Source organism: Macadamia integrifolia, chromosome 9 (genome assembly GCF_013358625.1).
Source record: "Macadamia integrifolia cultivar HAES 741 chromosome 9, SCU_Mint_v3, whole genome shotgun sequence".
NCBI classification, from domain to species: domain Eukaryota; kingdom Viridiplantae; phylum Streptophyta; class Magnoliopsida; order Proteales; family Proteaceae; genus Macadamia; species Macadamia integrifolia.
Window position 1 is genome coordinate 30,797,221 of NC_056565.1, and position 71,372 is coordinate 30,868,592.

General features: G+C 37.4%; 4 protein-coding genes, 1 long non-coding RNA gene and 2 other non-coding genes across 9 annotated transcripts; 6 read left to right on the forward strand and 1 right to left on the reverse strand.

Annotated features, from left to right (window-relative positions):
* The first annotated feature begins 3,593 nt into the window (after positions 1-3,593).
* On the forward strand, positions 3,594-3,699 carry LOC122090293. The gene has a single exon (XR_006143532.1). It is a non-coding gene; the product is annotated as a small nucleolar RNA R71 (small nucleolar RNA).
* A 3,423-nt stretch (positions 3,700-7,122) lies between these two features.
* LOC122088131 (protein LUTEIN DEFICIENT 5, chloroplastic) lies at positions 7,123-15,485 on the forward strand. The gene is made up of 16 exons (XM_042657291.1): positions 7,123-7,562; positions 7,656-7,821; positions 8,031-8,247; positions 8,380-8,451; positions 8,551-8,661; positions 8,875-9,066; positions 9,298-9,459; positions 10,455-10,550; positions 10,657-10,758; positions 11,718-11,750; positions 11,924-12,004; positions 12,143-12,225; positions 12,979-13,110; positions 14,086-14,146; positions 14,730-14,795; positions 14,929-15,485. The coding sequence occupies exons 1-16, from the start codon at positions 7,433-7,435 to the stop codon at positions 15,112-15,114; spliced, it is 1,890 nt and encodes a 629-aa protein (XP_042513225.1). The 5' UTR covers positions 7,123-7,432; the 3' UTR covers positions 15,115-15,485.
* A 9,211-nt stretch (positions 15,486-24,696) lies between these two features.
* On the reverse strand, positions 24,697-28,787 carry LOC122089443 (alcohol dehydrogenase 1-like). Of its 2 annotated transcripts, none has more exons than XM_042659189.1 (10): positions 28,657-28,787; positions 28,049-28,185; positions 27,684-27,730; positions 26,147-26,472; positions 25,977-26,059; positions 25,792-25,867; positions 25,598-25,659; positions 25,377-25,472; positions 25,124-25,285; positions 24,697-25,032 (listed from the first exon to the last, which is right to left on the reverse strand). In XM_042659189.1, exons 2-10 carry the CDS (start codon positions 28,115-28,117, stop codon positions 24,916-24,918), a joined length of 1,038 nt encoding a protein of 345 aa, XP_042515123.1. In that variant the 5' UTR covers positions 28,118-28,185; positions 28,657-28,787; the 3' UTR covers positions 24,697-24,915. The 2 variants fall into 2 exon arrangements, with proteins under 2 accessions (XP_042515123.1, XP_042515122.1); XM_042659188.1 differs by lacking the exon at positions 28,657-28,787 and adding an exon at positions 28,289-28,612.
* Positions 27,227-29,877, forward strand: LOC122089444. Its single transcript, XR_006143323.1, has 2 exons — positions 27,227-27,364; positions 29,557-29,877. It is a non-coding gene; the product is annotated as an uncharacterized LOC122089444 (long non-coding RNA).
* An 8,501-nt stretch (positions 29,878-38,378) lies between these two features.
* On the forward strand, positions 38,379-38,485 carry LOC122090270. Its single transcript, XR_006143509.1, has one exon. It is a non-coding gene; the product is annotated as a small nucleolar RNA R71 (small nucleolar RNA).
* Positions 38,486-42,444: 3,959 nt separating this feature from the next.
* On the forward strand, positions 42,445-53,804 carry LOC122088375 (ER membrane protein complex subunit 4-like). Of its 2 annotated transcripts, XR_006143056.1 has the most exons (7): positions 42,445-42,639; positions 42,806-42,862; positions 46,377-46,530; positions 51,527-51,624; positions 51,747-51,812; positions 53,242-53,430; positions 53,518-53,804. XR_006143056.1 is itself a non-coding variant. In XM_042657630.1 (6 exons), the coding sequence occupies exons 1-6, from the start codon at positions 42,517-42,519 to the stop codon at positions 53,278-53,280; spliced, it is 537 nt and encodes a 178-aa protein (XP_042513564.1). In that variant the 5' UTR covers positions 42,445-42,516; the 3' UTR covers positions 53,281-53,804. The 2 variants fall into 2 exon arrangements, 1 of the variants encoding a protein (XP_042513564.1); XM_042657630.1 differs by having other exon boundaries at positions 53,242-53,804.
* An 11,583-nt stretch (positions 53,805-65,387) lies between these two features.
* Positions 65,388-67,940, forward strand: LOC122088067 (putative kinase-like protein TMKL1). The gene is made up of 2 exons (XM_042657204.1): positions 65,388-66,842; positions 67,147-67,940. The coding sequence occupies exons 1-2, from the start codon at positions 65,492-65,494 to the stop codon at positions 67,785-67,787; spliced, it is 1,992 nt and encodes a 663-aa protein (XP_042513138.1). The 5' UTR covers positions 65,388-65,491; the 3' UTR covers positions 67,788-67,940.
* The last annotated feature ends 3,432 nt before the right edge of the window (positions 67,941-71,372 follow it).

Here is a 71,372-nt window from a genome sequence, read left to right on the forward strand (position 1 = left end):
CAGCAAACCATGGTTCACTGGATATTGCAAATAATTGTTCATCTGGAAAGTTCTCGTTGACTAGAGAATCTACAGTTAAGGAATTGGGAAGCCGGGATAAATAGTCTGCAACTAGGTTTTCAACTTATTTCTTATCCTAATTTCTAAATTAAACTCTTGTAAAAGTAAAACCCACCTAATGAGACGGGCTTTGGCATCCTTTTTTTGAACTAGGTATCTAAGAGCAGAATGATCAGTATACACCACCACATGTGAACCAACTAAGTAAGACCAAAACTTTACTAATGCAAACACAACAACTAAAAATTCTTTTTCAGTGGTTGTATAATTAAGTTGTGCGTCATTTAAGGTCCTACTAGCATAGTAAATGACAGTGGGTAACTTATTAATCCTTTGACCCAAAATCGCTCCTATGGCACAATCCGAAACATCACACATCAGTTCAAAAGGTTCAATCCAAATAGGTGATTGAACAATGGGTGCATGGGTCAACTCCTTCTTAAGTTGTTTGAAGGATTCTAGGCACTCTTTAAAAAAATCAAAAGTTTGATCTTTGGTAAGTAATGCAGTGAGAGGTTAGGCTAACTGACTAAAGTTCTTAATAAACCTTCTGTAGAAGCCCGTATGCCCTAGAAAAGATTGGACGTCCTTAACAGATTGAGGAGGTGGTAAATTATCAATTAAATCTACTTTGGCTCTATCTACCTTAATTCCCTCATTAGATATTACATGGCTTAAAATAATACCAGATTTAACTATAAAATGACATTTCTTCCAATTCAAAACAAAATTTTTAGATATGCACATTTTTAAAACTAGGAAAAGATGATGAAGACATTCATAATAAGAATTTCCATGAATTGAAAAGTCATCCATAAATACTTATAAGAATTTTTCAACCAAGTCAGAAAAGATGCTCAGTATGCATCGTTGGAACGTAGCAGGGACATTACAAATCCTAAAAGGCATACACCTGTAAGCAAATGTTATGTAAAAGTGGTCTTATGTTGGTCCTCTAAAGCAATTGGGATCTGGTTATAGCCGGAATATCCATTAAGAAAATAATAGTATTCATGTCCAGCTAACCTCTCTAACATCTGGTCAATGAATGGCAATGAGAAATGGTCCTTCCAGGTTGCCACATTAAGTTTCTTGTAGTCTATGCACACTCTCCACCCTGATTGGATATGGGTTGAAATTAGTTTATTATTGGCGTTGGGAACTACAGTCACCCCAGACTTCTTAGGCACTATGTGAACTGGGCTTACCCATTGGCTGTCAGAAATAGGATAAATTATTCCATGATCCAAGTAATTTAGGATCTCTTTCTTAATGACTTCCATCATCACTAGGTTAGCTCTTCTTTGGGGTTTTGTGGATGATTTGGAATCCTCCATAAGATGTATATGATGTTGCACAATAGAAGGGCTTATACCCTTGATATAAGCCATGGTTTATAGGGCTTCCTTATTATCTTTTAACACTTTAAGTAACTCCTCTTCCTGGCTAGAAGTCAAATTTGAAGAAATTATTATAGAAAGAGTCTGGTCAGGCCCTAGGAAAACATACCTCAAATTAAATAGCAACTCCTTAAGATCTAGCTTAGTGGGCTCAATTATGGAAGATTTGGGAATAGAATTGGAAAAGGGGTCCTAAGGGCTCCACAGGTATGTGAAGACTCAAGACTTCAAAAAATAAGTTTTCTCTATCGTCATCCAACTTATCCATACACTCTTATAATCTTAAATCAAAATCAATATCAAAGTTTGTAATTAAATAATCAGAAAAATCTAAAAAATCCTTAAGCATATTGATCTTTTCTTCCATATATGGTTGGTTGCCTATCCTAAACATGTTAAACTCAACAGTTTGGTTGCTAAAAGATAACTTTAGGAAACCATTCCGGTAGTTGATTAATGCATTACTGGTAGCTAAGAATGGTCTTCTTAGAATTATTGGAATCCCATCCTTGGTTGAGAAGGGCTTGGTATCTAATACAATGAAATCAAAAGGGAAAATAAATTCCCCCACCTTTAGTAAGACATCCTCAACCATCCCTTTAGGAATCTTAATAGACCTATTTGCCAACTGAAGAGTAGTTCCAATGGCTTTTAATTCTCCCAATCCTAGTTGCTTGTACACACGGTAGGTAAGAGATTCACACTTGCGCCAATGTCAAGTAAGGCATGCTCAATGTAGGTGTTGCCTATGACACAAGATATGGTGGGCTTCCTGGATCCTTATACTTGACTACTATAGGCTGAGTAATTATGGAACTAATATTTTTTTGGGCACACTAGTAATATGTTTGTGAGTACATAAATCTTTCAGTACCTTTGCATTGGCGGAGATCTGGGATATGGCATCCAAAAGAAGGATGTTCACTTCTACCTTCTTAAAGACTTCTAAAATTTTATTCATGGAAGTAATCTTCTTTTTGTTTACCAAGCGATTAGGAAATGAGACAGGAGGAACATAAGGATTGTTAGGGATTTGCCATTTTTCAGAAGAAACATTCTTTGTTTCCTCAACCACATCATCTTTAATTTTAAAAGAATCTTTAGGTTCATCAGACAAACCTAAAACAAGAGACACACTTGTGTTCTCAACTGAAGGAGAGTTAATAGGAGTAATAGATGGGAAAGATTTAGCAACACTCTGTTGGTACTCTCTACTACTCCTAAGGGCATAAACAACATTACATTGGTTTGAGGGCCCTTGTTGGATCTGACCTTGTACTATATTCAGTGGTGCATTAGTTGGTGCTTGTGAACTAACAGACTGATGATGCCTAGGGTTAGGCTCTGGTTGACTGGGTAAAGTTCATTTTTCCCTCTCACTCATAATTGAGATAACTTGGGTGAGTTTTCTCATAAAAATTTGATGGCTTGTCATGAGGAGGACCATATTTTTTTTCTAAGTCACTTATTCTACTTGCCTCTCCAGTGTTGGTAAACACAAGGAGTTACTGATAAGATAATAGGAGAGGGGGCCTAGGAAAACTAGCCTGAGGTCCTACATTTGACCCAAGAAAAGTATTTCAAGAAAAATATTATTGTGCAAAGGGAGGCCTTTGAGGTCTAGGTTGATCTTGATTATGAAAATTGGAAGGCCCTGCTTGGTTGCCCTGATTCCAAGAGAAATTTGGGTGATTTTTCTATCCTGGATTGTAGGTGTTACTATATGGATTATTCTGGTATAAGAGATTAACACTATCATTAGAAGTGTCCCCAGAGATATTGGGGCATTCTTTTATGACATGTCTAAGGGATTGGCACCAAGCACAAATCTTAACCAAATTGACTGATGATGGCTCTCTAGGAACAATAACCTCAATCATCTTGATTAGGCTATCCAAATGGGCTTCCTTGGCTACTATCCCATCCACAAAATATCATTTTCCTTCTATGGCTCTTTCACTCTCTTTGGTTGATTCTCACTTACAGGTTTTGTCAGCTAAGTCAAGTAAGAATTCTCATGTCTTTCCTTCATCTGTAAATGATGTGAATCCCTTAAGGCACATATACTCTATCATTTGTTTAGTTGGGTAATCAATACCCTCATAAATTATTTGACTTAAATGCCATAAGTCTAGGCCATGGTGAGGGCATTCTTGGAGTAGATCCTTGAATCTCTACATAAGTTTGGAAATGACTCACTAGGCTTTAGCCGAAACTGAAGGATATCACTTCTAAGCTTATTGGTCTTGTGAGTTGGGAAAAAACTTCTTAAGAAAGACAACTGTGAACTGTTCCCATGAGATTATGAAATTTGTGGGTAACCCATACAACTACTTTAATGCAAAAGTGATAAACGTAAGCTTAACAGTATCATCTGAAAACTATTGGATCTTAATTAGAACACATACATCTTCAAATTCTCTTAGAAATAGGTATGCATCCTCAGAGGTCAACCCATGGAAGTGGGGCAACATAATGATGTATTGAGATTTGAGTTCAAAATTATTGGCCTGGGCTTGTGGTAGAACTATGCAGGAAGGTTAGGCTGTTCTAGCAGGGTAGAACCTATATTTCAGAGATTTAGGTGAAGGGTTTTGATGTTGGTCTCCCATATTGAAAGGTTTTAAAGAGAACAAACGTATATAATCACTACTTATTGGATCTCTTCTTTCTAACCGATTCTTAGTATTACGTACCCACCTAACACTCATACAATAAAAAACTACCCACAACTAGAGTAAGACAAGCACAAAAGAATGGACAACAAAACTTTTTTTTATGGTTTTTTTTTTTCGCTTTTTGGGAGCTTACCGGCAGGGATCTAGGGTTGCTTAGGTTAATTCCTGAGGTACTGCTACAGGGCAAAACCTGTGTTTATCATACTGTGAGGCATGACGACCTCCACCGATACAACTATTATTACAAGTTGTTCTTCTTAGGAATTCAATAAAAGAAAAGAAAAAACAAAACAAAGTAAACAAAGCCCTCCGATTTACTAAAAGAAAGCGAAAAATAACATGGAACTGTCTCCCCGGCAACGACGCCAAAAACTTGTTAGGATTTAAAATGTAACCGTAAGCATACGGATCAGTGTAGCTATGGGTCGAACACAGGGAGAGTAACCACTTTATTTTATTTTTTGTTATTTTACTAATGCAAAAGTGAACCGATTAATGGTTGTGATCTAATTCTAATTATTGTCCTAAAAATATATATCTAAAATAACGTTCTAACCATTCGTCATCTAAGAATTTAAAGACACAAGCCACACAATTAAAATAAAATAAATAAATAACTAAAAATAAATAACCTACGCAATTAAAAAAATAATAAAGGAAAAAATACTGAAATAAAAATAAAGTAAAAGAAAGGGGATAAAGCTAAAGAGAGACTCACAAGTAAGTTTCTCTACTTAGCCCGAGGGATGCATCATAATATGAGCTTCCCTACTTGACCAGAGAGTCGTTCTTACAAGGATTACTCTACTTGCCTTTAGGGAAAGGGAAACAATTAAAATAAGAAAAATAAAATGATGGTTCTATGGCTAGGAGGGGCAAAGCCAACACATACACTAGCCATGAACCTTGGGGGAAAGGGATAGTAATAATGTAACGACTGAAATTAAAATGCTAAATTAAGAAAGAAAGGGTAGTCAGAAGAGGGAATGAGAGGGGGGAGAGAAGACTACTGAAGGAGCCTACTTACTTGAACTTCAACCCCTAAACCAAAAACTTGATCGATTTAAGATACTACTAGTACTAAAAATCATATTTGAAATAAATCAAATCTGAAATTTCTAGTACTAGAGAAAACAAATCTGAAAAAAAAAATTTAACTTGAAAGACATGCTTCACAACTTATTCTTGTCACCTAGAATTAAGCCTAGAACTAGAACTTGAAAATTACAACTTCAATTGTTTAAACAATAAAAATAAAAGACTGAATCAAAAACAAAAGTGATTACATTAATTGAATAAAAAGAACTTACCAAAGTGTTTAAAGCATAAACCTAGAACTAGAGTCAGAGAAAGAGATAGAGCAACAAAAAAAAACCCTAGAAGAAGAATGAAGTGCCTCCTCCCCTTGTGTTAATTCTATTATATAGAGAATGGGGGAGGGAAGCTAATGGTTTTAGCTTCTAAAGAAAAGATTTTTTTTATCTTGTTGATGACGTGGAGGAGGGAGAAGAGAGAACACGTGTGGAGAGAGATCTCTCACGATTTTTCTTGCATTTTTTTCCCTATTTTTTTCTATTTTTCTCCTTTTTTTCTTTTTTTTTTCTCATTTTTCTATTTTTCTCTCTCTTCTTGCGTAAGAAACCCCCTTTGGCCGATTTTTCTTGCTTGGATTTAGACAATATTCTATTTAATGGAAAATTTCATCCATGCCCTTGTCTTTTCTTTTTTTTTTTCTTCTTTCTTATATGAGTAGGAGAGAGAAAATTTTCTTAAAAAAAACCTCAACAAAATGGAGGCTAAGAGGTTTGAACTTGAGACCTCCTAATAAGCAAGGGATTTTTCACACCACAACTCACCAACTACGCTAGGTAGTTGTTGTTACCAAAAATGAATCTTCAATCACTTAAGGATGTGGTCCATCGATCCTTGTTGGCATTTGAAATATTTCTTATACCATTGGGACAACTGCAGATGGGAAAGTTTTGCATCTTGGTTCAGTTTTGATCCATTATTATTTTTCTAGTCCGAAAAGAATAATCATTTGTACGGTTGACCAAACAAATGTGTACTTACAATTGAACACGTCCATCTTACTTAGAATTTTGTCTTCTTCACAACCATGAAAAGAAATAGGACCTCTTTATATGTAAAATTGGAGATATAGCGCTCGATAGTTCTTTAGGCCTTGAAATTATAAAACCTGCAAAAATAGAGTAAAACCCAAGGTAGTTCCATTCTTAATATGTAAAATGCATATTTTACTACACTAGATTTCACACATAAATGTGCTCATCAATCACTATTGCATGTTATTTTCATACCACACTTTCATACTGTTCAGCCCAAGTTGGTGATGTTATGAGAACTTTGACGTGTTTGGTCTCATATCGCTTTAGATGTGATTATCAATACGGTTGGATGTTTGTAATTCTCATTCAGACTAAGACATTTGGTTTAAGGTGCACTCTATTCGACACTGTTTTGTTTGTGGTCACATTCAGTTTATCTAAACCGGAGAGTCGTTTTAAATAAATTTTAAAGTCTAAAACTTGTGATATATGCTGCCCAAGTGGGAGATTGTAAGATTTCCAATTAGGTGGGCTAGTATAGTCAAATATTTGTTTCCAAAACCTGTTTAGTGGTGTTGACTACAAATGGAGTAAATAGAAAGAATCCAATATTATTTTTAAGTGATCTCTATGGAGATATTGGATTCTATTAGCAAACCTTAATGGTATGAAATATTTATTACTATGTGTGGGCCTAAGGTATTGTTTCCTTAATAGGGAGGAAACCCTAATTTTATTACAGGGTTGGTCCCTACCCTCACCCCTATATATAATTATCACTGACCTATTAAGTGAGGCAAATGATCTAAAGTAAAAAGGAAAGAGGGTAAACTAGACCAACATTGATCGTGTTATATAAGAAGCATACATAAAGACATTGAGGAGTTATTATCATGCTCATCGATCTCCATGAATCATTTCTGCATCTATTTTTTATCAAGCTTCCCACTCATGTGATGTGGTGACTCCTCCACCGCACCAACACACCCAGCCCAATATGTCTATCTGAAGCCAGTCCTTCGTTCGTTGAACAGAGATTGAATATTCCGCAAAAGGATGAGCTTCGATTCAGTTGGCCAATGCCCATAGATATTTCTCCCCCATTATCCTCTCTCTCTCTCTTTCTCTCCACTGCCTACAGTTTCAGCTCTATTCATGTCTGCAACACAAGCAGATCAGTATACCTGACGACGAGTTTAATCCATCTTCCCTCTGACGGCCTGTCATGGCTTTCAACCTTTCCTTACTGCAACTCCCTACCATCCCCTCCCACTCACTTCGGACAAAACCTCACTCAGATGGAATCAAACCCATCACACTCACCTCAGTCTATGCCGCAAAACTCAGCAGTTCTGGTAATTTTTCCTTTTTATTCTACTACATTCATTCCTACTTGTGATTACTAATTTTTTTCAGTTTCATGTATCAATCTGGGGTTTACTTTGCAGGTTTTTCGCGGTATTCGGCCATTACTTGTTCCTCTTCAAATGGGCGAGGACCTGATTCCGTGGACGATAGCATTAAGGACGTTGAACGCCTCCTTGAAGAGAAAAAGGGCGCCGAATTGTCTGCAAGAATAGCTTCTGGAGAATTCACCGTTCAGAAATCATCTGGGTATGTTTACTCGAACACCAAAACGCCTTTCGTGATATACCCATTTGTTTCTTTCTTATTATTCTTCTTCAAACACATACCTTTTACGGGACCTGAACACAATTAGAGGTTACCCGTCTGTGTTCCTTGCGTCACTTTCCTCTTTGGAGTTGGCTCTGTTCTTTGTTTATCCCCTTTGATTGTATTGTTTGATTTTGGTGCTGCGATAGTCTTACGTCTCTATTGAGAAATGGACTGTCAAAATTGGGTGTTCCCCGGGAGTTTCTGGATTTCCTATCCCAATTGGGTGATACTGGCCGAGAGCATCCAAAGATTCCACAATCCAGAGGAGATATCAAGGCCGCGCGGGATCAGGCCTTCTTCCTTCCTTTGTATGAGCTTTACCTCACATATGGTGGAATATTCAGGTTGATGTTTGGTCCAAAGGTTTGCTTCTTCCTTTTCATACTGGATTCTTATTTGTTTCAGTGATTAAGTGAATAAATAAATGCATTTCAAATATGCTAAGCTTGTTTTTACGGGTCTTTTTGATCAATCATTTATTCATTGTTTTTACAGTCCATTTTGATAGTTTCTGATCCTTCTATCGCTAAGCATATATTGAAGGACAACTCAAAGGCTTATTCGAAGGTTTATTAACTAATACATCAATCTATTGTTTCTTTCTTTCGATGAGATCGGGGCTTGCTGTACGTGCTGATTTAATTTCACTAAATTCCTGACATACAGGGTATTTTGGCAGAAATTTTAGATTTTGTCATGGGGAAGGGACTGATCCCTGCTGATGGGGAAGTTTGGCGTGTCAGACGACGGGCTATAGTCCCTGCATTTCATCAGAAGGTAATTCAATGGATTTTTGGGTTCTGTTATCCTGTTGCTTGCTTCTCATCCCCCTCACCACCTCTGCAGTTCTCGTTTTTTCAGTGTTTCCCCCTTTTACTGGCTTGTAGCATCTGAATATTACTTGCTTTTCTTACTGCCTTCTGTAAAAAACTTTTATTTTCTTTTTGAAACTTTCTGATGTTACTTTTTCTTTTAATTTTCTACTTTTAGTATGTAACAGCTACGATTAGCCTCTTTGGTCAAGCTACAGAGAGGCTTTGCAACAAGCTAGATGTTGCTGCATCTGATGGCGAGGATGTAGAAATGGAGTCCCTCTTTTCACGATTAACCTTGGATATCATTGGCAAAGCTGTCTTTAATTATGATTTTGATTCTTTATCAAATGATACTGGAATAGTTGAGGTAAATGCTCCGGATTCCTTTCTTCTTTTTCTCTCTTCAACTTTGTTTCAGTTTTGACTTTCTACTTATCTTCATTTGTGTTTCAATTGAGTTCATTTTCGAAACCTTTAGTTCCCATCTTTTTATGTCTACTTTTGGTTGACTTTCTATTTATCTTCATTTATGTTTCAATTGAATTCACTTTTGAAACCTTTAGTTCACATCTTTGTACATCTACTTTGGCATGTCCAGGCTGTTTATACAGTTCTCCGAGAAGCAGAAGATCGAAGTGTTTCACCTATTCCATTCTGGGAGATTCCCATTTGGAAAGACATCTCACCACGTCAGAAAAAAGTCAGAGCAGCTCTCAAGTTGGTTAATGATACACTGGATGATCTGATTGCAATGTGCAAGGTACTAGTGGAAACACTGAATGATTAAGAAGACTACAATTTTCTCTTACCAAATCTCTCTAAAACTCTCTAATCCCAAACAGGGATTCCCCTACCTGCTCTGCCGACCAGAATTTGTATACCCTTTGTATCGGACATGGACATTTATGTTTTCTATGTAATCCTGCATCAGGTTCCATGTCAAACACCCATACCAAAGATGGATATTTATAATACAAGTTCAATACAAGAGCAGGCCAATAATAATTAGCATTCCGAGATGGGAATTACTTGGGGTTGTAAAGCATGGAGAAGAAAACGTAGGGCTCTTTAACGTTGTAGTATCCTTGATATGATGGATAATAGTTGAGAGTAGACACTTGCAAAATATAGATTCATGGTTATATGTAAAAATCAAGGTGTCAGGGGGGGGGGGGGATGAAACTCAGGAGTATGAACTGGTTGACCATTCAATTTAAGAACTTAATAGGAGGATATGAACACCGTTTATGTTTTTTTCTCGAATGCATCTCTTTAGAATTTACCTCTCAGTACTGATGTTGAATGTCATCAACACTGGCGTTTTATCCCAACTATTTGGCGTTGGATACATGGACCCTTAACTATTCCATTTTTTAAATATCTTCAACAAATTTGTGTATATACTGATCTTATCTCACTAGCTCAACCGCTGTACATTTCAGCACTGCCTCATGTGCCATACTAATGTTGAATACGCAAGATAAACTTTTGACCTTGAGCAAATGCATAGAAGGATTGTAGTTTGACCTTATAACTGCTGTCTTGTACTCTTAAATATTTAGGTAAATTACATTCGCATGCGTGTGTTTAGTCATATACTCAAGGTGATCCGGTGCTAATTTTGTTGTGCTATACAGCTACCTATAGTTTCATGAATGCGGCATAGATTTGTCTGCTTGCAATTCCTAGAGTCAGTTCAGTTTACTGTTAAGAAGATCCTCAAATGGATTTTGCATCTGTTTTATGCATCTGCAGAGGATGGTGGATCAAGAAGAACTGCAGTTTCATGAAGAATACATGAATGAGCAAGATCCTAGTATTCTTCACTTTCTTGTAGCATCAGGAGACGATGTATGGTATTATTTTTATGTTTGCAATGTGTGCCTATAGTTGCTTCCAAGTTCCAACTGATTGAAAATTTATCTTTGCATAATTGAGGATGCTACTTTTCTTGTAGGTTACTGGCAAGCAACTCCGTGATGATCTGATGACAATGCTAATAGCTGGGCATGAAACATCTGCTGCAGTTTTAACATGGACATTCTATCTACTTTCTAAGGTATTTAGCTTGTGCAGAAGGATTTAAGGCTTCAGTATCCATGACCTGGTATTCATCTTAATGCTTCTGTTGTTAACTGGCTCATTTTCTAAGATCTAGTTATTGACTGAAGTTCAAGCTTTGGATCATCTTGATACAATAATATTTCTCACGACATAGCTGGCTTGGGGACAATTTAAAATTTAGATTGAATATGCCATTGTACATAATCATATTTCCAATATCCAGTGTTTGGGCCAAGTTTTCCTTCATACGTGGTGAACCAAGAATCTCCTCACCTACCACCTTTATGGTGGTTGGATGGGACTCAGGGCAGTGTAAGGGCATTTCGGAGTTCGTAATACACTAATACATTGGATGGGTGAGTAATTATGACCATCGATTCTGAGGAAATCTCTTGACGGTGAAGAAATACTTTCTCCTCAGTGTTTTCATTGAAGGGGGTTTTTTTTTTCTCTCTTTTTTTTTAAAATAATTTCTGCTGTTTTTTAAGAAAGACATTGTTATGTTTGTAATAAAAGACCTACATAATCTTGTCCTCCTAATTTAAATCATGGGAGTAAGGGCTGTTTTGAAGAATTATGTTTTTTTCCCCCTCTGGATGGATATGATCGCCTGAAGATATGCAAGAACTTGAAGCTAACTTCTATGTGCTCTTTCATGGAAGATTAATTAGAATTCACATTGCTTCAAGTCTTGTCAAAGTTTTAACTTCTAGTATTTTAAGCATTAGCATTTCTACTTCCCTTATTGTTTTGATATGTCAAGCTAGGTTGTTTAGATCCCTAATATTTACATTTTAATTCCTGGCTTTCCTGTAAACAAATGGGCATTTTCTATGAAGTAGGAAACAAATCTTATGCAAATTTCATCTGTAACTGCTATTCATGGTAGACAGTCTTGTCTGAGTCAGTTCTACAGCATTGTCTGAATCATGTCTAACTTTTCAATTCCTGTAGGAACCTTGTGTCATGTCCAAGCTCCAGAATGAGGTTAGTAATTGAAAGGACTTTTACATTCCCTTGAATGATGCTCCATGGAGGTTTTGGAAAAAAAATAAAAAGAAAAAAGAAAAATAATTTGGTAGAGTACTCCATTTTTTACTTTCTTTCTGGATTTTAATTATTTTTAAGTCATTAATCTCTTGGTGCATGCTGATTGCTAGGTGGATTCTGTCCTAGGAGATCGCTTTCCAACTATTGATGATATGAGGAATCTAAAGTATACAGCTCGGGTAATCAATGAGGTAAGAACTTTCTATCCACTTCCTTTGCATTATTTTTAATGCACTTATTCATGTATTAGTTGACCAAACCAGTTTCCCATCTATTCAACTTTTCTTTTCTTTATTTTTCCTTTACCCTTGCTCTCCTTTCTTCTGCAGTCCTTGAGGCTTTATCCACAACCGCCTGTCTTGATTCGCCGTTCTCTTGAGGATGATGTACTTGGAAAGTATCCGATAAAGAGGTGTGGTTCCAATTAACCTAGATATTTTTATTGCTCTACTTCAATTTTGCTTTGTTCACTTTTTTACTGTGAAACACTTTGTGTTAAAAGAAAATATGTTCTGTTCATTACATAAACTTAAAAAAAGTTATGTTCTTCATATTCGATTTTTTTTTCTTTCTTTTATGGCAAGTGGAACACCCCAAGACGAGTACAGTACTGATTGGAAAGACATATTTCAACCTTGTGCACAACTCTGCTTTTGTCAATATTGCTCAATCATCTGATCAACAACATGCTTATAAACTTCTTCTATTGTTTAGAGATGATTTCGAGTGAAAAATGCTGTAGAATCTCCTGTCTTTGTCCAACTCAATTAATCATTTTTGTTTTATTCATCCTCAATGGAGTTTCCTACTTAGTTCTATAGTGACCTCCTGAATGAGCTTTTATATCATTTTAAACTACAATTTCAAATTGCAACTTCATTTTTCACCTTGTGCAGAATTACAGTCTTAACCGTGGTAAGTGTCATTTTATGTTCCAATTTAGTGCAACACATACAGTATTTTGGGTTATAAAGATAATTAAACTGCCAGCTCTACTTATACCTTAATGTAGGGCATATGTTCTGGTAGTACGTGTCCGTTGTGTTTACATTATTTGAAGTTCTGTTGGCTTGACATTATTTCCTTCAGCAAGATGTTCTAACTATGCTATTAATGATCCAAGCATAATTTGTGGTTGTGTTATTTACTTATTCTTTTATGGCAGGGGTGAAGACATCTTCATTTCTGTTTGGAACCTGCACAGGTGTCCCAATCGTTGGGTTGATGCAGAAAAGTTCAATCCTGAAAGATGGCCTCTAGATGGACCAAATCCAAATGTGACCAACCAAAACTTCAGGTTTATTTTGTTTAGCTTTGCTATTTCCCCTTCCTTTCTGGTGGAGTGATTTCTGCTGCTTTTCACTGCAGTTTCCTTGATATTTTGAGTTTCTATCATTTGAAGCCTTTTGGTACACCATAGAGAATTGACATGTGCTTTACCAATCAGTGGGAAGGTTTGCACGATTCTGTTGGAAAATATGCTTGTTGACATAACAAATTAGATATGGTCGATAGAAAGTTCTCATCGTCTCAGAGCTAATAACTGTCAGTGTGCAGAACAAGCTACCAAAACATGTTTCCAATAAATATCCATCTGTACAGAAAATCTCATGCTATATTAGGCATGTATGTTTAGAATCTTAAGCCAGGATATTATCTCTACCCAAGGCAATGTCCATGCACAGACACAAGAGAACCTTTTCTTTTGGAATGGGAGGAAAGGATGGGAAAATAGAACCGTGGTACTATCATTTTTCACCATACTGAATCACTTATCATATTACATCAACCTGGGGGGTTAGCGGTATGTGATTCCGCTTCATCATATGGTGGGGTTTGCTAAAACTGGAACTGTCTTCGGAGAACTGGCTTCAGATATGAAACTTCGAGCATTCAGAGATGTCTGGTGATAACTGATAGGTATATATTTTCAGGGAGAAAACGCCCTCAGTCTGGTGTTGCCTATGCCCAGACATAGGCAGGCGTGAAAAGACCATGCTGTCCCCCAGCCCCGTGCACTGACGATGCTCCTGCATGTCCTCCCAATGGCCCCGCATGCTGGTGTTGCCTACACCAGACTGGCAGGGTTCTTTATTCCATATTTTCATGATACCATGAAATTGAGTGAACGTTACTCATACAGAAGTGATACAGATTCAAAATAGAACATTCTTGTGATTTCTTTTCTGGTATCTGTCTTCATTATTGTTTTTGTATAGATTAGGATGTCTAAGATCTATTTAAACCCATGCTGTCAATTTTGGCCTTTCAGTTACTTGCCATTTGGTGGAGGACAACGGAAATGTATAGGAGACATGTTTGCTACATTTGAGGTAATCTTCTTTTGCCATCGGAATCTCTGTGGTAATGACAAGTAGTCACAGGTACAGCTGCAATGGTATTATTAGGAAGCAGGTTCCGACACTGTCAGTGCCAGAAAGCATTTTAACATCAATGCTATTATCTGCCTCATGGTAGTCAGTAATCAAACTACATAGACATGTTCACATCCTCTTCTAATCATATGTTCATTTATAATTGAATCTTGCATAGCTTCATGTCAGAATAATGTTTTCATATTGTTGAAAAGATGGAATCTGTTTGAAGAGCAAGGGGAAGATCTCCACACTTGACTATATCATTTAGACAACTAAATTTGACATGTATCCAAAGAATTCCCCATCTATCCAATAGTCAATGACCAAAAATGCCTCCATTTGGAAAAATAAAAGCTGGTGCCGAGGACTTTTTTTCCATATTACTTTATTTTTATGACTTCCATTGGAGAAAGCAAAAAATTCTAGGGAACAAGAATAAAAGATCATAAATGCCTGTCACATACAGAAATGCATGCTTATCACTCGAAGAACCATGTTTCCTTATCCAGAACCCAAGTTTTGAATTTCTGTTGTGCAGAATGTGGTAGCAGTAGCAATGCTTGTTCGGAGATTTAATTTTCAAATGGCCCCTGGAGCACCTCTGGTAAGTACTCTGCTTCTAATCTGCCTGTGCATTTTGCTTTGCTTTATCTGATAGAACCTATGACAAAGTAAGAATTTAATGAGGTAATAGTAAAAAGAAAGAACTAACCAACAAAAGAAAAAATCATCTGCAGGTTGACATGACAACAGGAGCAACCATCCATACCACAGAGGGGTTGAAGATGACCGTTACACGAAGAACAAAACCTCCTATAATTCCTACGCTGGAGAAGACAGTATTGGAAGTGGATGGCTGTAATGCTGTTAAGATGCAAACTCCAACAATGTTATCATCTATGAGCGTATCTGAAGTTGAGTAGCAACATGACCAGAAAGATCAAGTTACTCCACTCAGTAATATTGGCATGCTAGATGCTCCCACTCACACACATGCAAATTCATCTGAGCAGGGTTCTTAGTGGAAGAAAGAACAAAAAGAGGAGGGAGGAGGGCCCCCCCGGGGGGGGGGTTGGCTGTTGGGAAAGAGGAGAGAAATTGTCAATGTTAGTAAACTTCCTCACCTAACCCATTGTCTGAAGCTTCTAAATTGTAAATTACCAGACTGCCCAGATGCCAAACACATGGCTGATGAAAAAAAAAACCTCAATACTCAATTCTTTTCGGACAATCGGATTACCAATAGATATCCATTAAATATAAGAAAAAAAAAATGCGTAGTAGTTAAGCGCTACCTATAGAGATATTATTGGAATTGTATGTCCGTTAAAACTTAGTTTTTCACCTTCTTAAGTAGAGATAGGACTGGACATTCTATTCAAATAGTTGCCACATTATGTTTCTAAGAATGGTGAGTCTAAGGTACAAATGTGAGTACATATTCGATATGTATATTGAATTGAATCACGTGAGAATCTTGCGTTTGTTACTGCTAAATGTAGAAGAACGAGATTTTCATTAATAACTTTTTTTTAACTGACTCTTTGACCTAAGAGATCCTTGTCATTGCAGCAATATATCAGCAATATATCATGATATTATCCACTTTGTGAAACCAAGATTACCAACCATGATAACTTTAAGCTTCCCCGTTTCTATATTGACTTCAACCTATCCCTGTCCATCAACAGTGAAGGGACCAGGGGAAGAAAGGGTGGTATATGGATGATGGTCTCCAAATCCATCAACACATCCCATTCTTACAAAGGGTCTTGTTTCATTGCTCTGGAACTTGACGATACCTCAAACATCTGGATGCTTATTGGGATTTATGCCCCACCTCACCAATCCCTGAGAAAAGAATGTTGGATTGAATTACAATCTTTTCTTTCCTCTTGTACCCTTCCACAGGGGTGTCAATCCTATGCCTGCACCGGTAGGTCCGACTGAGCCCGACTCTCTTAAGGCCTGACCTGAACCAACCTGTTTAATAAACTTGTCGGGCTTCAGTCACTAGCCCGTCAGGCGCCTTACCAATCCAACTCACTTAAGAAGCTAGCTAGAACCGACTCATTTAGCCCGATCGGCCTGACCCCCTTAAAAAAAGTCTAAAAACCTATTTTACCACTAATGTTACAAAATATGAGTAAAGAATATATAAGACTAAAATATCCACATTCTAAATGGGACATTCAATTGTTAAAAAGAGTGTAATTCTTGCAACTTAGATTACATTTTAAAGACATGATTCCCTTATATATATAATTCCCTTGGATCTTGCTAAATGGGACATTCAATTGTTATCAATTGTTAAAGACATGATTCCCTTAGTCCCGGAATTGTGAATGTTATCCTCTAGTAGTAGTCTTAAAACCAATAGTTTAATCCCTTTAAAAAAGGATTTTAGGGTAGGCACATTTAGAGCCCGTTTAGATTTAAATAAGTCCATAGCCCGTTTAAGGCTTGTTTAAGGTAGCCTGATTAAAGCCTGACACCGACTAGCCTGATTACAAACCGTACCATGCCCCCCAGATCTAGGCCTGTTTAAGTAAACGGATGTTCACAATGCAAGGATTTCACACCGCTAGGCCGGTTAGGCCCGACCGATTGACGCCCCTACCCTTCCATGCTTAATCATTGGAGATTTCAATGAAATCTTGACTGATGAGGATAAATTTGGCGGTTCCCCTTTCAAGATTACCCCCTCTTACGATTTCCTTGAAAAACTTCATGTTGCATATCATTTTGATGAGATCAAATTGAATGGTAATCCTTTCACCTAGTCCAACAAGCAGAAACCACCAAATTTTATCAAGGAATCCATCGATAAAGCTTTTGCTTCTTTCTCCTAGTTAAGCCTCTTCCCCTCTGCCTCCCTATCTAAACTCCCGTCTGTCGGCTCTGACGACAATGCAATAATCCTTCATACCACCCCTTCTCAACCCAGATATCGTAAGTTATTTCATTTTCAGGATGCCTAGGTATCTGACCCTAATTTTTTCCCCTTTTGTCTGAGATCATGTAACAATTTGGCTAATGACAACCATATGGTCAAACTAGTATATTTTAGTAGAATCCTATCTCAATGGAATCACTCTACGTTTGGCCATTTTGATAGCCTGAAACATTCTCTATTTCAGTCCCACATTACGTTAAATAATCACTCTTACCCACCTTTGGATGAAATTGCAAATGTTTCCTCCAACCTCCAATGGATCCTTGAGGCTGAAGAAAAATTCTGATTTCAAAAATTCAGACATCTTTACATGTCACAGGGGGACTGGAACACCAGATTCTACTATACTGTGTCTAAGGTCAATTGCAGAAAGCATAGTATTGATGCCATCCTTTCTAGCTCTGGTACTCTCATCTCTGACCCTAAAGTTATTTCAAAAGAATTTTCCACTTTCCTATCTTCCCTTTTTACCACATCTAATCCCTTTGATCCATCATTTATTGAATGTCTCTTCCCACGCATCATAACCAACCTTGAAGTTGATATCCTCACTAGAACACTATCGTTTGATGAAATTCGTAATGCAATATTCTCCATTGGTGCTTATAAGGCCCCAGGTTCTGATGGATTCCAACATGTTTTCTACCCAAAATTTTGGGATCTTACTATTGTGGATGTTTGTAACTTCATCACCAATTTTTTTCGGGACATCTCCCTTCCCTATGGTGTCAATCATACATTGGTTTGTCTTATCCCTAAAAGAGAACGTGCTTCTCATATTGAGGAATTCAGACTCATTAGCCTTTGCAACACCTCTTATAAGATTATTGCAAAAAATTTGTCAGGAAGGCTAAAGGGAGTGCTCCCCAAAGTTATTTCCCCTTTCCAATCAGCTTTTATCCCTGGTAAACAAATTACTGACAACATTATCATTGCCTAGGAAATTTTTCATTTTCTCAGATATACCAAAGGTAAAACTGGGTATGTTGCCATCAAGCTTGACATGGCCAAAGCTTATGATAAACTTGAATGGGGCTTTCTCCGTGCTCTTTTCGACTTTCATGGCTTTTGTGAGAAATGGGGTGATATGATCAGTTATCTTATTAGTTCTTCAACTTTCTCTATCAAACTTAAAGGTATTGCTTTTGATTTTTTTGAGCCCTCGCGGGGGATTAGACAAGGATGTCCGCTAAGTCCATTCCTGTTCATTGTGGCTATGGAGGCTTTGTCAAGACTCCCTTCTTCCTATAGGGACCTTAAAATGTTTAAAGGTATCAAGGTGGCACGGCGCTCACCTTAGATTTCACACTTGTTCTTTGCTGATGACACATTCATTTTCTATCGTACCACCCCTGAGGATGTATCTACCATCAAATGCATCATTGACATTTTTTCTGACTTGTCTGGTCTTACCATTAATTATGGGAAAAGTGGTTTAGCTTTCAGCTCTAATGTAGAACATTCCAGGAAATTAGCTCTATGCAACATCCTGGTCATCCAAGAAATGAATAATGAATCTACATATCTTGGCACCAATTTATTCCCTACTAGAACCAGGGGTAACAAGTTTAACCACATTGTTCAAAGAGTTAACAAAAAATTGGCTACGTGGAAATCTAACATTCTTTCTTTTGTAGGAAGGATGGTCCTCGTCCAATCTGTTCTTTCATCCACACCGTCTTACCTCATGTATTGTTTTGCATTTTCCAAGGTTACTTGTAAAAAAAAGGATTCCATATATCTCCATTTTTGGAATGGAGAAACAAATCAGACAAACAAATCACACTTAATTGGATATAATAGAATTTGCTCTCCAAAACATGAAGGTGGTCTCGGATTAAGGACCTCTGAAACTCAAAACAAATCTCTTTTGTTGAAGCTTGGATGGCGCCTTATTTCTGAGGATAATGCACTTTGGGCACAGATTTTAATGCATAAATACTTTCCTAATAGGTCTGTTTTTTATCCTATCACTTTGAAGAAAAGGGATTCTCCAAGTTTGTAAGTATTCTTCCTATCCTCAGGAAAATGGTATATGTGAAAATCGAGAATGGAAACAAAACTAGATTCTAAACTGATCGATGGATCCCTTCCATTCCTAACTTTAGCCTTCCTAATTTTGATATTGCTAACCATTTGAACTCATCATCCATGTGGGTTAGTGATGTCATTTTAGGTATTGAATGGAATGCTAGTTTGCTTTCGTCTATGACACATATGCCCCTCACCACTAAAATTTTACGAATTCCCATTTCCTCTGACAATGATAGATGGTGGTGTCATCTCTCAAAAAAAGGGACTTTAACCACCAAATGGCATCCAAAATTTTAACATATGGCAATTATACTAATCCAATTGGACCATCTAATAGGTATACACGCTCATCTTTTTGCTCACACTGGTGGCGCTTCTTCTGGAAACTCAATGACCACCCAAAATTTAAGATTTTTTTCTGAAGAGTTGCTCTTGGTGGAATCTCTACCAAAGACATCTTGGGAAAATGGATGGACATTGATCCAACTTATGGACTTTGCCAAAATCATTATGAATCTCTTTGGCACACCTTCCTTTCGTGTGAATTTTCCAAGAGAATATGGGCGGCTAGCTTATTGGGTTTGAGAACAGAAAACTTTTGTGCTTTATCTTTTAAGTCTCTTATACTGTCTTTTTTTAATTCTAATATTATACCTGCAGATGATCTGAATAACTTCATTACTATTTTTATTATAACCTGCTATTTCCTATGGACACATAGAAATTGTTGTTTTATGGTTGTCCTTGTTGGCAACCCGGCCACGTGGCGGTGATAACGTGGCCAGTTTGGGTGACGTGGATGAAAATGATGATATGGCAATGTCCAGTGTCACCAATGAGATAACAAAGCCGCTTGGTATGCATGGAGTGGTTTAATACATCCTTAATAGGTGGTGCGGGTTTCTGGGTCAAAATTGGCAAAATTGGCCTATTTATGCTCGGGGGCATTTTCGGTAATAGAAATGACATTTTTGGAAGATCAGTTCTTCATGAAAAATATAGATTGTAATTTACCTAGTCCAGTGCATTTGATTTCGTCGCATTCCGATACCTATGAAGAAGTTATGGCATTTGTGGCAGTCGAGGGCAGTTTCGGCATTGAAGATGAATTTTTTAAAGGAAGTGTTCTACATGTAACAATACGAAAAAAAACCCATTCTTTCCAACGGTTCTGATTTCATCGCATTCCGATTCCGTATGAGAAAGATGCATTATTGGAAAGGTCTAGGGGCATTTTGGTCTTTTTACATGGCTAAGTCAGATGATTGAGTATTCTGGAAAGTCGTAGAGCGTCCAGTTACGGTTCTAACGCAATTTCGTTTCATCTCGATCGGATATCGTATGAAAAAGTTATAAGTGTTTCCATGAAGCCGGTTCAAAAATCCGAACTAGAGAATCAACAGATGCTCTCGGTGTTGGGTGGATTTTCTAGATTTTAATTTTCAAATTTCAGGGGATTTTATGTAATTTCAAGGTTTTAAAGGTCTGAGTTGATAAGGGGTTTTTGGCATTAAAGTTTATAGAAGCAGGGGGCTTATGTGTATATAAGAGAATCAGAGGGACCCTTAATACACGGTTCAGATTGAGCCACGTCGGTCAGATTCAGATATGACGGTTCGTGCAAGAGCTTGCATTGAAGATGCTTATCCGAGGCTTCTCATTGGTGAAATGTATTAGATATGATGGTTTGGCGCCTCACCATATTGAGTCTTGATTGTGTGTAGCGCTTGTGCATAGAATCTATAAAGAGATTCTCCATATCTTGATCTAAGCCAATCATATCAGATCGGTTCCGATTTAACGGTCAATATTGATGGAGCTTTATTAAAGTTAGCCGACAGCGTACCGTGAAATGTGCTACACCACCAATCGGTGATCGACAACGCGTCTGACAATGTCAGCGCATACGTCATGATGATGTCATCGAGATTCAAAACCTACGATTTAGATCTATTGTCCGTTGGTTTAATCGGACGACACCGATTAAGAGAAACCTTTTGATGAGATCTACGGCCAGATCTACGCCTCGGTTGCACGCGCCACCGGTGTAGCCTACGCCACCCCTACGAAGATTCTATTTCTGGCTATCTTATTGCTCCAACTTCAAATAGTCATATCTCCCTCATTTTAACTCCGATTTGGGTGATTCAAGTTAGAGATTCTTCATCTCTCCGAGCTCTACACACCAGAGGGAAGAAATCAGGTAGAGGGGTTGCTGAGGTGGTCAAAAAAACGAGTTGAAGCTCATGGAAGGCAAAGGGTTTGAATGAAAGACTTCCATCCTCTTGCACTTCATCCATAGCCCCCATTAGAGGCTTAGGAAGCTGCTAGAAACCCATGTAGCAAGCTCTATTGGTTGTTACCAAGAGAAAAAGAAAAAAAGAAAATAGAAGAGAAGAGAAGAAGAGGGAAATAAAGAAGAAGTTTTTTCCCTCTCTTTGTGTGTGTGTGAATGTGAATGTGAATGCCATTGTTGCTCCATGAAAGTAAAGACAAGGAGAAAAGAAAGGAGAAGAACCTAGAATTTGGTTCTTGTGAGTTGCTTCAAGAAACCCAAGTACCAACCGGGGTTGAAGCATTGGCGGCACCGAGACAACGTGGTTGTGGTCTGCATCAAGTGGAGATCGACATTATTGCATCTCCGACGGTTACTCCTTGCCAAGGTAACCTCACTTTTGTCAAATTTCCATTATTATAAATCATTGTAGGCAAGATGTTTGATAAAATGCCTAAGTGATAGTTGTAGTCTATTTGGGAGAAATTTGCATGTATGAGTGCTTCACTATAGGGCATTGTATAAAGCCCAACTTTATTTTATTGGTATTCAGTGGGTGGTGGACACAGGGGTTATGTGTTCCTTGGTAGGTACAACTACCTAAACCTATTTGCCGTGGGTGCGGCCTCTTAGATCATTCTGAGAAAATTAGGGTGAAGACCTAGCCATTGTATGTCATTGGTGGAAACTGGGAATGTGTTCCCTTGGCTGTGGATGCAGTCATAATTAGTATTGAGTAAATGCTGAGCCCAATAGTGGGTATTACTCCATGCATATAGGCAACTGGCCGAAGCACGTATTTCTTGTGTTGTAGATGTATATGCTCGTATTTGTATTGTGGATTGGAGTGCTTGGCTGCAGAATGGGTGTGTACATCTGGTAGACCTGACTACTTGGTGGTGCAGTGTGGATGTGCATACGACTGTGTATGTATGTGACAGTGATTACCGTGTGAGGTTTATGAGACAGCTCTGGGCAGCAATACAGGTTATGTGAGTAAGTTTCATGCAACAGTAAGAATGGTCAGTGATATACATAGCAGCTCTGGGCAGCATCAATAGACTGTGCTATTGAAGTGCAAATAGTGATTGCCACATCAGGGGTATAGTTGGAAAGTGAAAAAATATTTTGCACACTGATTCACCCTCCCTCTCAGTGTCAATCGGGACCCAACAGAAATAAAATCATTTTTGCTCATGAAAAACCTAACCCCTTTTCTGTCCTCAATCCCATCAAGCAATTGACTAACAATTACTGTCAAACTATTAGGAACCAGCTGATTTCTCCCCAACCAACAGTTCCTGATATAATATGTTTTCCTACCCTACCCACACTCATACTTGTATGTTCAGCAACCACTAATACTAATAAAACCATCTCTGCTTGGGCTACTTGCGTCATTAACAATGGAAGATGTGTCTCATTATATGCTGATTACATGATGACAGGTGAAACCTTTGAAGCCAATGATAGAGGATTTCCATATGGGTTGAAATGACCATGCAATGATAAGTGGAATATAAGGAAGGTATGGGGCGATTAGGAGGAATTGAGTCACATACTACTTGAAAGCACTACGACAACATGGCCTTAGAGTGCAGTCCCTCTTTTTCTCGATGTTGATTATTTTGTATCTATGCCAGCCTACATGCTTAGGCCTACAAATGAAGTCGTTATACTGATGCAACTTGTTGCTACTAATATCATTACTAAACTATCACACATAGACATCACTAATCTGAACATTGATGTACTTAGCCATATATAATTATTGAATTTTCTTTCTTCCGATAAAATATATATATATATATATATATGATGGGTTTTTGTGCACCTATGGTTGACGTCATCACGAATCCCCAAAAGGGTGGTGGATTATGTGTTACTATCTCCAATGTGAGATATCCAATCCAAGTTTTTCTGTTGCTCAATTGGGTTCCAACCAGCACATATCAAATGACACACATTGGAGATCTTAGATGCATAGTTGACCAGATGCTAATTAATAAAATAGTAAAAAGTGAACCCAGCCATTCATCATCTAATGCCCATGTTGGATTGTTAGGTTGTGCTTGGTAATGTTTCGTATCAAAAACAGAAATTTTAATTTTCTATGTTAAAATATTGCTTTTTTTTTCAATGAAACTGTACGACGGAACTACCTTTTTCTTTCGTAACTTCTGGTTTTTTTTTTTCACTTTTTTCCAAAAAAAAAAAAAAAAAACGAAACACACCATAAATGCACCAAATGCTTTATTCTTATTCCATTTTTTCATTCCCATAAAGCAAAAAAATTCAGAAACATTTTTTTAGAACGATACCATACACAGCCTTGGCATTTTCTAGAATATGATGTTATTGAGAGAGGCTTAAAACATAGGATGAGAAGCAGAAAAGAAGAAATCATATGAAACAAGGCAGCCATAAGGAGATCCAGAAATACTGAAATTTGTATGAAACAACCTTCTCAGAGAAATGGGTAAGTAGGGGTGAAATAGGGTCGGGTTGGGCCAGGTTTCTTAAGACCCAAGCCCAACCCTGCATCCCTTTAATTGGGCTCGAGCCCGGCCCAACCCTGCCAAGGCCTGGAAAAATTCAACCCTAACCCGCCCTCAGGCCTCAGGGCAAGCCGGGTTGGGTCGGGTTCTAACATCTATCCCTTTTTTGTTTTTTTAACGTACATCTAATGCTAAGAAATCATTCCAACAGATTTATTAAAATCAAAAGTGGGTGATGAATTTATACCTTATATTATGTTATGTATTGGATTTTTTAAAGTAAAAATGTAAGCAGTGTGTGCATAGAACATTATAATATATTATATTATAACCTATATTACAATGTATATATATATATATATATTACACATATTATATAATTAGGGACTCAGGGTTAAAAGTCAGGATTGGGTTGGGTCGAGCGGGCCTAGAACTCAACCCAGGCCCGACTCGACCCTGACCCAGGGTTGGGGTTTTTCAACCTTAACTTGCCCTCAGGGTCAAAAAACTTTACCCAAGCCTTGTTAGGGCTCAGGTCGGGTTCGGATTGTCAGGGCCAAACTTTCACCCCTATGGGTAAGGGCATCTGAAAAGAAAATGAGGTTTTGGGGAAAGAGGAAAAAAAATAAAAAATAAAAAGCTCCAACAGATATTAGCTTGTTCAAACTGGGAAGGGAGCTGTGAAGAGATCCAAAATAGACAACATGAGATGGTGCCATCGGATGGACTCATTGCAGATTCGTGCAGTGGGAATTTAATTTCACTTTTATTAAGCAAAACAAGATACACTGAGACCCATGAAGCAATATAGCCACACAATCGTGTTAAGAAAAGGCATTACCATATGGAACCCTTTTCATATGATACAACACTATATATGGAACCCAAACTGTACGGTAGTCACACTCTTCACCTGGATAACTATTATTCAGTCTAGGGATGGATAGATACTTTCACCATCCTAGTCTTCCATGTTGATAATGCACCTTAAACCTTCACCCTTCAACATATACTCGAAGGCCTTGTTGATTTCGGAGAAAGGGAGGCGATGGGTAATGAACTTATCCAATTCTAATTCCTGCAAAAAGAAAAAAAATCTCACTCAAGGTTGTGGTCCATGATATACTTGCATGATGGACGAACTTCCCCATGAATCTTTATAATTTTACCTTGTTCATGTACATATTGACCACAGAAGGAATGTCAGTTCGAGGTTTGTAATTCCCAAAGAAGGTCCCCTTTAGTGTCCTCTCATTGAGCAAGTTGATTGGCTTAGTCTTGAAGACTACATCCTTGTTGGGCACTCCAACAAGCACAGCTACACCCCATCCCTGCAAAATGGTTTCAAAGAGAAACCTTAAATGCCAATATGAAATGAAGGAAACCAAGCCAACTGAAAATTGTTATAGCAAAGATGCATACATCATGAACACATTCAAAAGCAGATATCATTGCATCAATATGGCCTGTGCATTCCACACTCCTGTCAACTCCACCATTTGTCATCTCCATAAGTACCTGTGTTTTGGTCAAGTGTGTTTGGGGGGGGGGGGGGGGGGGTAGAAGTGAGGACAAACTTGGTAAGTTACATAAGACCATTGACACAGACATAATAACAAATAGACACGAAGACACATTTCTACCTCCTGCACTGGTCTGTCATGTTCCTTAGGATTCACAAATTCAGTGACACCAAACTTCTTGGCTGGAAAAGAAAGAATGACAAAACAGGAAAAGAGTCAGAGCTTAGACAATACCAAATAGGAAATGATCAGGTTTCACCAGTAATCTCTCCATTGCAATGTTGAGGAATTAATTTGGAAATACTGAATATTACCTTCCTCGAACCTCTTAGGATTCAAATCTACTCCAATAATCCTTGATGCACCAGAAATTCTTGCCCCTTCTGCAGCCTACACATAAAGGTGAGAACATACCTTATAAATCAATAGAACAAACCCCCACATCAACAGATTCAACACAGAAAGTGACACATGAAGTCAACAGTTCGCAAATACTTACAGCCAATCCCACAGCTCCTAGACCAAAGATGGCAACTGAGGAACCTTTTTTCGGCTTAGCCACATTTAGAGTTGCACCCAAGCCTGAAATTTGAGAGAAAGAATACATTTTAAGCAATCATGTCTCTGCAAGCAAAAGCAACAATTTGAAATTCCATTAAGGCAGGAAACCTGTTGAAATGCCACAACTGAGGATGCAAACTTTATCCAAAGGTGCCAAAGGATTGATTTTTGCAAGGCAGCCCGAATGAACAACAGTGTATTCACTAAATGTGGATGTTCCAAGAAAGTGATTAATTGGAGTTCCTTTAATGGAAAATCTAGATTTCCCATCATTAATCATGACTCCTCTGTCTGTGTTTATTCTCAGGAGATCACACATATTGCTTTCCTCAGACTTGCAGTGCCTGCACTCCCCACACTCCCCTGTGAATACCGGTAGTACGTGGTCTCCCACTTGTAGGTCTGTCACACCTTCTCCGACGCTCTCCACAATCCTGTCAGCAAGATTATTTAATGAGGATGCTCCCATATGGCAACATCAAACTGCACTGATCTTTACTTCATATACCAGACCATTTAGTAGAATTGAATATTTGTTAAAAGATGAACCATATTAACTATCATCAGTTAAATAGCTCCAGGATTACGATGCATTTTGACTATTTCCGGATATGATTTCATTTTTTTTTTGGGATTGGTGAAAATGCTGTTGGAATTAGGGAAAATTACAAGATTGCTCTAGGTGTCAGTGTACTAAATTACCCACCCAATCTTTGGTTTAACCAAATTACCCAAAACAAAGATTGGTATTACAGAACTACCCAATATAGTGCCCCACCCTCATCTAAATTTGTATTACCCAATATAGTGCCCCTCCCTCATCTACTAACATTTTTGCCCCGACTCCACTCTACCTTCTCCAATCACCATCTCCATCTGCTTTACCTAAATCGTAATGATACTATTATCTTTGGGGCACACATGTTATATCCAACTTTTAGATATTCTTGTGAATAAATTTCTTTATTTATGAAATTGAGGAATCACATAAGGAAATCTTGATAATGAGATCTCACCACTTAGCATACTTAGCAGTACAAAGATTTTAACAGCAAAGTACTATATAATAGCAGCTAAGGAGGGACAGAGTATTACTCACCTACCTACACATAAGTGCACAAGTCTCTCTCTCTCTCTCTCTCTCTCTCTCTCTCTCTCTCTCTCTCTCTCTCTCTCTCTCTGTTAAGTTTTAGGGTTTTAAACTCTATAGTGTGCAGAGCTCTTGATCATGCAAGTGTTGCTCGTGGGTGTTGTTGATCTTCCTGTGAGTGCTGATGTAGTCAAGTTTTTTATTCTTGAGGAGGTACCAAGTTTGAGGTACAACAGGTAACTCTAAGCCCTCTCTTAAAATAGAATTGTATACCCTACTACTACAGGAGGCTTGATGATAGTTTTTTAATACGATTAATTTTTAAAAAGCGCTATATTCCGCAACTCATGTTAATTTGGTGAAGCTCTGTAAGTAGCTTCTTGATTGAATTTTCTGATTGTAAAATCTTCTCTTAAGTTAATTTGAGGTTTCAGATATTTTGAATAGGAATCCTAATTGTCCTACAGTTTTCTGAACCCCCCCCTCTCCTGGTGCATTGTCATGAAACTAAATGGGTACAATAGAAAATATGTGGATGCAGAGTCAACAACATACCCAGATGCTTCATGGCCAAATATGCGAGGAAACAATGGTGTCTGGCCCTGAAAATCCGAAAGACCAAATTGTTAAGGCTAGAGGCAACGAATTAACTTGAAGGAAATAAATCTTTTTTTTCTAACTGTAAATGACAGTCTGAACCAGAAGTTTATAATCCCCGAAGCCCAAATGGTGAACCCAACTCCCCAACTCAGCTAACTTACTAACCAAATTAGGCTCTTCTCCATTAACTTTACGAAAACAAAACCAATAAACATTCCAAAACAGAAAGAAAAAGAAAAATCATAAGCATTTGGGAATAGTAGAGAAGAAAAGGAGATGACCCATCAAGGATAATCAGTTGCGATCGTAATCATACTAACCTTAGCCTCCCAGAAGTAGAGATCGGTATGACAGAGTGAAGTGTACTGAATCTTGATCCTAGCTTCCATAGCCTGCGGTGGAGCCACCTCTACTTGCTCTATCACCAATGGCTTCCCTGCTTCCCGTGAAACCGCAGCTGTTCAAGCACACAAACATGTGTAAGAATAAATATAACAAATTTTAAGACAAAGATCAAGAAACCCATGTCAGAGAAGAAGAAAACAGAGCCGATTTCATGCCTTTGCAGGGAATTACAAGACCCGAAGTAGAACTCGACATGGATACCATAGCTAATCTACTGAACATGTTTGCAGAACTCAACTACAGAAAAGAGCTCAGAAGAGACTGGATCTCAAAGGAGCGGAGGATGAAGAAGGTAAAGGAAGGGGTGATCTATTATGATCAGCGAACATCGCGCATGGGTCGACCAGGACTATTGCGTGGTTCTGAGATAGATAGAATAAACATGTGTCGGTGCTTCCGAAAACTGTTTGCGTTGAATCCTCTAAGAATTGGACGTATGGAATATGGTGAATGGAGTCTATGGGCCACTTTTGAGTCCAATGCATCTACCTCCGACCAATGTATTCTAAGAAGGAAACTAAACCTGTGAGCTTTCTTCGGAGTGCGCGCAACCAAGGGGCATGTGCGCTGAGCACCCGCCTGCGCAGAAGAGGATCTCGATCCCTTTCGTCTGTTTCATTTAATAGATTTCAAATCTATGGATGAAAGGATGAGAGATGTGCGGGACTGTTCTCGTATGTTAATCTGATCCAAATGCTTTCTTCCTGATTTTGTCCTCAACCCTGTTCCTATTTTACTGTTACAAATTGATAAAATTGATAGTAGGAGTGTTATACCTTCTAGATGGGAATGTGCTATTTGTGATGCTTCTTCTAATGATCAAAGAAAAGATTAGGGTTGGGTTTGTTTTATTTGATCCATCCCTTGGTCGTTCCAGATATTGCAGAAAGCCTTGCATTGTGATTTCTCTTATAATGGGTTATGGATAATTGCATCTTCCATTTGGTATTTTTTTCTGAATACCTGCATGGAATCAATGTTGTTAATGGTGAATTTGCTTCGGACTCCCCTAAGCTCCAAATAATAACTCGGGACATCTATATTTTAATTGCTTGTTTCTCTAGGCTGCAAGTTCTTCACATGCCTCGTGCTATGGTTCAGCCTGCTCACATCCTTGCTACTCAAGCTTGTGTTTTCCCCACTTTTGCCTCTTGGGATAGTCCCCCAGGATTGGCTTCCCCTTTCCCCTTTTTATGTTCTTAATCTTTGCTATACCGCCAAAAAAAATTGTTGATTTTCTCAACATCTCTTTTAGAATTGTTCATGTATGCACACTTAAGTTGTGTTTGGTATGTATTCTTCAAATAGATTTTGGGTTTATAATATATTCTAAACTTAGAAAATAAAGAAGGAATTGGGTTTCAGACTGGAATCCATGGTGTGTAGCTCAATCTTCTTGGTTTTATCACCATGACTTCTACAGGGTTTCCACGGGTAGATCTCAATCCCTCGAGTTATTGATGAGATGAGGAAGTACTTATCATTCTCCGGCAGAGGTTCTAAGTTCGCGCATGCATTTTTTTTTTTTTCCATTGCCTACTTTATGTCAATATGATCTTAAAGGTTCTAAATTCGTGCATGTGTTTTTTCTATTCCCTACTTTATGTTGATATGATCTTAATGAGGTACAAGGCTTTGCATCTGACATTTGTTGGGCTTTCATCTTTGGTTTAGAATACATTCTAAAATGAGAGAGAGAGAGAGAGATTAAGTAAAACTCTCTCTCCCTTTTGCTTAACTTTTCCCTTCGTGAGTTTGTGTGTATGTGTGCCTTCTTTTTCTTTTCTTGTGGTCATTGTTCTTGCACATACATTTTGTTCATTGAACACTATTATGTTGGAGTTTTTAGTTTTCTGTTACTCAACATATTTCTTTCATTCCTCCGTTGGTAATAGAACCTGGATCTCAAACCCTAGCAAGAGCAACAAACATTGTTTGGGTAAAACACCTTCCCATTATTTATGAGTGGAATTACGACTTTAATTATAGTAGTCATATGACAACATGAAAACAAATAATCCTCCCAAAATGTATGCGAACTAAGAAATTGTATCTAATTGGGAATTGGTATATTACTCTTGAAACCGTATTATTCCCACGAAGTCATATTTGTTTCATGACATTCTTGGGAATTAACAATGCAACACAACAACAATTTGTAAAAGAAAAAAAAAAAAACGAATCACATGCACACAAAACACACAGATTTACGTGGTTCACCCAAGATAGGCTATGTCCACGGCTGAGTGATAACCAGAGCTTCCACTATTTCGATGAAAAATTACAAACTCCTCATAAGTACATATTAGGATTTAAAATGTAACCGCAAACGTACGGATCAATGTAGCTACGGGTCAAACACAGGGAGAACAACCACTTTATTTTTTGCTTCTTTTAACAATTATAAAGTGAACCGATTAATAGTTGTGATCTAATTCTAATTAACGTCCTAAACATATGTATCTAAAATAACGTCATAACCATTCGTCACCTAAGAATTTAAATACGCAAGCCACGTAATTAAAATTAAATAAATAAATAATTGAAAATAAACAACACATGCAATTAAAAAGCAATTAAAGAAAAAAATGCTGAAATAAAAATAAAGTAAAAGAAATGGGATAAAGCTAGAGAGAGGTTCATAAGTAGGTTTCTCTACTTAGCCCGAGGGATGCATCATAATATGAGCTTCCCTATTTGACCAGAAATTCACTCTTACAATGGTTACTCTACTTGGCTTTAGGAAATGGAGGCAATTAAAAATAAAAACAATAAAATGTTAGTTCTATGGCTAGGAGGGGCAAAGCCAACATATACACTAGCCATGAACCTTAGGGGAAAGGGAAAGCAATAATGTAACGATTGAAATTAAAATCCTAAATTAACAAAGAAAGGGAAGTCAAAAGAGGGAATAAGAAGAGGGGAGAGAAGACTACTGAAGAAACCTATCTACCTGAATCAATACTTGAACTTGAAAACTTGGGTGATTTGAGATACTGTCAACCCTAAAACTATATTGGGAATGAACCAAATCTAAAGTTTTTAGGCCTAGAGAAAACAAATCTTGAAAGAAAAAAAAAAACTGAACTTGAAAAAGAGATGTTCCACGGCTTGTGATCTTGTCACCTAGATCTAAGCTTAGAATTATAACTTAAAAATTACGACTCAATTGCATAAATCATAAATCATAAACATAAACAACTGAATAAAAATAAAAGAATACTTGCATTAATTGAAATTAAAAGCTATTACAAAAGTGATTAAAGCAAAAACAAAGAAGAACTAAAACTAAAGAGAGTAAGAGGGGGAGGGAGAGAGAGCAACTAAAAAAAAAAAAAAAACTAAAAGAAGAATGAAGTGTTTCCCCTCCTCTTACATGAGTTGTATTTATAGGGAATGAGGAGGTAGGATAACAAATTTCTTTTTCCTAAAAGGGGAACACCCACAACTGGTAGGTGAGATATTTTGAGACAAAAAGTGTTAAGGTGGAGGAAAGAGAAGAGAAAAATAAACTTGGAGAAATTTTTTATAATATTTTTTCTTATTTTCTTTCATTTTTTTTTTCTTCTTAAGCAAGAAACCCTTCCCACGATTTTCTTTGCTTTGAAGATTTAGATAATCTTCTAATTTTATGTAGAAATCCCCTTTATGCCATTAATGCTTTAAGTTAGTGAAAAGCAAGAAATCAATAAAATTCTCCAAAAAAAGACAATCATGAGATTCAAACTTGAAACCTCCTAGTGAGCAAGAAAATTTTACATACCATGGCTCACCAACTACACTAGGTAGTTGTTGTTGGAGAGATATGAAGCCCGATAATGCTTAAAGCCTTTAAAATATAAAACTTACAAAAAGAGAATAAAACCTAAGATAGCTCCAGTCTAAATATGTAAAAATACATACTTTACTACTTAGATTTCACGCATAAATGTGCTCATCGAATTCCTCCACATTTAGACTTTGCTAGTCCTCGAACAAAACAAAAAGAAAAATATTAAAATATAAATAACAAAAAACTTAACTCACTTTTCATAGGAATCACGGTTGCACTTAGCATGTGTAATAAGCCTTTAAACCCCTATGTCATCCCTAGTGGACTAGTTGTGTCTTGTGGGTGTTTGCAGTGAATATACACCCAAAATTCAGAATAAACAAATCCCAACCTTGGCTAAAGGTAAGGGCCATACCGATTCGGAGCAAGATAATTCCTCTTACAAGGGACCCCCACACTTGAACTTTTATTACCCCATATCAATTCCATGCACTAGCATATTTCTTAATTTGGAACTCACCTCATCTTTTCCAAAACATCCTTATCTTAAGACAAAATCACTTGTGAAGAAATAGGGAATCAAGGACTAAGGCGTTAGAGTATTTTTTACCAAACATGTTACCAAGCATTAATGACATTTACACTTTTTTTTCCTTTTTTCGCTTAATAAACTCTATTATATTTCACTACTTTTGGCCTGAATGACATGGTAGAGAAAACACCAGACACCTAAGTTACTATGTAGCTTCACTTTTTGCATATGCCCACATAGACAATGATGCCAGAGTTTTTTTTTTTTTCAAAACTTTCATCCCTAAGAATTTTGATCAAGTCACCACGCTTCCTGAGACGCAATGCCTTGTCTAGTTCCAAAGGAATCAACTCTTACTCTTCTTCATACCACAGTTCACACTTCATTTAAAAGTGTGCATTTGTCAACTCATGCCAAATTAAAAATAAGGTCTCAACTCCAAATCAAGTGTACAAAAAAACTAAAGACTTACATATGGTCCAACACCATAAAACAGGGGTCTCTTATTTTTCAAAAGAAAGTCACATCTCAAGATGCAGGCTTGTTTCTTTCTTCTCAACAAGGTTTTTATACGTTCAAGATGGGTAACTTAATAAAAATTTTTATTTTCATACATCAAGAAACCGAATGGTATGATCAATAGCCAAAAGCCAAAGTAGAACTTCATCCTTAGCAAGCTCAAAAATAAAAAGAAAAACAAACAAAACAAAGTGAAAAAAGCAAAAACTGGTTTCCCCCACCCCACACTTAAGTCATGCAATGTCCTCAATGTATGGAAAAAAATTAAAAGCGAAGACAATGCAAGGGGGTCATACCTGGTTAAAAGTTAGTCATCAGTGTAAAGAGGTTCATGGAGATCCATGACCACTTCATTACTTGTAGTAGGAAACTCGAGAAATAGTTTCAAACGCTGACCATTAACCTTTGAAATTATTTCTGTTCCTAAATTCAGAATCTCCACAGCCCCATGGGGATATACATTATGGACAATAAACGGGACATGCCATCGGGCTCTAAGCTTACCAGGAAAAAGATGCAATCGAGAATTATACAATGAGATCTTATCATCAATTATAAAAGATTTGCGTAGAATGTGCTTGTCATAGAAGGCTTTGATCTTTCTTTATAAATCCTAGAATTTTCATAGGTATTATTCTTAAGTTCCTCCAACTCAGATAGTTGGAGCCTGCGATGAATTCCTGCATCAGACAAATCAAAATTGAGCTTCTTGATGGCCCAAAAGGCCTTATGCTTCAACTCAACTGGTAAGTGATAGATTTTTTCATACACCAAACGGTAAGGAGACTGTCCAAATTCGGACTTGAATGCAGTCATATAAGCCCATAAGGCATCAATGAACCTAAGGGACCAATCCTTACGATTGGGATTAACAGATTTATCTAAGATTTGCTTGATTTACCTATTAGACACCTCCACTTGGTCACTAGTTTTGGGGTGATAAGGGATAGATAACTTATGGGTGATTTCATACTTTTTCATTAAGGTCGATTACAAAAATGGGTATCCCTATCACTAATTATTGCACATGGTGTACCAAAGCAGGAAAAGTTGTTTTCTTTTAGAAATTGAAACACCACTTTGCGGTCATTAAATTTACAAGGTATGGCTTCTATCCATCTAGAAACATAATCAATGGCCAAAGGTATGTACAAATTCCTAAAGGAATTAAGGAATGGTCCCATAAAATCGATGCCTCATACATCAAAGATCTCAACTACCAAAATAGGGTTGAGGGGGATCATGTTCTTTTTATTGACACAGCCAAAAGACTGACGGGCTAGACAAGTCTTGCAAAAATCAAAAGCATCTTTAAAAAGTGTGGGTCAATAAAATTCACATTGGAGAATCTTTGCGGTAGTCTTCTTAGGTCCAAAGTATCCACCACATGCATGATCATAGCAAAAAGATAAGAATGAATGTTGCTCATGATCAGGCACACAACGTCTGATAATTTGGTCAGGATAAACTTTAAAAAGATAAGAATTGTCCCAAAAGAAATGCTTAATTTGGGAAAGGAAACGATACCTATCTTTGGTGGACCAGTGATCCAGAGTCACACCTGAAACTAAGAAGTTGACAATGTCAACAAACCATGGTTCACTGGACACTGCAAGTAACTATTCATCTAAAAAATTCTGGTTGACTGGAGAATCAACAACCAAGGAATTAAAAAGCTAGAATAAATGGTCTGCAACTAGGTTTTCAACTCATTTCTTATCCCTAATTTCTAAATCAAACTCTTACAAAAGTAAAACCCATATAATGAGATGAGCTTTGGCATTCTTCTTCTGAACTAGGTATGTAAGAGCGGAATAACCAGTGTACACCACAACATGTGACCTAACTAAGTAAGATTGAAACTTTTCTAGCGAAAACATAACAGCTAAAAATTCTTTTTCAGTGGTTGTATAGTTGAGTTGTGCATCATTTAGGGTCCTACTAGCATAGTAAATGACAGTGGGAAACTTATTAATCCTTTAATCCAAAATCGCTCTTATAGCAAAATCTGAAGCATCATACATCAGTTCAAAAGGTTCAGTCCAAACAGGTGGTTGAACAATGGGTGCATTAGTCAACTCCTTCTTAAGTTGCTTGAAGGATTCTAGGCACTCTTTAGAAAACTTAAAAGTTTGATCTTTGAAAAGTAATGAAGTAAGAGGTTGGGCTAACTGACTAAAGTTCTTAATAAACTTTCTGTAGAAGTCCGTATGCCCTAGAAAAGATCAGACGTCCTTAACAAATTAAAGAGGTGATAAATTATCAATTAAATCCACTTTGGCTCTATCTACTTTAATTCCCTCCTTGGATATTACATGGCCTAAAACAATACCAGATTTAACCATAAAATGACATTTCTCCTAATTCAAAACTAAATTCTTAGATATGCACATTTTCAAAACTAGGAAAAGATGGTGAAGATACTCAGAATAAGAATTTTCATAAATTGAAAAGTCATCCATAAATACTTCTAAGAATTTTTTGACCATATCAGAAAAGATGCTCATTATGCATTATTGGAATGTAGCAGGGGCATTGCAAAGCCCAAATGGCATACATCTGTAACCAAATATTTCATATGGACATGTAAAAGTGGTATTATGTTGGTCATCTAAAGTAATTGGGATCTAGTTATAGCTAGAATATCCATCAAGAAAATAATAATATTCATGTCCCGTTAACCTCTCTAACATCTGGTTAATGAATGGCAATGGGAAGTGGTCATTCCAGGTTACCACATTAAGTTTTCTATAGTCTATGCACACTCTCCACCTTGATTGGACACGGGTTAGAATCAGTTCGTTATTGGTATTAGAAACTACAGTAACACCAGACTTCTTAGGCACTACATGAATTGGGCTTACCCATTGGCTATTAGAAATAGGATAAATTATTCTATAATCCAAGCACTTTAGGATCTCTTTCTTAATGGCTTCTTCTTTGAGGTTCTATGGATGGTTTGGAATCCTCCATAAGATGTATATGATGTTTCACAATAAAATGACTTATACCCTTGATATCTACCATGGTCCAACCTAGGGCTTCCTTATTGTCATTTAACACTTTAAGTAACTCCTCTTCCTAGCTAGAAGTCAAATTTGAATAAATTATTGCAGGAAGAGTCTAGTCAGGCCCTAGAAAAGTAAACCTCAAATTAGATGGCAACTCCTTAAGATCTAGCTTAGGGGCTCAACTATGGAAGGTTTGTGAATAAAATTGGAAAGGGGTCCTAAGGGCTCCACAGGTGTGTTAAGATTCAAGACTTCAGAAAAAAAATTTTCACTATCATCGTCTAACTCATCCATACACTCTTGAAATTTTGAATCAAAATTAATATCAAAGTTGATAATTAAATCATCAGAAAAATTCAAAAAATCCTCAAGCATATTGATCTCTTCTTCTATATGTGGTTACTTGCCTATCCTATATATGTTAAACTCAACAGTTTGGTTGCCAAAAGATAACCTTAGGAAATCATTCTGGTAATTGATTAATGCATTACTGGTAGCCAAGAATAATTTTCCTATAATTATTGAGATCTCATCCTTGGTTGAGAAGGGTTTGGTATATAATACAATGAAATCAACAGGGAAAATAAATTTTCCCACCTTTAGTAAGAGATCCTCAACCATCCCTTTAGGAATCTTAACAGACCTATTTGCCAACTGAAGAGTAGTTCCAGTGACTTTCAATTCTCCCAATCCTAGTTGCTTGTACACATGATAAGGTAAAATATTTACACTTGCGCCAAGGTCGAGTAAGACATGCTCAATATAGATATTACCTATGACATAAGCTATGGTAGGGCTCCCTGGATCCTTATACTTGACTGCTATAGGTTGAGTAATTATAGAACTAATGGTACATGTCAAGAACGCCTTTTTGGGCACATTAGTGATACGTTTGTGAGTACACAAATATTTCAGGACCTTGGCATAGGCGGGGATCTGGGATATTGCATCCAAAAGATGGATGTTTACTTCTACCTATTTGAAAACTTCTAAAATTTTATCCATGGAAGCAGTCTTCTTTTTGTTCACCAAGCGATTAGGAAATGGGATAGGAGGAACATAAGGACTGTTAGAGATTTTCCTTTTTTCGAAAGAATCATTTTTGGTTTCTTCAACTAAATTATTTTTAGTTTCAAAAAAATATTTAGGTTCATCAGAAAAACCTAGAACAAGAGGCACACATGTGTCCTCAATTGAAGGAGAGTTAACAGGAGTAATGGATGATGAAGATTTAGGAACACTCTGTTGGTACTCTCTACCACTCCTAAGGGCATAAACAACATTACATTGGTTGAATGGCCCTTGTTGGGTCTGACCTTGTATTATATTCAGTGGTGCATTAGTTGGTGCTTGTGAACTAACAGGCTGATGATGCCTAGGGTTAGGCTATGGTTGACTGGGTAAAGTTTCCTTCTCCCTCTCACGCATAATTGAGACAACTTAGGTGAGTTCTCTCGTAAGATTTTGACAACTTAGGTGAGTTGGTACTCTCTACCACTCCTAAGGGCATAAACAACATTACATTGGTTGAATGGCCCTTGTTGGGTCTGACCTTGTACTATATTCAGTGGTGCATTAGTTGGTGCTTGTGAACTAACAGGCTGATGATGCCTAGGGTTAGGCTATGGTTGACTGGGTAAAGTTTCCTTCTCCCTCTCACGCATAATTGAGATAACTTAGGTGAGTTCTCTCGTAAGATTTTGATGACTTGTCATGAGGAGGATCATATTTTTTTCCAAGTCACTTATTCTTCTTGCCTCTCTAGTATTGGTAAATTCATGGGGTTGCTGATAAGATGATAGGAGAGGGGCCCTAGGAAAACTAGCCTGAAGTCTTACATTTGGCCTGGGAAAAATATTTTGAAAAAAATATTATTGTGCAAAGGGAGGCCTCTGGGATCCAGGTCGACCTTGATTATGGAAATTGGAAGGTCTTGCTTGGTTGCTCTGGTTCCAGGAGAAATTTAGGTGATTTATCTATCCTGGATTATAAGTGTTACTATATGGATTATTCTGATATAAGGCATTCACACTTTCTTTGGAAGTGCCCCAGAGGTGTTGGGATATTCTTCTATGACATGTCTAGGGGACTGGCACCAAGCACAAATCTTAACCAAATTAACTGATGATGGCTTTCTTGGAACAATAACCTCAATTTGCTTGATTAGGCTATCCAAATGGGCTTCCTTGGCTATTATCCCATTTACAAAATGTCCTTTCCTTCATATGATTCTTTCACTTTCTTGGGTTGATTCCCACTCACGGGTTTTGTTAGCTAAGCCAAGTAAGAATTCTCATACCTTTCCTTTATCTGTAAATGATGTGAATCCCTCAATGCACATATACTCTATCATTTGTTTAGTTGGGTAATCAATACCCTCATAAATTATTTAACATAAATGCCATAAGTTTAGGCCATGGTGAGGGCATTCTTGGAGTAGATCTTTTAATCTCTCCAAAAGTTTGGAAAAAGACTCACTAGGCTTTTGCCTAAATTGAAGGATATCACTTCTATGTTTATTGGTCTTATGAGTTGGGAAAAACTTCTTGAGGAAGGCAATTATGAATTTCTCCATATGGTTATGGAATTTATGGGTAACCCATACAACCACTTCTTAGCTTAGTCTTTTAATGCAAAAGTGATGAACCTAAGCTTAACAACATCATCAGAAAGCTATTGGATCTTAATTAGAACACATACCTCTTCAAATTCCCTTAAAAATAGGTATGCATCCTTGGAGGTCAGCTCATGAAAATGAGGCAACATAGCTATGTATTGAGATTTGAGTTCAAAATTATTACCTTGAGCTTGTGGTAGAATTATGTCGGAAGGTTGGGCTGTTCTAACAGGGTAGAACTTATCTTTCAGAGATTTAAGTGGAGGGTTTTGTTGTTGGTCTCCCATATTGAAATGTTTTAAAGAGAGCAAACGTATAAGGTTACTACTTGTTGGATCTCTTTTTTCTAACCGATTCTTAGTATTACATACCACCTAACACTCATGCAATAGGAAACTACCCACAACTAAAGTAAGCCAAGCACAAAAGAATGGAAAGAAAAACATTTTTTTTTTTAATTTTTATGATTTTTTTTGGGAGCTTACTGACAGGGATCTAGGATTGCTCAGGTCAATTCTTGAGGTACTGCTACAGAGCGAAATCTGTCTTTATCATACTATGAGGCTTGGCGACCTCCACCAATACAACTATTATTGTAACTTGTTCTTCTCGGGAATTCAATAAAAGAAAAAGAAAAACAAAACACTCCGATTTACCAAAAGAAAACGAAAAATAATATGAAACTGTTTCCCCAGCAACGACGCAAAAAACTTGTTTGGATTTAAAATGTAACCGCAAGCGTACAGATCAGTGTAGCTACGGATCAAACACATGGAGAGCAACCACTTTATTTTTGGTTTCTTTTAATAATGCAAAAGTGAACCGATTAATGGTTGTGATCTAATTCTAACTACCGTCCTAAACATAGGTATTTAGAATAATATCCTAACCATTCATCATCTAAGATTTAAATACACAAGCCACGTAAATAAAATTCAACAAATAAATAACTAAAAATAAACAACACACACAATTAAAAAGCAATGTAGTAAAAAAATGCTAAAATAAAAATAAAGTAAAAGGAAGGGTATAAAGCTAGAGAGAGGCTCATAAGTAGGTTCCTCTACTTAGCCCGAGGGATGTGTCATAATATGAGCTTCCCTACTTGACCAGAGAGTCACTCTTACAAGGGTTACTCTACTTGGCTTTAGGGAAAGGGAGACAATTAAAATAAAAACAATAACATGATGGTTCTATGGCTATGAGAGGCAAAACCAACACATACACTAACCATAAACCTTAGGGGAAAGGAAAAGCAATAATATAACGATTGAAATTAAAATCCTAAATTAAGAAAGAAATGGTAGTCAGAAGAGAGAATGAGAGGGGGGGAGAGAAGACTATTGAAGAAGCCTATCTACCTGAATCAATGCTTAAACTTGAAAACTTGGGTGATTTGAGATACTGCCAACCCTAAAAATCAGATCTAGAATTAACAAAATCTGAAATTTCTAGGCCTGGAGAAAACAAATCTTGAAAAAAAAAACTGAACTTAAAAAAGAGATGCTCACGGCATGTGATCTTGTCACCTAGATCTAAGCCTAGAACTATAACTTAAAAATTACAACTCAATTGCATAAATCATAAACATAAAAGACTGAATAAAAATAAAAGAGTGTTTGCATTAATTGAAATAAAAAACTATTACAAAAGTGATTAAACAAAAACAAAGAATGAAGTGTCTCCCCTTCTCTTACATGAGTTGTATTTATAGGGAATGGGGAGGTAGAGAACAAATTTCTCTTTCCTAAAAGAGCGAAACCCACAATTGGTATGTGAGATCTTTTGAGACCAAAAGTACTAAAGTGGAGGAGAGAGAAGAGAGAAATAAACTTGGAAAAATTTCTATACTTTTTTTGCTTATTTTCTTTCCTTTTTTTTTTTTTTTTTCTTCTTGTGTAAGAAACCCCTTGCACGATTTTCCTTGCTTTGAAGATTTGGACAATCTTTTAATTTGATGTTGAAATCCTCTCTATACTCTTAGTGCTTTAAGTGAGTGAAAAGTAACAAATCTTCAACAAAATTCTCCAATAAAAAAACAACCAGCTCACCAACTACACTAGGTAGTTGTTGTTGGAGAGATATGACATCCGATAATGCTTAAGGTCTTTAAAATATAAAAATTGCAAAAAGAGAGTAAAACCAAAAGTAGCTTTATTCTAAATATGTAAAAATGCATACTTTACTACTTAGATTTCACATATAAATATGTTCATCACTACACCTTCTTACGAGATGCCACCACCTATATATAGTGTCTTGCACATTACATAGAGGAACATTGATCTCAGAAAATATAAATTTAACCCCAGTAAACAATTCCCATAAAATATTTAGGCCGGACCTCCTACCCCTTTGCAACCTCCACGGCCTTCTTACCGGCAAGTAGAACAATCATATTTTTTGGAAGAATCACCAATATTTCCTAAATTAAATTGAGACCAGGCTTCACCAATAACATATATCATATACACTGATTGTGAGTAGCAAAAAACACAAATGAACTCCATAGTCATTTGACCACATGAAATCAAATAAACCTTGACAGTGTATTCTAATTATGATATTGTTATGATTTGGAATTATTATTTTACTCTTTAGACTGTATTCATATACAATGTTTACTAGTAACAAACAAAAATAAAACGAAATAAGCAAACACAAAACCAATAGATAACCAAATTAAAAGTGAAAAATCCTTCAATCTGAAAGGGAAAACCAAGAGGCAATTTTTAAAGAATTCTACTAAAATTTTCAAATGACAAATGCACTTCCACTCAACACACTTTATGATCAAATCTTGAGATTTATAACAAGAATGAAAGAAGAACAATAGTTGGAGAAAATACAAGTTAGCTCACACGTCCATGATATGTCAATACTCACATCTCTAATAGCCCTACATAATTCTACAAAAACCCTAAGAGGCCAACACTGCACTCTCTGGAGACTTCTCAATCTTAAAGGCCTTCATTTTTTTTTATGACTTCAACTCCTTAGAAGGCTCTAGCCACTTAGAAGACTCCCTCTGCCTATTCTACTCTCCTGGAGACTCTTAACTTTTACCACTCTTTTGCGAAGAGTGCAACTCCTTCCATTCACTTAGAGTACTTTATTTCTTCTCTTCCATTCTTCGAAGTTTTCATTATTTTAAAGACTTCAACAACACATATGAAGACTATAGCTCTTTCTTTTTCTCTACCTTGGTGTCTCTCCACCTCGCTAAATTCAAATATTCATATTGTACTACTATAACGTGGTATTTGTATTACTTTTGGTATACCATAATTAAATGGTATAAGTACGTACATGGTATATATGCCCTCTCTACTGTATGTTTAGTAGAAGGAAATGCTGGATTTTTTGACCTAATGACATTTATTCCAAGGCCTAGATTTAATGATGCTTATCCAGTGGTCACTAAAAAATTATTTGAATAGATTCTCCTCCGCCACGTGGTCAAGGGAAACTTTCTCTAACCATTTATATGAAACAAATGAAAACATTCGAACCGCCCATGTCACCTTATTTGACTTAAGGAGTATTTGGGCAAATTTTGATGCCATACCTTTCTCTAAGGGTGTCAATCACTCCGACTTCGTTTGATGTTACTGAAAAATTAAGAGTAACACTGGAGTTTCGTGGAAAAAATAAACTCTTTATCGGATTTGAATCGATGATTGACGCGGTATGAAAGTTACGTGTAAATGTAGGGAAAATGATTCATAATTTTTTTTAATTTGTATCGGTTCATAGAGGGACCTCAAATACTCCAGATTCGTATGATACCGGTCCGCTGACCGATAAGTCCCGGTACATCGGCGATAAGTCTTCGTAAGATTTCCGAATCTCCGATGTGAAAACATTTCAGTGGTTTGTATGGAGTTTGGGTATCACAGAGAGGGAGAGAGAGAGAGAGAGAGAGAGAGAGTATGGAGAAGGGGAAGGGAGTCTTGGTTCGACGATGGGCCATCGATTTTGCTGATAATTCAACAACTACTTCATCCCGTGATATTCCAGATCCCCCCGGTTACTCTCGAGCTTCTCAAGATCAGGTGTTTTTTTTTTCCCACCTTAAATTCATAAGTTTTATTTCCTTGAATTCAGAAGTATGTGATTGCTTCTTGATTTTTCAATCCGTTCGATCTAGGTTTGGTCTGCCTTTTCTTTATAAAAACCTTTTGTACTGGATTCAGTAATCTTATGGTAGTCTTGCTGTAGGATGATTCGACTGTAAGTCGACAAAAGAAGGATGCAGAATCGAATTGGAAAGCTCAGGTATTTTCGATTATCGTTTTTTATAATGTGCCGGTTTCGTCTCGTTGATTCGAACTAAGTTTCTATGGATTTTGAATATTGTTTCGTTTTTTTCGATTGGGGATTCTATTAGATTTCTTGTTGATGTTCTCTTTCTGTACCTCTTCCACCTCCTCCCAGATGAATCCCTGCTTGATAATGCCTGCTTTGGGTGGTGGATTATGAAAAGAGAACATGAAAAGAGAGCGAACTTTAGGTTGAATTTAGTTATATTCATTTTCTTCTTTTTTATTTCTCTTTTCTGGTGGGGAGAGGAGGGGATGAGTTAATGAAGAATTTGTTGAAATCCCCTATGTTCTGTACATCTGGGAATTTGTGTGGAAAGGTCTGTATTTGCTGTTGCATATTAGATGGCATTATATTTTGAGGATTAAATTGAATCTGCTAATGTGGAATTCATATCCGGATATGCTTTCCTTTTTTTCTTCATGGGTTATAGTTAAACTATTGGGATTAGACAGATTGTGATGGGTTATTAGAAGCCTTAAATGATTAAGTTCAGAAATCCATAACAAACCAGAATTGCTGAGACATGAGATTTCAAGAGAAAATTATGGAAATCGGAAATTCATATGGACTTAAATTTCTAGTTAAAGTTCAGAAATATGGTGAAGAATGCTTCCCCAAAATCATACTCAAATCCAATGGCCAGATCTGAGATTATGGGATGATCCTACCAGGGATAAGATACTAGAAATAGATTTCCAGAACAGAAACCATTAACAGCAAGTTCAGAGATCTTAAAATAGAAACACTAGGTCTGAATTGATAAATAAATAGTATGATACTATAATAGCGAACAGAAACCAGAGCTTGAAAACTGAATTTATAAATTTAGTTGAGTGAAACCAGACTTGGAATAGGGTTGTAAGAAATCATTTCAAAATATTTTGAAATCTATGAAATCATATTGAATTCCAATGGTTAAAAGTTGAGTTTCAAGGAATTTCTTGTTGGAATAGGAATTCAAGAAACTTGAAGAAAATCTGAATTTTATGCACACAGATCAGAACCAAAACATTAATGGAAGTTTAAGCAAGAGGATAGCAATTGCAGACCATTAACTAGCAACAAATTCAGTAACTAAAAGATAGGAATGGAAGAAAAGTTCTTTTTACTTGAAATCGGTGGGAGGACTAGAGAAGAGAAGGAGAAGAAGGATATGAACTAAGTATCTCACCTAGTCCTTGACTGGATTCCCACAGGCCATTATGGGCATCCCACCAATGCATCTCGCAACGATTTCTGAATCTTACAGAAACAAGAGGCAAAAACCAATACTCTATTAATCAAATTCGTGTACAAGGCAATAGTCCATACAAACTTATATAGAAGACTAAAAACAAGAATCAAACTAAGCTTAAAACTCCTCCAGCCAATAGCCTACCTTAGAGGTAGTCTGCTACTACTTTAACTCAACCTAAAATAAAGCAAAACAACTTAAAGCTCGGCTGGACTCATAGAGTCCTAATCCAGCCTAACTAAAACTCTTTCACGACAATATAAAAAAAAAAAAAAATCCCCAACTAAACTAAGAAAGTAAATCATGCATTCTTACCTTCTACCCATATTTTCGGCCCACTAAAGTGTCCTGTTAATGGTAAGGTTGTTCCATTGCAACCTGGTGGTCACGGCTTTGCGTTGGAAAACAACCTTCCCACAAAGCAGGGGGTAAGGCTGCGTACATTATGATCCACCCAAGACCCCCCACTATGGCGGGAGCCTTTTGCATTGGATACCTTTAATTTTGTTTTTTGTTTTTTGTTTTTTTGTTTTTTTGTTTTTTTTTTATTTTTTTTTTTAAGTGTCCTGTTACCAGAAACTCCCTAGATCAAAGGCCGAACACATATACCCAAGGCTTATTTCCACTAAAATAAGTCCAATTCTACGTTCTATTGGCATCAATTCTTTTCTGATTGAAAAAACTTGACCTCAAGTTGAAAAACTAGACCTCGAGTTTTGTAGAGTCTATAAATCAACTTCATGTGATATACATCCAGCTTCAGTCCATAGTAATACTTTAGCAGCTCACAAATGTTAGGAATGTAATCTTCAAATCATGGAGCCTTTTGTTTGAAGAACTGTGGTCGAATCATGAACTCTATGTGCTTAACTTCCGAAGTAGCTAAATTCTCCTTTTTCTTTGGCCATTCCGTTTTTGTTTTCATATTTTTCAATCCTTCATCAAGCTAGACATCCAAAATCAATGAATCACAGATGAGAAAAACACGCTTTGATCAGTTAGTGGAATGTGAAAAAATCATTGAGATAGCGTGGTTAATGCTGAGAGATGAAGCGCCGGAATCACCCTAGTTCCTATCTTCTGGTTTGGGATATTGGATGCAGAAAAGTTTTGCGAGGAAGGTAATGATGGTGAGTGGCCAGTGGTAGCTGGGGCAAAGCCCGCTTTCTTTGCTCCGCTAATAAGAGAGAGTACGGTGAAAAACACGTTTTCTATTTGCAATACGATACCTGATACCGATAAGGAAGTCCTTGCCATAGAGGTAATCTACTACCACTAAAACTCAGCCTAAAATAAAGGAAACAACTTGGAGCAAGGCTGGACTCATAGAGACCTAATCCATCCTATTTAAATCACTTTAATGACTAATAAAATAAGAAATAAAAAGATCCGGACTAAACTAAGATAGTAAATCACTTATTCCTCCCTTATACCCATATTTTAGGTCCATGAAGTGGCCTATAAGGCTTATTTCGGCTAAAATAAGCCCATTTGCATCAGATTGCATAGTTGAATTCACCATAGCTTGAGAAAATACCAAGTACTAAGGGTCTCGCTGTACAGGTGGGATCCAAGCTGTATATCACAAAATGAAAACTGTATTAGCATTTTCAAAATTTCCACATATTTCGTCTGCCATACTTACAGCCAAAATTTGTTTAGGCTAGCAGACAGTAAGAGAGAGGTACACTGTAATTTTTTTGTTCTGTTTATTTTTCTATCTACTACTCTGTCATGCTCAGAGGAAGTCCTGCTCTGCATGTTTTGAAGAAAACCTACATGCTTGTGCTTTTTACTTATGTACTGATAAACTGCTCTTAGTGCTCATAAAATGTTCTTAGTAGAACCTACATGCTTATGCTTTTACTTATGTACTGATAAACTGTTCTTAGTTCTGAATCCTTTTGGAATTGAGATTTAATGGATGATGTGCTGATATTTATTTTTATTATCTTATATATATATATATATATATATACACACACACACACACACACATATACACTTCATATATTTGGATGCCTTTATATTCTGTTCTACTTATGCAAGCTTTGCCTTGCACTATGGTTTCTTAGTTCATTTGTCCAATCTAGTCTACATTGTCTTGGTTTCGACTTGATATGTCTTTTTTTCCTTTTAAACAAGTTATACTATTAGAAGATCAATACTGGATCAAAGATAATACATATTAACATCTCCCCCCACCCCCCCTCTTCTTCTACGCATGAATAGAAAGCCTGGGAAGTGGCCCAAGCACCTTTCAAGAATTTATTAATGATGGGCTTTATGATGTGGATGGCTGGAAATACAGTTCATTTGTTTAGCATTGGGATCACCTTTTCAGCTCTTTTGCAGCCATTAAATGCCCTTCAAGGGGTTGGGAAAGGTATGCTTTATTTTAGATCCATTGTTTCTGCATACACTATAATGATTTATTTCTGTATCTGAAATTATTTAACCATCAACTAATTTCCATTCTGAAATATATATATATATATATTGATGCATCTAAACTACAATTTTTGGTAATTATGCTTTCAGCATCTAAACAGTGTTAAATTACTCGTTTCAGTACTTTCCTCATAGATTTTTTTCTGTGGTTTTAATCTATCATTTTCACATTTGGAAAGTGCTGGCTGTCTGATTTATCCTGATGCCCAAAGACAATCTACTATAATCCAAGACTGATTTCATGTTCTGAATTTCACTAATCATGTGATCAGTTGCCAAATTTGATTTGGCCGGTTAATCTGAGTTCGCAGTTTATCTGTACTCTTCCTTTTTCTTATAGCATCTATCTAATTAAGACACAATGTGTACAATCTTTCCGTGCTGGCATGATTTGAACAAGCATATTATTGATTTAGGGTTCTGGAGAAGGGATATATATATATATATATACCATTTATTGTTAAGTTATGTACTAGGTAGAAGTTCTTCAGTTGTGGGTCCAGTATTTGGTGGGTGGTTCCAAACAAGGAGGTCTTCTAGGGCAAACCAAGTTCTCTTGAATGGAACTTGGCTATGTATTTGGGCCATTTGAAGCAATAAACTTCACAGCTGATTAGGTCAATTTGGGGCCTGACGAATCTGTTAGGTAACAGGATCAAGCTCCTATGGACTAGAATTATAGACGCTTATCTTTTGCAAAAGAGGAAATAAGGAATTGTACATCCGTATGGTTGATGCTGCAAGACAGGCTACCTCTGATTGAATAAACATAATCACATGACCATCATATCTGTTGATATATTCTCCATGAATGGTAGTTTTTAGCCGTTTGAAAGTGGTGAAGAACTGTCTGAATGAATGTTCATTCTGCAACCATCACTGAGATTTAGAATACAATTCACTGAGATTTAGAATACAACCTTCGGATGGACTTTGAAATTAAGAGGCTCCTTTCTGTTGAGGGGAGAGCTACTTCATGGAACTTAACAAGAAGTGCTCCTGCATTAATTGTTTATGAGGATGGATTTAGAAAGAGATCTTTCTTAAGGAAATGTGTGGGAGACCTGCTGAAGCTTTTCTTTCCATATATGTTGCTGTAGCCAAGGTTCAAATAATCGAAACGGGTAATGGAATCGATTCCAGAAGAATCTGGTTGAATCAGCCAAAAAACAAAAACCCTCAAATTGGTCTAGAATCCCTAGAAATACTACTTCGGATTTGCCGGAATCGGGATTGGCCATGGCTGATTCTGATTTCTTGAAACCTGGCTGTAGCTGGGAAACTTTTTTTCCCCCCATTTCTCTGTAAATCAACAGCTATTCTCTTCCCTTTTTTCTAGTATCTTTTACCTCAAATCCAGAACCTAATCTGACATTTGAGACTTCGATCTCCAGACCCCAGTTTAATGCTTACTTTTCATCCTATTTTCTTTATACCTAGAAATTATAAAGCAGCATTACTTCATTTTTATTTATACTCTTGGGTCATGCTACTTCTAGGATACATTTCTCTCTTTTGCATCCCACATCAACATTATTGAGTCTTTAAAGAAATATATAATCATAGTTTTGCATCAGCGAGTCCTTGGTTCAACAAGAGGCAATACATGCATGGAGAATGTTATCTATACATGCATGTCATGTGTTTTGTTCTAATTGAGTATCCGATATCTGAAGAATGTTCTATGTGCAACTTGAGATGGAAAGATTTTGCGGCCTTAATCACTATTTGAATTGCTTTACTGCAATTAGAATGGGTTTAGCTTTAGTTGCTGCTATTGCATCTGGTTCAAAGTGGGGTTGGGGGGGATCCGGCTTGTCTCCAACGACTGACACTCCAATGAGCATCCAACGATTTTGCCGATGGTCGACACATGGACTCCGACAAATCGAACGGCTGAACGACTTCACCTTCTTCACTCTCCGGCAACAAAGAAGATAGTGAGAAAGTTGTATCTTGATTGAAGAAGCTTTGCTGCTTTCGACAAACGTAAGCTTACAAGTTTTCAGAAACCCTAAAAGTAGAAAATGAAAAAAACAAGGTTTCTCAAACTATTCAGATCTGATGATGGAGAAAAAAGGAAAACAAGGACGACGATCGTTTTCTCTCTGAGAGAGAGACATAGATTAATAATAGCTGAGAACCAACAGAACCAAGCAAAAGCTAAGAGAGAGCATTCGTACCTTTCCGTTTAGAAGCAAGAAAATTGCTTACACTGAAACTTTGTATCTTTGAAAAGCGCCGAGTGAACTGATTCAAAGCCAATGCTGCTCCAACTTGAAAGCACGTTCGTTCTGTTTGATACAACCCTAAGTTCTTACAATTTGGAAGCTTTTGTGATCACAGATATGGATTTCTCAGGATCGAAGAAGACGGATTTCATGAGAAACGAGAGAGTGTTGAGAGTGATGAGAATAGCTGAAGTAGTGAAACGCTTTTGCCATGGAAGTTTGGAGAGAGAGAGAGAGAGAAGAAGGTCACAGGAATACCGGCTGAGAGAGACAGTGAAGAAGGTGAAGTCGTTCAGCCGTTCGATTTGTCGGAGTCCACGTGTCATCCATCGGCAAAATCGTTGGACGCTCGTTGGAGCGACAGTCATTGGAGACGAGCCGGATCCGGTTGGGGGTGGGGGATCTTGAGATTTTGGAAGTTCTGATTGTCTGTGTAAATTCTGCCCATGGAATCTCACACAGAACCAAGATGAATAAGAAAAAGGGATTTTGATTGGTGATTTGCTGTTGATTAGTCTTGACTTTTAAGATCTTCAAAAGGGCAAAAAGCTTGGACAGCAGCTGATTCGGTGATGATGGGGGCTGGAAACTTAATTTTCGTGAACTCCAAGGATGACTTAACTCAATGAAGGGCAGGCTGGTGTGGGTAGGTAGGAAGAACCCTAGGTTCAGGCTAAACACCCCTCTTACAGGATCCCAAGTCACCCAAATCAAAAAAGTCAATAAAATCCAACCTTCTTAGATGAAGGTTAATTTCAAAAAATCACTCACAAATAAATAGGATAGATGATCTTCAGAAGACAGCAGTGATCTAATTGTCAGATTAAAACTAATCTGAAGAATAGCTAAATCTGAAACACAAATCAAGAACAGGAGAAAATTACTCAAGGCCAGAAGATCAGATCAGCTTATAAAGCCTGATTGAATGCCTCTTTATGGGGTAGAACCAATGATGAAAAGTTCAGCCAGATCCAATTGCCATTCCGAATTTTTGTTTCAAGCTCTAGTTACAGTTTGGGTAGAATCAATGCTGAAAAGTTCAGCCAGATCCAATTGCCATTCTGAATTTTTTTTTCAAGCTCTAGTTACAGGTTGGGTTTCAAAATTCTGATTGAAACTAGAAAACCTACCGCTGCTATATTAAATTCTAGATCTCAGTTCTTTTTGGGTACTGATTTTTTAGATCTAGTTTCAGGTTGCTGTTATATTGCTATTGCTATTGCTATTGCTGAACCTGAATGCGTTTTCTGATCTATTCTTTGACCCGCAATATTCATCGATTTCAGATACCTTCTCTTACTAAAATTCTTCTATTCTGAAACTGGGTTTTTATCTCTGTTTTCTGTTCTCTAGTTTATATTTATTTATTACATCGCTATATTCTGATCTGAAAACCCATAGACCTGATCATCGAATTCTGCAGCTTTCCGACTTTCCTCCTCCCAGTAGAATTACTCCATATCTCTGAATCTGCTTGTTAGATTTAGGTCATCTTTTACATACTGTCATATTAGTTGATTCTACCAGAATTTTATACATATCAAATTATTTTGAGTTATTTAATTTTCTCTTTGTCTGGTCCATATTCCTATACCTGCAATTTTGTCGCAGGCACCGAATTCCCTTCGGGATTAGTTCTGTATTATAGTGCTAGGAAAAATGCTTTTGCACTCTCCTCTGTGGTGTGTGGCCTTTTTGAGCCATTTGGGGAGGTCCTCTGGTCAAAACAGATATAGAATGAAAGGCATTACTTACCCTTGGATTAGCCACGTGTCAACTTTTTGAGCCATTAGGGGAGGTGGTCCTCTGGTCAAAACAGACATGGGATGGTTTGGATTAGCCATATGCCAATTTTTTGGCCCCAACTCACTTTATGGTCCATCATGTTAGCGTTTCTACTCTGGTATTTTCAATGGCTGAACCAAAGTTTGCCTTAAATTTGGCTAATTTGAATTTTCAACCGATTTTCAGAACTTTCATATATCTCTGTGGGAAAACCAAATTGGCTGAAACTTGCCAGACTAATAGATGATGCTGTGAACAACATGTTTCAAAATTTGAGCTGCAATAGAGATGCCACATGGCAGATACATTGGCGAATAAGGAAATTTTTTCCCTAGGTTATAAAATGTCTTTTAGGGTACTTGTCCCATATTATAGATTATATAAAAGTGTATATATGTCATTGTAAGGCGATCAGACACTAATTGGATTAAATATTTGCATATCTGTGTCTGAAATAATTTGTGAATCTGGTCCATTGACAGCCCTAGGGCCTAGGCCCACATTGAAATTCAATGAAAAAAGGTGGGGGGGGGGGTGTTCTAGTATCCCCTGTCATGTAGAGTGGTATCACATCATATTTTACTGGATCAACCTCTAGAACATGGAGTGTCCTTGTAATACTGTATATCAGAACTAGATTGTTTCCTTTTGCTGCTTAACTTAATAGTCGCCTTCAAATTTGAGGAGAATGCAATCAGTCATATATTATTGACAAATCCCACTGCGTTAGTTGCTGGTAGCTTTTGTGAGCCCAACCAATCAACCACTCACAAATCGACATATCACACACTTCTCCAAAATGAAATTGAACAATTACAATAAAATATCATCACATTTTTCTGTCTTTTTTTTTTTTGGCCTACTGTACCCTCTCAGATTTGACTTTAATAATGCTCGCTGTTGACTGATTTGCAGTGTTTGAGCCTTACAAGGACTCTAAAGTAGATACTCTTACACCTAAGTTACTTTTCATTGCCCTGAATTTGGGTGGTTTAGCATTGGGTGTCTGGAAGGTGAGAGGCCCTTATTGTCTTTTTAATATAAGATTTTTCTTCCCTCTTTCTTTTCCTTTCATCTTGAGGCACGAGTGCTCCTGAATTCTTTCATTCATTTAAATCTTCGTTTATTTTAACAGCTGAACACATTGGGTCTTCTTCCAACACATGCTTCAGATTGGGTCTCATCCTTGCTCCCTGCTCAGGTACAGTCTTACATTTTTGAGAAGTTGGAAGCTATATTTTGCATCCCTCACATAATGATATGTGGAGCCTATGTTTTTGTGGAATCAAAGATGCGCAGTGACGAAGGGTTTTGAAAAGTTTACGATGGCCATTAATATTGATAAAAAAAATTAGAAAAAACTACCCAGTTATATTGTAACCTACCTCCCCCACCTTTTCTGGTTGGTCCATCTGCAGACCTAAATGTAACTTAATGCTATGTTCTTTGTACTAGCAGCATAAAAGGAAAATAGAAAAACCCTTGACAAAATATAATTTTTTATTTTTTATTTTTTATTTATTTTTTATTTTTTATTTTATTTTTTATTTTGTCATTCTATGTACATACACATGGAATCGTATGCATTTACCTAATATATTCTAGGATATGAGCAGATGTATATCCATTTATCTGGAACGACAGTATGGCAATCTGATTTACAAATACATTGGTCAAGTGGCTAAAAGGGTAGCAAGGTGTCCAACCCTGTATGCAACATCCCACTGTGAGTCATTGCTTTTTCAGTAACAATCTCCCATTGCTTGGTCAATAAACAAGCCAGCCTGGTTTAGACTAGTCAATAGAATGGTGGGGGGTAGATTGGATGAACCCTAGGTTCAAATTGCACCCTTTTTATCAGGATCTCAAGAAAACCATGAGAAGAGAAAAACAGAATATAGAGTACGGATTATGACCTTTGATTTCTCACGAGTAAGCCTGGATTCAAGAGTCTCTGTCACTCTTCACTAAGTCTCACAACAGCTCCTTTCACAGCAGCAAAAAGGCAGCAACCATAGATTCATTCATAAAAATTGTTGGTTTGCCAAATAGCCTACAATCAGTCTATTTTAAATTAAAGTCTCCCTCACTAAGCGGTCTGTCTATCCAAACTTACATAGCCAATAGGAAACTTAAAACAAAAGGACGCTTTAAAGGAAACCCTCCATACTAGGTAAAAGGGTTGAACTTAAATAAAACTACCTAAACTAAGTAAAGTAAATCCCATATTCCTACATTCTATACATAATTTAGGTCCATTACGAAGAAAACCCATTGAATCAAAGGCCCAACACATATATAACCAAACCCAAGGCTTGCTTTTACTAAATTACGCCCAATTCTATGTTTTATCTGGATCAAAGAACTTGGGATCAGAAAATACCTGTTTTTTCTTCTGCTATATTCATCTGGTATGCTTTACTTGAAAATTGACCCATGTTGAAGTAGTTGTCAATTATCGTTAGTCCCGTTGATCACCCACGCATGGTTTGGAGGAGTCTTGCACAAGCCAGGGTAACAACTCTGGAGTTCTATGTTATATTGGTTTTAGGGACCATAGTTGTAAAAGCCTGACCATTGCTTATGTTGTGAGGTGCCTTCTAACATTCTACTGCTCCTTTTGTTTTCAGGAGGTTGAATATTCTGGTGGGGGTCTTCCACTCCGTTAATGCTTGGTTTAGTGTGACTGGCCAATGCAGTTAATTCCAAGAGTTGTAAAAGTAGAAAGTAAACTGGAGTAGGTGTGAAGTTTTCTCCTATTGAAGCTGGTGAATGTACAATGCGTAGTTCACCATCTGGAATATGGCATGTGGGTTGAGGTAGTTTCACTTACATTTACCACAAGTTCAATTTCAATGACTGGGCTCTGGGAAGAGACTTAAAGCTAATCATGGTTCTTATGATAGGAAAACATGGAAGTGCCGCCGAAATTGTACTGCTGTGACCATTTTTAAGGAAACAATAGTAAACCATGTAACTTATTACAGTGCAGCATCATATATTTTGTCTGCTTACATTTGAAACTATGTATGCTTTATAGGACTTTTTGGCAACTTGACCACCTGAACAGCTCACTTGTTAAGGCAAGACATTTTTTTTTTTTTTACTGGATAAACTGATATGGTTTCTAGCAAACGCTGCCTTTTGGTTTCTGTGGAATAAATTGAAGCCGTATGGTAATGATATTTTATCAGATGAAGTTCAAAGTATGTCTGCAAACTACAGTACATAATAAACCTAACAAGGCCTCCACAGCAATAATAAAAAACAAGCAAAGGTATGAAGATAAGAATAGAAGAGAAATGGAGAAGAGTGATAAGAAACACTCCATATCTAAAGCTCCATTGGAGTTGTGAGCTGGATTCTAGTTTTTCCTTTTTCATCCCATCACACATTGACTTGGTTTTGGAACCCTTATTATTTCTGAGGCAAATTATGTAATGTGAAAGGCTTAACACATCAAAAGAAATACTTATATTATGCAGAGGATGTGTATACCAAATAATAGAATGGTAAAAATACTTAAAAGGAAAATAATATTCCAGTATGAAATTTGAAATCGTTTATTGACTTAAAGCTTGTTTCTTTTATATCTCATATGACTTCATGCAGATTTTCCCCCATTGGAAATGGCCTGATTAAGGGTTAGAGAGTCAATAGTTAGCACATGAATCAATAAAGAATGAATTCACTTCATTTCTATCCATCTATTGCTGTCTCCACCATTGACTCCTGTTCCAAATTACTGCTTACTAGGTTAAAAAAAAAAAAATATATATATATATATATATAAGGACTTGATAAACGCAAATTAGGGCAACTATAGATCAATGCTAAGCCCATATTTGTTTGTGTTAATCATAGATGAGGCGACTAAAGATATTCAAGATCAAAACCCTTAATGTATGCTTTTTGTTGATGATATAGTCTTTATCGATGAAATAAAAGTAGAAATAAATGCAAACATGGAATTATAGAGACCCACATTGGAACCATAAGGTTTTAAAATAAGTAGAAAAGAAATAAAGTGTGTTGAGTAACTTCAATAACGATAGAATTGAAAGTGGGATGGTAAAAATTAATGATGGATAGATAGTACAAAATGATAATTTGAAGTATGGGAGTAGGTTTTCTCTTAGGGTCATGTGCAGTTTGGGCATTGGAGTGGGGGTATTATGGGAAACTAGTCAAATAGGGGATATTTAGGACATTTCTTAGGGGAGCTATGGTAATTTGAATGGGCTCGTGGAGTTTCAATTTTGTGTTGGCATCGTAGGGATCTTTTCCCCACAAGTAAATATATAAATTTAATCATAAATAAAGAAGGAGAAATGGAGTATGAGGTTGCACAAAGAATTAAAACATGGTGGATGCAGTTAAAATAATTGTATAGGATAATTATACGACCAACAATGATAGAAAGAGTTGAATGTTCACAATGAAGAAATAACATATAAACGAACTGCCTTAGATGTATTATCTCTATTGCAGTAATGCTTATTTAATTTTCCATTAGAAAAAAGGAAACAAAAAACAGAAAACGAACAAAACTTGGTATTACTACAAGCCAAGACGTTGAGATTGTGCTAAAACTAGAAAAGATAAAATGAGAAATATATAAATTATGGCTAATTTAGGGATAGTTCTAATAAAATGATATGTTAATAGAGGTGGTACGAACATGTACAAATTGGATGAGCTAAAAGAGCTAGGGGTAAGCCTAAAATGACTTTAAGAGAAATGGTGAGGAAATACATTTATAACTTAGGACTAATACTTTGAATAGAGTTCATTATAGAAAAAGATTCATATAGCTGAGTCCATATAGGGTTGATTTTTTATATTATTTATAGAAGGGTGCACTTGGTCTAACGGTAAGGTACAAATGTTGTGACCTAGTGGTCAAGCGGTCTAAACAGCTTCGACATTCTCGGGGTAAGGCTGCATAGTTCTCGCTCCCCCAAACCTCGCGTATGCGGGAGCATCGTGCATCGGATATGCCGTTTCTTTTATTTCACTGAAATAGTCAACTAATAGATTTTTGGTCAAGAAATTGAAATTGTTTTGGTTGCATTAATCTGAAATATTTCAAGAATGAGAAATCTATTTGGTAATTCATTTATGAGAATAGATACAACACAACAAGAAGATCTCATCCTTATCCCAACTAAATGGGATCGGCTACATGAATCCTTACCCTTCAATCAATTCTATTCGAGGCCATACTTGATTCAAGGTCAAAGCTATGCTTGTCCTCCCTCACTGCTTTTCTTAGTGTCATTGTAGGTCTATTCTTGACTCTTTTAATTCTGTCAATCTAAATCTAATCATATAATTTCTTACAATATATTCTCTTAATTTGGGCCTATCATTTGTAAAAGGCCAACTTGGGCTTATTTAAAAAACAGATTTTGCTTTAAATATATAAGGCCCAAGCCCATATAAATTTGAGAGGTGGGGGAAGCTACCTTTCCCAAAACAAAACACTTAACTTTTATTTGGTAAGTAAAACAAAACACTTAACATGGTGTGTTAGCAGTGGATTTGAGAATTCGTGAAATAGAGCACCGGGAGAAAGAAGAAAGGGTGAATGCAATTGAAAGAGCTTCTCATCATTTCAGTATCTCAGTGAAATTTGATTTTTATTTCACTGAAATAGGGTGCAGAAATGGAACAAACAACTTCTAAAATAGAAATCACCATATATAATTGAGAAATTGAAATAAAAATCATGCCAAATCAGCCGTACGCTAGGATAAGCTAGAATTGAGTTGGTTTGAGTTATTATTTCCAATTGGACTATGATGGTAAAGGTTGGTGCTAGAAGATGTCAGTTTTGCACCCACTTTTGCTGACTATTTGTCGAAAATCCGGCATCACCCATTTGAAAATCATGGCCTTTAACTTGTAGCCATGAGTAGGGACTAACCGCGGATTATATATGAATAACTCAAGGGAGTCTATCAGCTCGGTTTTCCCCACAACTGATTTATTACGTGAGTTAGGTGTGGCTGTATGTAATCTTGATTTACCTTTGAATGATTTACCTTTGAACTTGAACCGTAAAATCGGATAGATTTTTCAAGGGCTTCCTCATTAGTCCAAGAAAAAAAAAAAAAAACCCTCAAGAGAGGCTTTGAATATGTGAACATCCAACTAGACACGAGAAATGCTATTGCTGTCATCAGAGGTTCAATGCTGGTGGGAAGCAAAATTGCCAGATTTAGAAATGTTACCCTCAAGCTTATTTATAGACAGTCAAGTCAAATGGCAAATCATTTATCTAGACTTCATACTTCTCTTGGCAGGGTTGATTTTCCTTTTGAGTCTTTGCCCTCTCAGATTTAAGCCTGAAGTCTGTAGAAATAGAAATCTTAGAGCATGTCATAAGAGTTAATGGGGTGTCTTTTTTGGGGGGTTTTTGTGAGGGTCTGATCTTTCTGGCTTCATTTCTTTGTGTATTTTCATATTTTCTTCATTTATGATTTAATCTATTGCTTTCTTTCCTCTTTCCCCTAAAAAAGTTGCATATATAAAACATGGGTTTTTTTTTCCTTGTCGCAATGTCTAGTGCAGTATAACACTTCACTATTTTCCACAATAGTATATGTTGCTCCGTATGATATTCTTCTCCATTTGATGTTATTTTGGTAATTTATTAAGACTTTGAAAATTAGAGTTTGAGCAATTTGCCTTGCTTACTATGAACTAAAATTTGACCATATATATGGGGTCCTCTATCATGTGGACCAAGTGACAATCAATAAACATTATATTTCATTAAGCATAATGACGCCTAGAAGGACCCATAAAACATCTAGAAGGGAAGGAACCATTGAACTAATTATGCCATCCTGGTGTAAGAAATCCAAATGAGATCTTGAAACTCGAGTATGATTATTTGATGAAAAATAGTTAAAAAAAAAATAAAAAAAATAGTGCCCTTTCACACTGACATAAAACGGTGTACCAGTGCACGAGGCTCCCACATGAGTTAGGTCCCCGCGGGGTGAGAATTACGCAGCTTTAAAGCCTTTACTCCAAGAATGTCGAGAGACTGTTTCAACCGCTTAACCATTATGTTGCAACATTCATACCTTACCCTTGGACCAAGCACTCCCCTTAACACTTACATATTGTAAACAATGGTTAGGGAGTGTAGTTTTCCAAGGAGACATTTTGATTCAAATTTAAATCAGTAATTCGAAATGATAAATGACATCCAAAAGAAGAATATGATTGAGATCTAGCTAGGTGGCTCTTTTAAAACATAAATATTATCTAAGGGGAACATTGAACTCATGAACTGATTATGCCGTCCAGGTGAAAAGAAATCCAAATGATGAGTTCTTGAAGCTCGAGTATGTATTCCATGAAACACCGTCAAAACTACAGAACTAGTGACCTTAACCCTTTTACTGTAAACAATGAAGAAGTGTTCTTTTCCATGGAGACATTGGCTAAGACATTTTGATTCAAGTGTGTTTCCATTTTACTAAGCTTGTAATATGTAAATCAGTAATATTCGACACCCAAAAGAAGAATGATTGCAGGCTATCTCTTTTGAATGAAACTTTTGAATTAATTGGGTACAATAGAGGAGTCCCTTTCATCTTATTTGTCATGCGCAAAAAAAATTGTTTATAATTCTAATTATTTTTGAGTTGTTAAAAGGAAATTCTTAAACCATACAAATTAATATGTTTTGTTTTTTCAAATCATCTCTTTTTATTGGGGCCTGCTATACTTAAGATTAGATATTCTTTCATCTCATATTCTCATGAGTAGTGCAGCAGGAATAATTACTGTGGGCCTGCAAGTGGAGCTCTTCTTGCCATATGGGGTCCCAGGCAGAATATATATGTACCCACATTTGCATTATTGCATGATCTCTCATAATGTTTGGGTGGGTTATGAAGAACAAAATATATGATATGGTCTCCTTTAATGAAGAGTTTGATTGTCAAATGCTTAGATTCTTTCATTAATTAGGTCTAGACAGTTTAGGCCGAGGGGTCCGTGTCAACTCTCCACGTAGGGGGAGGAGTTTTCCTTCCCACATTGGATCCCACTGTCTAAGCGGTATCCAAACTATGAGTTAGAGCAATTATTGCACTATTCCCATGGATGATGGAATCCTATCACCTTTCTAGATGCATGAAACTTAAACCTCTTACGTTATCATCCCCTCAACCCAAAGTATCCTTATCCCAAAACAATGGTAACAAGAAGTTATCGTCGTTACCAGATGTTCTAGCTGACACCTTTCAATAACTAGTTTATTATTGGTGATGAGTCATGCTTACACAGATAACAAGGACCTTGGGTGGTTGTAGCTGGCACCTTTCAATATCTATTTCTTTTCTCTTAATGCTTCACATAGGAGAGAGGAAGGAGGGAGAAGAAGAAGAAGAGGGGGAAAGGGAAGAGTAGAAAGGGTATCGTCTCCCAGATCTGACCGTCCACATGCCACAAGACACATGTCGGCATCCGAGGTGGTCTCTGCCAGCCTCCACCAGATTCACTCCCCGCAGAGGATTTCGATCCATCCACATGGTTAGGGGAGAAGGGAGAAAATAATAATAAATAAACATAACCCACTATGAGAGGGTGTACCATACATTGACTGCATGAAACTTTTTACCGAAAGTAATACATCTTTCCTATTTCTACAAAATAATGGGATTGGTTTCGTTCAAGGATACATAACTTAGATATTCAACATTTCAACTGCTCGATAAGAACACTCAAATCTCTTGCGCATGTTGAATGAATGAAACATTTACCATTCAAGATAAATGACCATGTATGAAATTTTCACAAAAAATTAAAGGGAAAATTACATCTAAGGTACCAAATGTTTAAGAAAAGTACATTTGGGATACCTCATGTTTCAAATATGACATTTGGTTTACCTTATTAACTGGTTTTGTTCTAAACCAAAGGATTTTCCAACTTTGCCCCTCTACCTTCACCTTTTGCCCACATCTCAGCCCCCACCATGCTTTGCACTCTACCCGCACCCCCATTTACAACTTTGGCCCCACTCCTGATGTGCAACCTGTGCCCATACCTTCTACAACTTCCACCCCCACTCCCACATATGGTTCTTCCTCCCCAACCTTGCATAACCCCTACAGAACCCGTGCCCTTTCCCAACCCCATTTTTGCAAACCTATTCCCAAGCCCTTGCCTGCAACTCCCGCCCTCATCCCCTCTCTTTCCTATGCCCACACCCTGATCTCGGGAAAAAAATGTTTGTTGGAAATTCTATCCTAGGAGGGTATTTCCCTCCCCTACCCCTAGGATTCTTTTCCCCTGGCTACTACCAGGGTTAGTAGGAATTGTTTCCTGATCTCATTCCTCCTTCCTCGTAAGAGATGTCCCTTATTTTCAAGATGTACTCATTAGCACCCGCCTACCCTTTCCTCTAGCATGACCCCATCTCCTCCCAAAATCTCATTTTACATTGTGTTTTCTCTCTTACTTTTCGCTTTGCTTAATTATTAGTGAGATTCAGTACTGAGTTACTCTCTTGAATCTCAATGTTACGAGTTAATAGCTAATGTGACATATTGTGAGTTATCTGCTATGAATGGGAAGTTAGTAGTTATTGAATTGGTTCATATGCGTTTGTGGCTATGTCATTACATGTTAACTTAGTGTGCGTAGGATGTGTATTCATAGAGCAGTATAAGTTATAACTAAATAATAGGTGATGATGTGTAATTGTATAACTACTCCCATATGTAACTCTATTAATTAATGAGTAGAATGATTAGAAGGTTGCTAGGAAATTACTTACAAATTCTCTCTTAGAGAAGGAGGCGGGGCTTCCTTTTTAGCCTAAGGTAGTTCCCTCAATAGAATCAACTCTTATCTCTTATCTTAATTTTTTTTTTCTTTTATTTTAACTCTAAGTAAGCACTCTCTATCCATTTTAATTTCGCTTATTTAGAATACTTAACATATACGTATCAAGTGGTACCAAAGCTAGGCATGGTGGAGGAGAGGCTTGGCAGGTTGGAGGCAAGGGTGGCATCCCTTGTCATTGGACAAGAGAAAGTATAGGTGATGTTCACTTACCTTGAGCAGTTGGTCGCTAGCGTCAATTGTCAAAATGAGGCTATTCAGGTCGAGCATTCCATTTCTGTTCTACCCAATGCTGACAAGCTTGAACTTCCCAATTTCAATGACGACAATGATGAACCAGTTGTTCTTAATGTTTTAGTTGATAATTTGAAGGATCAACATTCGCTTCAAAATTATAAGTTCATTTCCTCGACAGTTCATCATATAAGGCAACTCCAAGAGCCAAAGACTTTGTCCCTAATTTTTATAGTAGAGTCATCATTGCATTGCCACCCCATGACTAGTTTCGATAAGATACGTAGGAAGAGATCCTTCAATGAATGGACCAAAGTTTTCCATATGATCCAGACCCCGACAGTTTCTCACTAAGGAAGTTTTGTTTGTCATTAAGGATAAAGACAATTTAAAGAGGGGGGGGGGAGAAATGATATGGGTTAATAGTTAATATGATATATTGTGAGTTATCCACTATAAATGGGAAGTTAATAGTTATCAGATTGGTTCGTATGTCTAGGTGATTATGTCATTATAGGTCAAGTTAGTGTACATAAGAGGTGTAATGGTAGAGTGGTAGAAGTTATAACTAAACAATAGGTGATGTTGTGTAATTGTGTAACTCCCTTATATTACCCTATTAACAAGTAGAATGATAAAAGGATATCCAAAAAATTATCTGCAAATTCTTTCTTGGAAAAGGAGGCAGGGCTTCCTTCGTAAAGCTCAAGGCGGTTCCATCAATAGAACCAACTCTTATCTCTTATCTTAATTTCTTCTCTCCCTTTTCTTTGAGATTGGATCCGTTGCTGGTGAGCATCCAACACTGGTCCCACTTCTTGCTATTATATGGGTGAAGAGGGATATAAATGAAAGCAAAAGGGCCAGACAGGTGTCGGATGCTCACCTGAATGACCAGGTGATTGTACGAGCAGCGGATCCATCCTCCTTTTCTTTTACCCCAGGTAAGCACCCTCTCTCCATTTTTATATTTTATTTAGAATACGTAATAGGTACGTACGTATCACTCGACCCCTCTCAATAGCTCAAACCATACCAGCCTATGTGCACTTTGCTCATTTCACTAGTCATTCTTAGGTGGTGGGTACATATCATCTCATCCTCTTTCCTTTGGTTGCAACTGAAGTGACAAATATGTGCATTCAATCACCTCTACACCATTACCACCGCTAGCAACTTCTGGTAGATCAACAATTTGATGAGTTCTTTTCAAGCAAAAAGAGAATTCCTAACATCTCTAACCCTATCCAGAATGGTTGAATTGAAGTCACTTATTTGTTACTAGTGTTTCTCAAAAAATAAGCAACCTGCTTCTAATGGGCATGGGCTGAGAGACCAAAGATCAAGGATAAAATGCAAAATGAGATGAAAAACTACATATTTATATATATATTTTCTCTTACAGATGCTTTACACATGAAAGAGGAAGGATGGAGAAGAAGAAGAAGAAGAGGAAGGGGAAAGGGATGAGCATAAAGGGTACCGTCTCCCAAATATGACTGTCCACGTGTCACAGGACACGTATTGGCATCCAAGGTGGTTTCCACCAGATTCGCTCCCCGCAGAGGATTTCGATCCATCCAAATGGTCAGGGGAGAAGGGAGAAAATAATAATGAATAAACATAACCCATTGTGAGAGGGTGTATCATATATTGACTGCATGAAACTTTTTACCAAAAGTAATATATCTTTCATATTTCTAAAAAATAATGGGATTGGTTTCGTTCAAGGATACATACCTTAGATTTTCAACATTTCATCCGTTGGATAAGAAACACTTAAATCTCTTGCACATGTTGAATGAATAAAGCATTTACCATTCAAGATAAATGATCATGTATGAAATTTTCACAAAAAATTAAAGGGTAAATTACATCCGAGGTACCAAATGTTTAAGAAAAGTATATCGGGGGTACCTCATGTTTCAAATATGGTGTTTGGATTAACTTATTAACTTGTTTTATTCTAAACCAAAGGATTTTCTAACTTTGCCCCCTACCTTCACCTTTTGCCCACACCTCAGCCCCCACCATGCTCTGCACTCTACCCCCACCCCCATTTGCAACTTTGGCCCCACTCCTGATGTGCAACCTGTGCCCATACCTTCTACAACTTCCACCCTCACTCACACATATAATTCTTCCTCCCCCACCCTATACCATTCTTGTAGAACCCATGCCCCTCCCAAGCCCTTGCCTGCAACTCCCGCCCTCATCCCCTCTCTTTCCCACGCCCACACCCCTTATCTTGGGAGAAAAAAAAAATAAAGGTTGTTCGAAATTCCATTTTAGGAGAGTATTTCCCTCCCCTACCCCTAGGATTCCTTTTCCCTGGCTACTACCAGGGTTAGTAGGAATTGTTCCCTGATCTCATTCCTCCTTCCTCCTTCCTCGTAAGAGATGTCCCTTATTTTCAAGATGTACTCATTACCACCAACCTACCCTTTCCTCTAGCATGGCCCCATCTCCTCCCGAAGTCCCATTTTACATTGTGTTTTATCTCTTACTTGTCTCTTTGCTCAATTATTATTCAGTACTGAGTTACTATCTTTTATTTAGAATACGTAATAGGTACGTACGTATCACTCGACCCCTCTCAATAGCTCAAACCATACCAGCCTCTGTGCACTTTGCTCATTTCACTAGTCATTCCTAGATGGTGGGTACATATCATCTCACCCTCTTTCCTTTGGTTCCAACTGAAGTGATAAATATGTGCATTCAATCGCCTCTACACCATTACCACCGCTAGCAACTTCCGGTAAATCAACAATTTGATGAGTTCTTCTCAAGGAAAAAGAGAATTCCTAACATCTCTAACCCTCTCCACAATTGTTGAAGTCACTTATTTTGTTACTAATACTCCTCTCTTCTTCTCAAGCAAGAAGAGAATTCCTATCATCTCTAACCCTCTCCACAATCGTTGAAGTCATTTATTTTGTTACTAATTCTTCTCTCGTCTCTTCGTTAGTGATGGTAGATGGGTTTATCCATGGTTGATTCTTGCTTTTGGAGAAGGAAGCGACAGGGGAAGAACTAGGACATGTGCATAAGGGCCAATAGTTTAGCCAAACCTTTCCTCCGATCCTCCAAGAATTCCCTCTTCCTGTTCATTAGGTAAAGTTAGAAATATTTGTTAATTCGGTACCCAAATGTCATATTTTTCTTAAACCAAAAAAAAGTATTTTTTCTTCTGCCAATGACACAAAACACTCCTTCCAATCATAAATACCAATCCCATCAAGTACCTAATCAAAAGAAGTCCTCTATCAAATACACGTGTACCGCAGGAGAAGCAGTGCATCACCTTTTTTTTTTAAGGGAGTGCATCACCCCTTCATGGTCGACTTGGCATCATAAAATCTTTTTTTTTTTCCCTCTTTATTTGGTATTTTACTTCCTTCACTTATATAATAACAATAATTGAAAGGATTATCAGAAGAGCAACAACAATAATTCTATTTTATACCGATTAAATAAGATCGACTATATAAATCAATCAATAATAATAAAGAAAATAAAAAACATTAAAATTAATAAAAAAAACTCACTTTAATGGAGACTGTTGCATGATTTGTAACTCTTCAATCATATTTATTCAAGGACATATTTAAAACAAAACTTAAACAATGCATGTATTTTTTCACTCTTACTCTTATATTTTACTGTTAGTTTCTCTACTAACGATAATGCCGAAGGTGAAAAAATGAATCAAATTCTTTTGTGTTTTTACCCTTTTTGGTTCTTCATATTTCATTCATTCTTTTTAATATCTCACTTTACTAACCTAAAAAAAAAATATTACTCTTATAATCATTTTAGTTATGTCCTTAATTCTTTAGTTTTTTCAAAATTTTTTTTTTTAAGAAGAAAAATGAATTAGTTCATTTTTCCTCGTCATGCATCCTTAGGCCTCTCTTCGACAATTTTTGTGGGTTTTGTATTTATTTGAAAGGATACCAATGAGGTTGGTAGCCTAGTGGTAAAAATGCCTTCAACCCGTCACCACTCGAGTTGGCTGGTTGTGGGTTTGAAAGTCTTGGCATGTCCACTATTGTTCATTGGTTCTATAGAAGCACTACTTACCATACGAGGGCTTGTCCTGGGGGCTATAATCACTATGTGTTGGAGGAAAAAAGAAAAGAAAGGGCTCTTATTGTTCATTGGTCCTACAAAAGCACTATTTACCATATGAGGGCTTGTCCTGGGGGCTATAATCACTACGTATTGGAGGAAAAAAGAAAAGAAAGGGCTCTTATTGTTCATTGGTCCTACGGAAGTGTTGCTTACCTTACGGGAGCTTGTCATGAGGCTATAATTATTACAATGGAACACTCTCTTTCAATTACCAAAATATATATATATATATATTATTTGAAAGGATTATTATGTAAAATAATAATAATAACACCTAAAACGACATAAAACGACAAGGCATGGTGGTGGAGTTTCCCTAATCCCATCTCAAGGTGGGCCATAGGGTGGGGCGTGTTGGAGGAAAAAAAGAAAAGAAAGGGCTCTCATCTCAATAAGACATGCTTTATAAATAAAAAAAAAAAATGCTTCAATAATCTAATATTATTTCATTAAATCAAGACCGTCTGATTGGTACACCATGACCAACAGTCCACTCTTCACAGTCCCATAGTCAACATTGTCATAGTTCAGCTTTCTCTACTTTCTTCCTCAAAACACACTAAAGCAAAATCGCACCGCTTTTTTCTTCCTCTTTCAGACCTTCTGCCTATCCTCTCCTTCTGATTCCCTTCATTCATGGCGTCTCTGCATTTGTACTCACTCTGCATTGTCCTCTTCTACTCTCTTCTCTCTACTGCTCTCTTTACTTCCTCTTCGGACGTTTCTCTTGTCTTGGGTAAGATCAAACCTTCACTTCAGGGTAGTGTGGAGAATATAATGCTCTCTTCGTGGAACTACTCGGTTCCTCTCTGTCAATGGAGAGGTCTCCACTGGGTTTTCTCTAATGGGTCTCTTCTTCGATGCGACGAGGTCTCCTCCCCTCAACGAACTAACATTTCGCTCTTTAAAGACCCGGGTCTGCAACTCTACTCACTTCAGCTCCCATCTGCTGGTCTCTCCGGTGAAATCCCTAGAGAAATCGTTGAGCTCTCCTCACTGCAGAGTCTATACCTTGGTGTCAACTCGCTTACAGGTGATGTCCCTCTAGAGCTCGGCTACAGCCCTTCGCTCTCTGATGTCGATTTAAGCAGCAACTCCTTAAATGGGTCTCTCCCTCCTTCAATTTGGAATCTCTGTGAACGACTTGTGTCGCTTCGTCTTCATGGTAATAATCTTTCAGGTCCTCTTCCCGAACCAGAGTTACCCAACTCAACTTGTAGTGATTTACAGGTCTTGGATTTGAGTGAGAACAAGTTTTCAGGAGAATTTCCAGATTTTGTAACTGGGTTTCATGGTCTGAAAGAACTCGATCTCGGGAATAATTCCTTTTCAGGTTCGATTCCGGAGAGCCTAGCAGGACTAAGCCTTGAAAGATTGAATCTTTCATATAACAACTTCAGTGGGGTTTTGCCGACACTAGGGGAGTCCAAGTTTGGTGCCCAGGTTTTTGAAGGAAACAATCCTGGACTATGTGGGCATCCTCTGGGGAGTTGCAGGGAAAGCTCTGGAATGAGCTCTGGTGGTATTGCGGCCCTTGTAATTGGCCTGATGACTGGTGCTGTAGTCTTAGCTTCATTGCTAATTGGGTATGTACAGGGGAAGAGGAGGAAGAACAGGGGAGTAAATGAAAATGATTTGGAGGAAGGTGAAGAAGAGGAGACTGGTGATGGGAAGCTTCTACTATTCCAGGGCGGAGAGCATTTGACGTTAGAGGATGTACTAAATGCTACTGGTCAGGTGATGGAGAAAACGAGCTATGGAACTGTCTATAAGGCTAAGCTTGCGGATGGAGGTACCATTGCTCTGAGGCTGCTCAGAGAAGGTAGTTGCAAGGATAGAAGCTCTTGCCAACCAGTGATAAAACAGCTTGGCCGAATCCGACATGAAAACTTGGTTCCACTTCGAGCTTTCTATCAAGGGCAGAGAGGAGAGAAGCTCCTCATTTACGACTACCTCCCAAACAAGACCCTTCATGATCTTTTACACGGTATGGATATCTTTCCCTCATTTTCTTGAGCTTAGTTTTGATGTATTTATCATTGAATTAGCATCTTTGAAGGGTGAGAAGATGGTTTTCCTATTGAAGTTGTAAGGGGGGGGGTGAAATTAATCTCGTACTGATGTTGATCTTGCTGCATTAAATGCATATAAGGCAAAAAGTGTTTAATTTAACTTAACCGGATTTGGGTTCAATTTATTTATAGTCTTGAAGTCTCTTCTCATAATATAGCTAATCAACAGAAGTTCTCTCTGAATTCTAACTGTTTAATGTATTTGTTGTTCCAATTCAGAAACTAGAGTGGGGAAGCCTATTTTGAACTGGGCTCGGCGGCACAAAATTGCGTTGGGTATAGCCAGAGGTCTTGCTTACCTGCACACAGGCATGGAGGTGCCCATAATCCATGGGAATATGAGATCAAAAAATGTCCTAGTAGATGAATTCTTCATGGCAAGGCTGACTGAATTTGGTCTCGACAAGATGATGGTACCTGCTGTAGCTGATGAAATAGTGGCAATCGCCAAGATCGATGGATATAAAGCCCCAGATTTACAGAAGATGAAGAAGTGCAATCCGAGGACAGATGTATATGCATATGGGATCTTGTTGTTGGAGATATTGATAGGAAAGAAGCCTGGTAAGGATGCGAGGAGTGGGCAGTTTATTGACTTGCCATCCATGGTGAAGGTGGCAGTGTTGGAGGAGACGACCATGGAGGTTTTTGATGTGGAGGTATTGAAGGGGATAAGAAGTCCAATGGAGGAAGGCTTGGTTCAGGCATTGAAGCTTGCAATGGGTTGCTGTGCTCCTGTGGCGTCGGTTAGACCTACCATGGATGAAGTTGTTAAGCAGTTGGAAGAGAACAGACCCAGGAATAGATCTGCATTGTACAGCCCAACAGAATCAAGGAGTGATATAGGTACCCCTTTTTAATCTTTTTTCCTCCAATTGAAATATACCCTGAAGCCTCTTTGTTCCCTCTCTGCCTCTAATTCTAAGTAGGGAAGCTTGGTGATTCATTATGTTTGTGTATGGAATTTGTATTTTTAAGTGAGGTTGGAGTTCTATAATCTTTTTAGTTTTTGATGGGTAATGAGCTTATGGAATTTTCTCTTGAATGTTTTAAGCTGAAAGAATGTATGTGAATCTACTAAGAAGTGGGTCTTGCTCCACAGCTAGCCATTGAAAATGAAACCTGTGACAGTGACTAGTGAAAGAGCTTCACCCCAGTGAATTTTCATCATTAGACATCTTGTAAACTAAGTGTAGAAATTTTCTTTGAATTTTAGTCTGTATTTTTCTATTCTCATCCATCTAGATAAACAGGTTCGAGGGCTAGAAAGCCTCTTTCCTACCTTCTCTATATTGTCTGCTTGCCGGAAATCACATTAGACTGATTAAAACTGCCTACTCAGTTGACGGGTTGGATTGCTAAATCACCCAATGGGTGCTAATGGTTGGCAGTATAGCGTCTCAAGTTTAGAATTAGCAATCTGGAAATGTAGATTGATAATCACAGATCAGTCACTGTCTAATGGGCTCTAAATTTGTTGAAACTTAAGATCTTCCAAGTTATACAGTAAGTTATCAAACACCAGCTTACTAGCACAGTACAACCATCATCTGTATCTTCCAGGGGAGTTCTCTGAATGTCTTCTTGGTCGGATGACTCAGGCTCAGAGCAGACCATAACCAGAATGATATGTTTATTCTATAGTTGTTGGTGTGAACATCCTGGCCTGTTTAAGGAGCTGAGGATGGATTTCTTGCTAAGGGGATTCTGTCACTAGTCTTTGTGGCTTTGTGGTCCAATTTAGCGTGTTTCCTTTGTATATTGAATTGTAAAAATGCTAACATTATTCCTTTCACCCCAAAAGAAAAGGGCAAAAGGTTTTTGTGGGGGGAGTGTGGTCGAAATGACTGACCCACCCCCTATGAAATGGAAAATGACATCTCTATAGATGCTTCCCTGTGTGCTCCCATTGGTCCTTGCGCACATGCAATAATCGCACTCCCCCAACAGAAAACACGTTCTCCCCGAAAAGAATGCTAACATAATTATGATTTGTGTGATATCACAGTCTAATCATATTTCAGGAGGGAGTTGTTTTTTATCCCACCTTTCAATGTCCAGGATCTTGTGTGCCATTTTGAGATAAAGACAGCAAGGTGATCTTACTGTGGTTGCTGGGAGGTCATGAAAACCTTCAAATCTTAGATTATGTGGTATTACTTCAGAGTCGCATATGGAATGCAATTTTAAATATTTTCTATTCCCCCATATTTTTCGACTCCCACTATCCCATGTGCTATGTTCAGATAGGATGGTGAGCTGGTCTCACAGTTGAGATTAAGAAAACCCAATATTATCCTTCCATATCTAATGAGACTAGACTTTGGAAACAGCCTCTCTTGTGAAGCAGGGGAGTGGTGGTACATAAGGCTGCATACATTTGCCCCTCCCTGAGTAATGGGAACCTCATGCCTTAGGACACTTATTTTTATCTAATGAGTTTGAGCTGCAATTTTTAATGTGTTCCTAACTTGGTTCTCTGTGTCATTATTTTGACAAAACTGATTTAGGGCTTTAGGCTTTGGGCTTCAATGAGCTAAACATGTTTGCTGGACTTGGGTGATCTAAACCTGCTCCCAGAATTAAGAGATCAGTTGATTTCTTCAGTGGGCAGTGATGCAATTTTCTAGGTATCTAATTGGGCTCATGGAACTCATGCCCATTGTGGCACTCATGAGTCATAAGGTTAGTGTTATTAGGTTTTCTTCTGTTTTGGCCTTCAGGCTGATATACATTCAAACCATTGATCTGTAACTAAGCCTCTTTTTTTTTGTTTTTTCGTTTGGCTAAGAAGCTTGATTTGGGGAATGGAAAATGTGAATCATAAGGTGATTTTAAATGGGCTGTACCACAATGGTAAGCCCATCTTTGGGCCAAAAAACTCTATACTTACTAATAATGGCCCTAATCTAAGACACTTGGCTACTTAGGAGCGTCAAAAGCTGGTCTGCACTGATAGGTCCACCAGAACCGGCCGTGTAAAGCCTGAAATTGGACTGACCGGTTAATAAACAGTCAGGTCCTGGGCCTAGACCTAGTACTATTCAGGCGTTTACAGTGATTGGTTGTAGCCCAATGGGCTCCCGATCGGGACCCATCAACACTGTTAACCAACCGTTTATAACCCAACTAGGCCGTTCATAGCTTGACCAACTTGTTTATGGCCTGTTTATAGCCTGTTCATAGCCTAATTATCCTGTTTAAAGACTGATTATAGAGCGATTAACTTGACCCTGATTGCAGACCGGTAGCCCCTAGCCTATGAGTTCTGATTAACTAAACGATGCAGTAATAGTATGATGCCTTAAATTGATGGGGACTGATTAGGCCCGACCAAGATTGACTGATTGGCACCCCTATAACTATTAACCTCGTGTAATAACCTTGCTCTTACTTTATCGGCTTATAGAATTATGGTCATTATAATGAAAATCCAAGAAAATAGAAGGCTGTTGTGCCAACCCCAGTGTGAAGAGTAGGAGTGTCAACCGGTCAGGCTGGGCCGGTCTCGGTCTCGGTCTCAGTTGGGCTTAATCGGGTTTGACCACTTGGAAGTCTTGCACCGTGAACGCCCGTTTTAAGTAAATGGGCCTAGCTTTGGGGGGCATGGTATGGTTTATAATCGGGGCAGTCAGTGTCGGGCTTTAATCGGGTTTCCTTAAACGGGTCTTAATCGGGCTATGGACCTATTTAAGTCTAAACGTGTCTACCCTAAAATTCTTTTCTGATGTTGGTTGAATGCTCAAAAATATGTGAGGCAAATTTTTAATAAAAAATAGAAATGATATGAGATTATGGTTGTTCTTACAAAGAAAATAAGAGATAGATTATGACATTTACAACTTACAAAATAAAGTTTAATTATATCAAATCCTATTTTCCTACTTGTAGTGGAAAAATAGGAATTTTATGTAGTATTAAAGGGGGTCAGGCTGGGTCGGACTACAACGAGTCAGTTCAAACTGGGAATATAAACGTGTTGGTTCGGTCAGGTGCCCGACGGGCTAGCTACTTGCACCATAAATGCCCATTTAATAAATGTGAGCCTAACACGTTTATTAATCAGGTCAATCCAAGTTGGGTCGTAAATGTGTCGGACTCGATCGAGCCTGCCGGTGTGGGCTCAGAATTGATTGTTTGTGTGATAAAATGAAGAACCCCCCACCCCCACCCCCCAACAAAACAAAAAAAAGGGGCTTTCCCTAAGTGAGGGTACTATACTGTTCACCATGGAATGATATCATTGACCTGTACAATGCTGGTAATGGATTAATTTCATGGTTTCTCTCCCTTCTTCCCCTTCATTGTATCTCATCAATTGGAGCTGTCAAGCGATACCAATATGGGATAAAGAGAGGACTATGTCCCTCTATTTATAGACAACTAATGCAACCCTCCTCCATCAAGCCATCAAGGAGTGTAATCAGATTTAGGACTCTTAGGGG

What these genes read in the sequence shown, in the direction of transcription:
- LOC122088131 (XM_042657291.1), top strand. Translation starts at nt 7,433, where the DNA reads ATGGCTTTCAACCTTTCCTTACTGCAACTCCCTACCATCCCCTCCCAC. An exon ending in ACCGTTCAGAAATCATCTGG is followed by an intron (nt 7,822 to 8,030) that starts GTATGTTTACTC and finishes GTGCTGCGATAG; the next exon opens with TCTTACGTCTCTATTGAGAA. An exon ending in CAGCTCGGGTAATCAATGAG is followed by an intron (nt 12,005 to 12,142) that starts GTAAGAACTTTC and finishes TTTCTTCTGCAG; the next exon opens with TCCTTGAGGCTTTATCCACA.
- LOC122089443 (XM_042659188.1), bottom strand. Translation starts at nt 28,355, where the DNA reads ATGTTCAGTAGATTAGCTATGGTATCCATGTCGAGTTCTACTTCGGGT. An exon ending in TCTACTTCTGGGAGGCTAAG is followed by an intron (nt 27,731 to 28,048) that starts GTTAGTATGATT and finishes TCGGATTTTCAG; the next exon opens with GGCCAGACACCATTGTTTCC. An exon ending in TCAATATGTACATGAACAAG is followed by an intron (nt 25,033 to 25,123) that starts GTAAAATTATAA and finishes TTCTTTTTGCAG; the next exon opens with GAATTAGAATTGGATAAGTT.
- LOC122088375 (XM_042657630.1), top strand. Translation starts at nt 42,517, where the DNA reads ATGGAGAAGGGGAAGGGAGTCTTGGTTCGACGATGGGCCATCGATTTT. An exon ending in TAGCATTGGGTGTCTGGAAG is followed by an intron (nt 51,625 to 51,746) that starts GTGAGAGGCCCT and finishes TTATTTTAACAG; the next exon opens with CTGAACACATTGGGTCTTCT. An exon ending in CATCCTTGCTCCCTGCTCAG is followed by an intron (nt 51,813 to 53,241) that starts GTACAGTCTTAC and finishes TTTTGTTTTCAG; the next exon opens with GAGGTTGAATATTCTGGTGG.
- LOC122088067 (XM_042657204.1), top strand. Translation starts at nt 65,492, where the DNA reads ATGGCGTCTCTGCATTTGTACTCACTCTGCATTGTCCTCTTCTACTCT. An exon ending in CCTTCATGATCTTTTACACG is followed by an intron (nt 66,843 to 67,146) that starts GTATGGATATCT and finishes GTTCCAATTCAG; the next exon opens with AAACTAGAGTGGGGAAGCCT.